At 47.4% G+C, this 61,016-nt stretch overlaps 5 protein-coding genes across 5 annotated transcripts; 2 read left to right on the plus strand and 3 right to left on the minus strand.

Annotated features, from left to right (window-relative positions):
- Window positions 1–439: 439 nt before the first annotated feature.
- On the minus strand, window positions 440–3,320 carry ZNF169 (zinc finger protein 169; the record flags this gene model as incomplete). Its single annotated transcript, XM_036461358.1, is given in 5 exon segments — window positions 440–2,119; window positions 2,122–2,325; window positions 2,328–2,427; window positions 2,429–2,732; window positions 2,734–3,320. Coding segments are annotated over 5 exon segments (1,320 nt in total), but the record flags the coding sequence as incomplete, so codon positions are not given.
- Window positions 3,321–6,051: 2,731 nt separating this feature from the next.
- LOC118732217 (zinc finger protein 169) lies at window positions 6,052–28,703 on the minus strand. Its single transcript, XM_045570740.1, has 4 exons — window positions 28,371–28,703; window positions 14,471–14,597; window positions 13,925–14,020; window positions 6,052–6,302 (listed from the first exon to the last, which is right to left on the minus strand). The coding sequence occupies exons 1-4, from the start codon at window positions 28,401–28,403 to the stop codon at window positions 6,091–6,093; spliced, it is 468 nt and encodes a 155-aa protein (XP_045426696.1). The 5' UTR covers window positions 28,404–28,703; the 3' UTR covers window positions 6,052–6,090.
- On the plus strand, window positions 18,155–19,301 carry LOC118732216 (dnaJ homolog subfamily C member 8-like). The gene has a single exon (XM_036461347.2). It carries the CDS (start codon window positions 18,187–18,189, stop codon window positions 18,946–18,948), a length of 762 nt encoding a protein of 253 aa, XP_036317240.1. The 5' UTR covers window positions 18,155–18,186; the 3' UTR covers window positions 18,949–19,301.
- An 8,691-nt stretch (window positions 28,704–37,394) lies between the features above and the next one.
- On the plus strand, window positions 37,395–42,620 carry LOC118732229 (spermatogenesis-associated protein 31A6-like). Its single transcript, XM_045570744.1, has 2 exons — window positions 37,395–40,520; window positions 42,613–42,620. Exons 1-2 carry the CDS (start codon window positions 38,792–38,794, stop codon window positions 42,618–42,620), a joined length of 1,737 nt encoding a protein of 578 aa, XP_045426700.1. The 5' UTR covers window positions 37,395–38,791.
- A 5,355-nt stretch (window positions 42,621–47,975) lies between these two features.
- Window positions 47,976–54,384, minus strand: LOC118732230 (NUT family member 2G-like). Its single transcript, XM_036461361.2, has 7 exons — window positions 54,369–54,384; window positions 51,683–52,397; window positions 51,208–51,336; window positions 50,620–50,759; window positions 49,932–50,176; window positions 49,384–49,500; window positions 47,976–48,908 (listed from the first exon to the last, which is right to left on the minus strand). Exons 1-7 carry the CDS (start codon window positions 54,382–54,384, stop codon window positions 48,015–48,017), a joined length of 2,256 nt encoding a protein of 751 aa, XP_036317254.1. The 3' UTR covers window positions 47,976–48,014.
- Between the last annotated feature and the right edge of the window lie 6,632 nt (window positions 54,385–61,016).

Here is a 61,016-nt window from a genome sequence, read left to right on the forward strand (position 1 = left end):
AAGCATCTGGGCTGGCCATTTGTTAGGCTCTAGGGATTAGAGATCACAAGAGGAAATGACTAAAGGGGCAGCACCTTGCCTGGATTTAAAGATGTGTGCTGTGGACCCCCAACCTGGGGAAAGTTGTGGCTGAAAGCCCTCGGTCCTGGGGCTCGATCACTGCCATGTGGTCACAGCTAACGGGACAGGGCTTCGAGGTGCAAGGACGGTATTAATAGAAACCCTTCAGGCTGTTGTTGGGGAGGCAGAGCGTGTGGCTTGGGGAACCCATGTCTGTTGGAGGACTTAGGAAAGGGTGTTGGATGAAGGCCATTATAATATTGCTCTCCCCGTTTTAGGACCAGAGCCCAGAAGAAATACAGAATGACTCTCCATTCTCCCAAGAAGTTAAATATGTTGTGGTTCTTGATAAAATGAGGTGCACATCCAGGTGTGCAGCTTTGTATAGAAGCAGTTTATTAAAATGAAAGGAAATGCAATATATAGAAGGACTGCTGCTTAGAAAAGTAAACCATAAGCAAACTATCTCATGAACACTGGAAAAAAGCAACATTGTTTTCCCTCCATTCCATTTCCTAGTGATTTCTGCCATCTTCACATTTGTGGTATTGGGAAGGAAAGGCCAGAACACCTTTTTATGGCAGGAGTTTGTAACTGGCCACATCAATTTTGGGCATCCAGACGGTGTAAGTTAAGCAGAGATTACCAAACACGGTGTTGAAGGTACAATACAGCCTGGTTTTTTCTTGCTACTTATAATAAGAGTAGATGGATAAACTGAAGGAACAACAAGGAACCAGAACTTGAAGATCTGGGAAAGTCTCAGCCGATCCATATCACAGAGAATAAGCACGTCCTGGAGAGAACACCAGTGTGGCTAGACAATTGCTTCGTAAAGACAGAAGTTTGGAGCCCATCGCGTATCTCAGTAGAAACTCTGCAGGTTGGATTATCCGTGATGCACATGGGACATTCTACAGGTAGAATATACCTACCCAACTGCAAACATGTGCTACCCATCAAGGGAAATGACCCCAAAGGTGGAACAGACAAGCAGGTCTGCTGCCCCCACAGTGGGCCCGGAGAAGAAAGCCAGGGGCCAGCATCTCTCTTCCATGTTTCCGTGGGCCTGGCACAGCCGAGGCCACCCACGTGGGACCAGAGAGCAGAGGACCCAACCAAAGCTAGTCCTTGAGCCTTCAACATAATAGAATCTAACTTACTAGGTTTTGACTTGCTTGGGAGCATCAACCCTTTCTTCTCCCCACTTTCAGAATGGATATGTAGATTCAGGCCTGTCCCGCCAGTGCATTTTGGGACCAGATAATTTGTCTGGTTTACATGTTCACAGCTAAAGAGGAATTCTGCCTAGTCTCACCCATGTGTGATTAGGTGAGATTCTGGACATGGCATTGGTGTTGGAAAGTATTAAGACTTTTGAAGTTCTTAAAATGGGTGGATGTATTTGTATGTGGGGAAAATGTGAATTGGGAAAGGGATTGTGAGCGAGACTAGAGGGCTGAATTATTCCACCAAATTCATGTGTTGAAGTGATAATCTACTATGTGACTTTTTTGATGACATGGTCTTTAAAAGGTAAATGTTAAGAGGTCCCTTACCCCTATGAGAGAGAGAGACCCAGGGAAGCACACACATGGAAAAAAGGCCACATGCAAGAATGCAGTCACATCTGCAAGCCCAGGAGAGAGGCTTCCGTAGAACCACACTGCTTACATGTTGATCTGGACTTTTACTCTCACATACTGAGGAACAGAAAGCAAGTTTCTGTTCTTCAAGGCACCAAGTCTATGGTATAATATTTTATTATGGCAGCACTGGCAAATTAGCCCATATTCCTAGTGCAGGAAGGAAAGCATAAACAACTCTCTTATCACTGAAAGTATGCAGTACTGTCTCTCCACACAGTGGAGACCAGGGGAACATTTCCTAGTGACTTCTACCGTCTGCACACGGAGGGCAGAGGAAAAGGGCGGTCAGGAGAATAGCTCTTTTGGAAGGGAGTGATGGCCACACTTTGTCCTCTTATGTCTGTGGAGGTGAGACTTCTGGCTGAAGCCCCGCCCACACTCTCTGCACTCATGTGGCTTCTCTCCTGAGGGGTCCTTTGGTCAGAGGTGAGGTCAGGTTTCTGGCTAGGTCTTTGCTCACACACTCCATCCCCATCAGAACCCTCCCCTAAGTGTGTCCTCGGGTGTCGGGTGAGAAGTGACCTGAAGCCAAACGTGCAGCCGCATGCGGAGCACATGTTAGGCTTTGCCCCTGAGTGTGTCCTCTGGGGTCTGATGAGGGTAACCTTCTGGCCAGAGCCCGCCCACACTCCGGGCACACACAGGCTTCTCTCCGTGTGAGTCTCCGGTGTCCTCCGAGGGCGACCTGCCGAAAGCCCGCCCGCACGCAGAGCACCGGTCAGGCTTTCCCCTGAGTGTGTCCTCCGGGGTCTGATGAGGGTGGCATTCTGGCCAGAGCCGTGCCCACCGTCAGCACAGATGTAAGGCTTCTCCCCTGAGTGTGCGACCTGGTTAACAAGGAGCAGGGACTGCACTGCAGGCACAGAATGGGGGCTCTGGTGTTGGGGGAGCGATGCCTTCTGGCAAAAGCCTCTCCCGCACTCAGGACAGACAAAGGGCCTCTCTCCGGAGTGTGTCCTCTGGTGGTTAGAGAGCGAGGACTTGTACCTGAAGTGTCGCACATTCCTGCACGTGTACGGTTTCTCCCGAGTGTTTCCTCTGGTGTATGGTGAGGGAGGACTTCCGGCCAAAGCCTCGTCCGCACTCCACACAACCGTGAGGCTTCTCCCCTGTGTGCCTCCTCTGGAGCTCGAGGAGGGCTGACCTGGCACAAACCTCGGCCACACATGATGCTTCTGGAGGCGAACCAGGCCTGACTGTGCTGCGGCCTCGGGTGTATCTTTCACACAGCACTGCTCCAGATTCTGAGCAGCCTGCCCCTGTCAACATGTCTGCCCCCTCAGGATTCATCTTCTGCTCTGTTCCTTCACCTCTGTTGCCTTCCACCCTGTGTATGGCTGACCTTGAAATGGGCCAAAGAATATGCTTGCAGTCCCACTTAGCTGCAGCCTCCTCACCACGGGGCCAGAGCCTTCGCTCTTCCCATCGTCTGCTTTTCCTCTCAGGCAGCCTGGAGCTTCCGGTGGGAAGTGACTTCCTGCAGAAGAGCTTGGGGAAATCTCGGGGGGGGGCCACACAGCACGTGTTCTGTGAGGCTCTGCGGACTAGAAAGGCCGCCGGGCAGGAGAGACTGGGCTGGAATCTGTCCTTGGTTCTGCTGGAGAGAATCCGTCACAACCACCACGGTGCCTGTGGACGGTGGAACTCACCCAGCAGTCCTCCCTCAGGTCCCACAAAGACTTACTTTAGAGAGCTCCTTCCTCCCGCTGTGACACTGCTGCAACCAGAAAAGGCACAAGACGAGCAGCTCTAATGATCAGCCTGGCAAATAGTTTGAAAAAGCCTGTAAGATGGCTTCAGCCCCATAAAGGGCAGCCATTAAAGTCATACATTTCCCGCAGTACAGTTATCTCACAGCCCACAGGAATTATCCCTGATAGGAACATCATCACAAACACAGACTGGAGCAAAAGCAGGTTTACAGTTGTGAGTAGGTGAAGCACAGTTAATTCTCTTTTTTGTATTTTCCATATGAAATACTGTAAACCTACTTTTGGCACAGCCTCTATATTCTTTTACTGAAAGTATATCGCTTACTACAAATTTCTTTAGTGATTTTTTCCTACAGGAAAGGAATGGGGTCATTACAAGGAATCATTCCACCTGGAGGCCCCATTGGGGAGGCAGTAAAAAGGAAATGTCAGGGATCCATGCAGGAAATGAACCAGGAGGTGTTGCCACCATCCTAAGCAAGTGTTTTCAAGAAGATATTTGCTGGGTTCCATGCCAGAAACTGGGGACTCAACAGTGAAACAGTCTGCAACCCCGTAGAAGATTTTGGCACCTGATGATCCCAGTCAATGCCAGCCTGCTTTTCTCAGTGTCGTACAAGTTGTTGTGAAAGGAAAAATACCCCCTGCGATAGATAGCTCTTTACTAGGAGATGGCAATTTTGTCTGCCTTGTTTTATTACACTGGTTCTACCCACTAAAAGTCTACCCAGGCTTTTTCAGACCTACCAGATTCTTCTTCAGTCACAGCGAGATGTGTTTTATTAACTGTCTACAACACATGTGTCAAACACAAGGCCCGCGGGCCAAATCCGTCCCGCCAGGCCTTGCAATGTGGCCCGAACCGCACTGTCATCACTGCACTCTGCTGCGTTTCCATCACAATGACAGTTTATGACTGTTCAGTAAACCATTCGGCCCGCGATTTAGGCTGGATTTTAGATTTTGGCCCCTTCTCTGATTGAGTTTGACACCCCTAGTCTACAACATGGGTTGCAAACTACAGTCCACCAGATGTTTGTAAATAAAGGTCCACAGCCACACACTCTCCAGTAGAGTCTGTGGCAGCTTTCACCGAACGGCAAAGGTTAGTATTTGTATCAGAGAACACACAGGTTGGAAAAGCTAAATTATTTACTGTCTGGCCCTTTAGAGGAAAACCCTTCCTGAACCCTGACTTACATTATTGACTCATTCAATCTTCTCTAAAGTGCCAACTTTCAATACTAACAAGGATAGCTACTATGAAACTCCTTCCTAATACTTCAAGCTCCCTAGATTTGCTTTTCAGCAAGTTCTTAATAAACTTAGTTATGTGTGTGTGTGTGTGTGTGTGTGTGTACACATATGTGCATGTATGTATATTTAGGTAGATATAGAATCTCCTGTGAAATGGCCTTGACAATCACAAGTACTGACTCCACTGGACAGCCAGATGTGACAGTGAACATCCTTTCAGTCTTCAGCTGAGCTTTCAGTATCCCACAATTGTCTACTTGTCTCTGAATTGATGGGAAGAGAAAGCAGCCACTGCCTTCTTGACTTGCTTGTACACTAATCACGTAAACCCTAAAGCCAGTGGTACACAGCACGTCATGACAGCAGTGCCTTTCACTGGAAAAGGAAGCACTTTGTGTGTCTTGCACAAAAACCTGACAAGCTCAGGGGAGGCCTGCATGGTGGCCTCACAAACTCACAAAGGATGGTCCAAAATTAAAACTTTTTAACTATAATAAAAGCAGTTCATTACGAGTAATCATTTCCTAGGCTAGAAATCTTTCCTGACAAAGGTCAGTGTTCACCTTCACTACGTCTGTTGTTTTGGTCTATGATAACATATCTTTGGAATGTGAAATTAATTCCTTTTTCAGGACCCCTCGAAGTGCAGGCACCACTCTGTGGACATAAAAAATCCCCTCATTGTTATTGAGTTAAAATTGTTGACTGTTAACTGTTCTGCACCCACCTATCTAAAGAATTGTGTGACTATTATTTTACTTTTTACCCCACCCCAGAGGTTCCCCTTTATTGCTTTCTCCCACCTCCCTAATCTGTCACGAATGGATTTTATATAACCCACTCTGGTCTCCTCTTTTGATTGTAATGTGTAAAATAAGGTGCAAAACTGCCATTTTCTCAATGTGGTGAGACTTTGCTTCCTGGCAGTTGCCATCAGTTTGGCACCAAGAAAAAAATCACAAAAATCTTTACAGGTTTGAATGTTTCTTACGTTGCATTTACTTAGAATAGTTGGCAGGATTCAGTGAAGCTCATCCAGGACCCCCCAATGGATCCAGGCCCGGTGACAGGATCCAGCAAGGGGTCCACTGAGCCCCGCTGGCTCCTGCCACACAGAGTGAACTTGGATGAGTAGACTCTGAGCCAGGACCTTCCCTTGCTTGTGTAGAGTAGGGGTGTCGAACTCAATCAGAGAAGGGGCCAAAATCTAAAATCCAGCCTAAATCGCGGGCCGAATGGTTTACTGAACAGTCATAAACTGCCATTGTGATGGAAACGCAGCGGAGTGCAGTGATGACAGTGCGGTGCGGGCCACATTGCAAGGCCTGGCGGGACGGATTTGGCCCGCTGGCCTTGTGTTTGACACATGTGGTAGAGGGACAGACTTTATTTGAACTGTTCTTAGAAAATCCTCAAGGTGGCACTAAAACATCGGAGTTGAGAGGCGTGGCTGGCTTTGATTTTGGCTTTTCAGTTGGGACCATTCCACTGCATCTGAGCCAAGACCTTTGCTGATGAGACCCTGAACTCGGGCTGTGAAGATGAGGACATACCCTCCCTCCAGCCAGAACCTGGGGTGTTTTTAGGGATCTTCGTGGATGTGTCCGAGGACATTCCTCACAACCTGCAGAAGCCCAATAGGAAAATTCCAAGTCAGCTGGAATTAAACAATTGACTTCTACGGGGACCCACATATAAAGGTGGTTTACCTAGTGTTTACCTCTGAGTCCTCACGGCTGTATTAAACAACTGGGGAGCCAAACTGAAGCACGTGTTGAGCAAGCATGTCAAACTTGCAGCCCACAGCTAATTTTTTTGCGGCCCAGCCAGTATAGCAGTATGTAGGAAACGTTTTAATAAAAAATTCGTAACTTAATTTTTACAATATCCTGTTATAATTATTAATAACAAGCTACAGTGTTCGCTAATGACTGATTACTATAATCGTGTTGCATTCGTTTCCCTTACTCGCCAGCGCACCATTTCTCTCCACTAATACTAATAGCAAATATTTTAGCAGCCGATTGCCACGTCATTAGTCTTGGACTAACTTGTTTGATGTGCACAACAAGGAAATATTTCACTTTCGGAGAACAAGAAAAATAGGTTTATTTGCATTACGCTTATTAATGTGTGAGATTATTCATTTTCTAGTAAATTAATGTTCAAGAAAAAATATTTTTATTAAAATGTTCTATTATTTTATGTTAACGATTACTCATTTATTTCAGCCCTTTGTATTCAACATGTCTCTATTGAAATAAACCTATGTTTCTATGAAAATTGAAGTTTTTGGTTTTTGTGGCCTTCATAAACTTAAACCTTGTTTAGTTGGCCCGTGTTAGACTTTGAGTTTGACGTGCTTGACCTAGAGGAGCTCATGTTATAAGCAGCACACTTCAACCCACTATATAACCTTCCTAGAAAATTTGTTCAGACTGTAGATATCCAAAGGAAGACTATAATTAAAATGGGTCTCAGTTGTACCTCTAAGGTCCATGAATCCAAAGAATCCCAGCTCCCCATTAATAATTCCTCAGAAAACATGTATAATTCATATGGAATCTCAACATGCAAGTATCTACAGAAATGGGGAAATTTGACTAAAAATGGTATCAGCTAGAAATGGCCAAAGTGGGGGATTTTTAAGACCTCCAAATTGATTTTTCTGCATGCTCAATTAGAAAAAGCCAGCTCTAAAATTGAACGAATGGGAAGCTTATCTTGATTGGAAATTAGAAACTTTTAGGAAAGGCTCAGCTAAAATATCGAGCAAGTTAATAAGAAAATGTAAGAGACTGACTCTGAACTAAAGAAGGCTTCCAAAGCCACTAAATGCCAAGACCTCATTCCTCCCCTTCTGCAGCTCCTCCACTATACCCTTTCCACTATACCCTTTGTTCTCCTCGCTTCCTTATACAGACTTGCCCTCCAACTCCCTTCTTCCTCCTCCTTCTCTCTCCCCTCTACTACCACTCCCTACTGACCAAAGGAAAAATTATAAAAATTCAGAGAAGATAATTCAGGGACTTTAGCAGCTTGTCTCAGGTAGAGGAAATCCAGTGATTGTATGTATTCCTTGGACTAGCACAGAATTAAGAAATCTAACCAAAGATTTCCCTGACTCTCTTCAGGATCACAACAGGTTTGCAAAGGCATTTGATTTAACTGTTAGGATATATGATTATGGCTATTTTGACCTATTCAAATTAATACACTTACACTGGTTTCTGAGAACAAGGCAATAGGATGGCTGAATCAGGTTTGCTGGCATATTCCTGTAGACGATTTTTTTGGGGGATTCAAAGACATTTTTTACATATTTAAAAAATGGAGACAGACCGGGGAAAATGCAGGTCATTATCTCACCAGTTTATCAAGCCATACCTAAGATTCTTGCCTGGAAAATGGCGTGGACCAAGATCTAACAATATAAAAGAAAGCCTGATGAATTAGTGCTAAATTTCTTTGAACATTTTGAAAAAAACTTGCAAACAATTCTCAGTTGTCTCCATACAGTTTTAAGAATCATCAAAATAATCCCTTAATTTGGCATTTTTGGAAGGACTAGATAAAGAGCTTGTAACTTTGGTCAAACAGCATGAAATGGCAGACAACCATCAGAACTGGCTATTCTGGCTGGTCAACTATCAACCTATTCAAAAGAAAGAAAAATATAAAGCTGCCAACTTTATGAACTTAAAGCTCCAACAATTAAGGAATCGAGTCAGATCTATACAGAGGTTTCTTAGACAAGAGCATAGAGGAGTCCTTTTACTATATAAAGCCAGGTCAGCATCTGGACTGTAGGAAAGTGAAATGAGATTTACAAAGAGTAGAAGAAGAGAAGCAAGCATGTGGCTGCTTTAAGGCCTATGAGTGGGTATTTGCTTACTAATACTTTAGGAGAAACTGAAATTATCACGAAAGGACAAGTTACTATGGTCCTATGTTATCCATTCTTAACCCTACCCAGCTAAGCTTCCCTGTCAGAGTAAAGCTTCTGTGCACATGGTAGGGATGTATGACCATCCAATGACTGTTTTTAAATCAGGACCTGTCTCCTTTAAATTAGGGAATGTTATGAGCCAACATATATTTTTACTGGTCAAGTCAGTCCCAATTTAGTGGGTAGAAAAAGATTTTCTTGAAATCCATGATGCCCACATATCCTTTTCCCAGGAAGGTGAAATGTACTAGTATTCAGGACTAAATCAATCAGATACTGAAACAATTGGGGAAATTATGATTTTAAAGGAACTTCCCACAAGATAAAAGTAATGTTAAAACTGAACATTTGTTGTAGTATCTTCCAATGCACCTTTGGATCCTTTCCAGTACAGATATTGTCAAGATCAATTCAGCCACTCCTATTAAAATAACTATTGATAATACTTTGCCTCTACCTAATATTTACCAATATCTTTTAAGACCTGATGCACTCTCTGGAAGCAAGCCCATTATACAAAACTAGTGGCCCAGTGCATGACATTTGAGCACTGGGGAGGAGGGGGAGGTGTGTGTCCCTCAGCCTGGCCTGCACCCTCTAGCAGGCCAGGATCCCAAGGGGCCTTAGTGCTCCCATGGAAGCAGGAGAGGCTCCTGCCACCGCTGCTGCACTCACCAGCTGTGAGCCCTGCTTCTGGCTGAGCAGCACTCTCCCTGTGGGTGTGCACTGACCACCAGGGGCAGCTACTGTGTTGAGCATCTGCCCCCTGGTGGTCAGTATGCGTAATAGCAATTGGTCATTCCACCATTCCGTCTATTTACATATTAGAGTTTTTATTAGATAGGATTAGTTAAAAAGGGGACTTATCATTTCATGTACAAGCCCTATAATTCTCCTATCCTTCTAGGAAAGAAGCCAAATTGAAAGGATAGAAATTTGTACAAGATCTCAGAGCTATACATAAGATGGTTATTCCAAGATATCCTGTGTTCTAAATCTACATATTTTATCAGCCATTCCTTGGACTGCCAATATTTTTCAGTAGTAGATTTATGCAGTGCCTTTTCTAGCATCCTAATAGAAAAAGACAGTGCATTCTTTCAATCCATTAAAATTCTCTACAGGTTTGAATGTTTCTTATGTTGAGAGTCTTCTGTATTAAATATGGTGACTGAGATAAATATGGTTAATATTGCCTTTATGGGAACCAATTCTCACCATTCATCTAATAATAATATTCATTCATTATAAATTTTGTGTTTAGCTAGTAACATGGCACATTTTAGTTAAAAGTGATTTGGAATTCTAATGTCCACTTTGGATAACCCTAAACTTTAACATGGTTTTAACCTATGGTTCTGTCTATCTGAAGTTAATGAAAAATCCAGAAGTTCCTGAATAAAAGCATAAATAAAAATAACACTTAATGATTTTCAGTGAATCAAAAAAATTTCTATGATATAGAAGAAAAATCAGCTCATAAACTCTTGAAAAATCTACAACTGCTTTTGGGCCGATTGATTATTGACATCAATAAAAGTACATCAATAATTGTACGTGAACTCAAAACTTTCCAATACAAAGAGAAAAACCAATGCCTGATGGCTCATTAAGGAAATGTTTCATTCTGTATCTGCTGGGTGTAGTATAAAAGCAGCTGTTAAGTGTATGGCCTTGGACACTGGCTCACAAGAGGAATGCTTCTTCTGTCACTGCTTTTAAACAATTTAAAGAATTTTAAGACTTGGTTCGTAAATGTGAAAGGTGGATGTTTTCAATGTTAATCAGAATTAGTCTCAAACTGAAACACATCTTCCTGAGTAACAAGCCTGCTGGCCTTTGGACTAAAACCACATCATCAACTCTCTCAAGCCTTCCTATGACTCCATAATAATGAAAACCAATTCCTTATATCCTTATTATACATTTCATGTGTGTGTGTATGTGTATGTGTGTTTGTGTGCGCACGCACGTTTGCCTAGACATTCCTTATGCCCCAGTCTACTGGGTTGAACAGTATCCCACCAAAACTCATGTCTGCCTGGAACTGCTTGCATTAAACACGTCAACCTTACCAACTAAACAGATATTGCTAGAAACTGTCAGAATAATCAAAATAAAAAACAGTGCTAACACCAAATGCTGGCAAGAATGCAAAAAAAAATAGATCACTCAAACATTTGCTAATCTATACATATAAAAGGCTAAGCAACCATCTGACCAACCATCCAACCAGCTGGTAGGTATGACTTGCACTGACCACCAGGGGACAGATGCTCAACACAGGTGCTGCCAAGCAAAAGCAACTTTGTAGAGTGGCCTCTCACAATCTGGGACTCCTCAGGGGATGTCAGAGAGCTGGTTTGGGCCTAATCCTCACAGGCCAGGCCAAGGGACCCCACCAACTGGAGGAACCCTCTCACTCCGCAGACGCCCTTTGAGCTGTGGTGCCATCCCAGGTGCAGCCGGCTGGGGAGGGACCATGGGAGGTTGGCCCCAGGGCATGTTTGGCCCGTCTCACCCAGTCTCGCCCCACCGGCCACGTTCTCATTAATTTCCTTTCAATGTGCACGAATCCGTGCACCAGGCCACTAGTAGGAATATAAAATGGTATAGCCATTCTAGAAACGGGCATGGTACTTTTTACAGAACTGAATATCATGTGACCTAGCAATTGCACTGTTGGTATCCACCCCAGACATGATAGCCTTATGTCCACATAGAAACCTGTACACTGATGTTTATAACTGTAAAAAACAGATATCCTTCAGTGGGTGAACAGTTTAACAAACTGGTGCATTCACACCATGCAACACTACTGAGCAATAAAAAGGAGGAAATGTTGATACGTGCAACAATTTGGATGAATCTAAAGAGAGTTATACTGAATTTAAAAAGGCAATCCCAAAGTAACTTATGGTATGATATCTTTTATATAACATTTTTGAAATGACAAACTTATAGAGACAGAGAACAGATTAGTGTTTGCCAGACAGAGGGGACAAGAGAGGGAGTTGGCTGTGGTCATTATAGGGTAGCACAAAGGATCATCTTGATGGAACTCTGTATCTTTGAATCTAATAGTATTTATATAAATATACATGGAAAATTTTTCAGAAAACCAAACACACACACACACACACACACGAGTGAAAGTAAAGCTGATGAAATCTGAATAAGGTCTGTGCATTGTATTAACAGAAATACAAGCCTGGATTAGCAACAACAACAAAAAAAAATCAATGCAGTTCACTAAATTAAAAAACTAAAATAACTCTCATCTAACATGGTCTGGGAGAGGATTCTGTGAAGCTGATAAAGGGCAGCTATAAAACTTACATTTAGGAGGAAAGCATTCCTCATAAGACCAGGAGCAAGGAAAGTATGTCCACTCTGACCATTTAAATTCATTCACTGAATTTAAATTCATTCGCTGAGTGTTTTTGCTGTGCAACGAGGCAAGAAAAAGAAGTTAAGAGATATTCTGAAAAAAAGTTAACTATATATATATATATATATATATATATATATATATATATATATATAGTTGTTTTTTTTTACAGAGGGTTAGAGAGTTAGAAACATCAATAAGAGAGAAACATTGATCACTGCCTCCTGCACACCACCTATTGGGGTTGTGCCCGCCACCAAGGTACATGCCCTTGACCATAATCGAACCTGGGACCTTTCAGTCCAGAGGCCGACGCTCTATCCACTGAGCCAAACCAATTAGGGCAAGAAAGCTATACTTATTCACAAATAACAAGATCATCTATGTGGAAAATCCTATGCCCCTTGCACAGGCACCTCACAGAGAGGAAACACCAGGCTAACCCATACAGGAATGCTCATGCGCACAGGAGAGCAAACGCTGAGGCTGCGATGGGGAGTGGACATGGGAAAAACGGGTCTGGCAGCTCCTGGGGTAGGTGGGGGTGTGGGAAGAGCTCAGCGCTGCTGCTGGAGTGTGCTGGGCACAACAGCCTCAGGCACAGTGTGGCACAGCCTCAGCAGGTTGCGGCCACTCGGCCACTCCTGCCAATGACCACTACCGCTATGGAGGCATCTGGAAAAACTCTTGCACATTTCTCCAAGGAAGTGACAAGAATATATAGCAACGTTATTTAACAGCCAAAAATTAGAAATAATTTAACTCTCTAAAAGAAAGGAATTTCAACTGCATTAAAATAAGAATGTTCATATAATGTAATTATGTAAGTTTTTTAAAAATATGAACTAAACCTACACATTATAATGTGAGTCTCACAGAAAGTGGGTGAAACGGCATGTTCCAGAGGGATGTGTGACATTAAATATTATGTGCAGAGAAGTTTACAAACATGCAAAACAACACAGTATATTAGCAATTTTAAACCTTTTCAACTCATGGCAAACAAGCTACTAAAACGCTGCAGCCCCCCAAAATAATTATTTTGCTGATCTGACTTAAAAAAAAAAAAGTATACTTTTCGTTCATTCACATGAGCTAACTGTTGTTGTGTTGGCTGTTGTCATTCTTTCATTTGGCAATCTAAGGGGGAGAGGTCAGTGCCCGGACTAAACAGTCCGGTGTGGCATGTTTTAAAAATGCTGAGGCACCGGTGTGCACGGGCAGGCGTGGCCTCAACCTGCTTAGGCTGCAGCGGTGCCTGCCTCACGCCCCAGCGCCGCTGCACACTGGTGGAAATGGCCGCTCTATATGGTTGAAGAAACCTCAAATGGAAAATGAGGGAAAAGGTCGTCATGGAAATGCTGATGCAGGCACTGAACTCTCAGAGACCGGATAGAGGAGCAAAATACCACCAGGGAAGCTGCGGGGCTGTCGCTGGACCTAGAATGTCCGTCAGGCTGCAGGGAAGGCACAGTGGTGCTCACCGCATAATTCTTTATTCCCTGTTGTAATCTTAAATAAACCATCATAAAATAAAAAAAAAGTTAACAGAATGTATGGCTAGAATCAACGCACAAAAGTGTTACCAGGTTACGAATAGTGAAGGACATTATCTAGCAGGGCAGAGGGCTTAGGCTCAGAGGGAAGTTACTTTGAAGATCAGGCCCAACAGGAAAAGCCCAGAACAGGGAGAGCCTGGGTGTGCTGCAGAAGGGACGCCACTGAGGGAGCGATGCTCCCGGGGGAGGAGGGCTCTGTGCCAGGGGCCCTCTCTGTGGTGAGCAGGGGGCATGGGAGGGGGGGCTGGAGGAGAGCTTCCCCCAGGAGCTCACAGATGCTCCCCCTTCCTCACCCGCTAAGCGCCTCACTGGCCTGGGTCCTTGTCCGCCTGGTGCTTCCCACTCACCTGGACAGAGTTCCTGAAGGCGTGCGCGCGCTCCTCGCCAGGGCCCGTCCCCTTGCTCCAGTTGTGTGATGCATTTTGGTTTGGAAAAGGCAACTCCTACTCACAGGAACAGAAAGCAAGGTGACCTTGGGTTAGCGGGTTAAAAGGCAATCAGAACTTAGAGTCAGCTGGGAATGCCACAGCCCAGAGGGGTGAGGAGGCAGAGGAGGGCCAAGGCTCTGGATGCTACAGAGTGACTAGGGAAGGGGGGCGGGTACCTCTGGGCCTAAGAGCATCAACTGACTCCCCTGCGCTTCACTGAACACAAATATTCCCCCTCTGGAAGCACCATCTCTTGGGAGGAAGGGGCCTGGCAAGTCACTTCCTGGGATGAGATGAGTCAGGTACCACATCCACACACCCAATAACTGCACTGTTTTCTAAGCAGGAGAGCCCAGACATTTTCTGGGGAAGTAGGGAAAATATTATTTTTCTTTCTCACCCAAAAGCCTGGCAGCTGCTGCCTAAATCTTGAAATGACCAAGACCTGAAAAGGGCTGACCTTACCTAGCGACACCAAATGGCTGTAGGTCTCCAGCATGACATCCCGATACGGGGTCCTCTGGGCAGGACTTAGCAGCTCCCGCTCTCTCTGTGTGAAGGCCACAGCTACATCTCTGAAGGCGATTGCTGTCTGTAACAGAAACACATCCCTGCTCACCCAGGAGCCAGCCACACCCAATCAGTTCACCTACTCTACTAGCCAGCCCTGAGGCAGCAAGAAGGCTGGTGTGGACACCTAGAAGGGCCCCTAGATCCTGCTTCTAACCTGAACCCGATGCCACGTGTCAACTCAATAACCCCCCTGCCCACGTGGCTGGTAAGTATATTTAGTTCTCTGTTCTGCTCCGCTGACCTCTAGTCCGTGGCACTGTCAAAGACAGTGCTGATAACTGTAGCTATACAGCAGGCCTTAAAATCAGCTGGTGTGATTCCTCCAACTTCATCGTTCATTTTAAAGGTATTTTAGCTATTCTAGTGCCAGGACCAGCCTGGCAGGTGAACCGGGAGGTAGGAATTGAGAAAAGAAAGAAAAACAGGAAAGCGGGATTGGGAGGACTACAGGTAGCCATTGACCGACCTTAACAAGTTTATTAATTGCGCAATGCTTTTTATACATAAGACACTGAATAGGAGGTCTGTCAAGAGGAATGCATTCTTTGTTCCTCTTAATCTCTAAAGGAGAGAGAGAGCCAAAGGCCAAATTCTTAGACAGTAAATCTCAGTAAATAATTACAGACTTCTTGGCAAGCCATGAAAGGTTGCTCTCATTCTACTGATAATCGCCATCCAAACAAGTCTGGGGAAACTGTGAGGGTAGGGGGCCAGCCTTGCTAGCCCCCTCGACTGCAAGGACCTTGTCAATTTACATCTTGTCACCAACATTCTAGGGCAGTGGTTGGCAAACTGCACTTGCAAGTCACATGACCTAGACTCTTGATTCTAATAATTACAGGCTGTTGTCGTTCCTTGTGATTAAGCCCCTATCCCAATGGTCAGCAAACTCATTAATCAACAGAGCAGCAAACCGCATATGGCTCTCGAGCTGCAGTTTGCTGACCACTGTTCTAGGGCATGTGCCTTTCCATATTAATTTTTTTTATAAGTTTTTATTGTTCATATTATTACAAATGTTCCTTTTTTTTACCCCCCACCATTGCTCTCCTCCACCAGGTTCCCACCCCACCCTCTGCCCTTTCCCCTCTCCCCATTGTCCTCATCCATAGGTGCACAGTTTATGTTCAGTCTCTTCCCACGCCCCCCTCTCCCCTTTTCCCCAAGAATCGTCAGTTCACTCCCCTTCCATACCTCTGATTCTATTATATTCAATAGTTAATATTGTTCATCAGATTTTTTTAATTTCCTTGGTTTTTAGATTCACTTGTTGATAGTTACATATTTGTTGTTCATAATTTTTATCTTTGTTTACTTTCTCTTCTGAAAGAACCCCCTTCAGCAATTCATATACAATAATTCTGGTTTGGCGGTGATGAACTCCTTTAGCTTTTTTTTATTAGTGAAGCTCTTTATCTGGCCTTCGATTCTGAGTGATAGCTTTGCTGGGTAGATTATTTTTGGCTGTAGGTTCTTGCTATTCATCACCTTGAATATTTCTTGCCATTCCCTTCTGGCCTGCATGGTTTCTGTTGAGAAGTCAGCTGACAATCGTATAGGTGCTCCTTTATAGATTACTACCTTCTTTGCTCTTGCTTCTTTTAATATTCTCTCTTTGTCTTTTGCTCTTGGAATTTTAATAATGATGTGTCTCGGTGTGGTCCTCTTTGGATTCCTTTTGTTTGGAGTTCTGTGCGCTTCCTGGACTTGTAAGTCTAATTCTTTCACCAGGTGGGGGAAGTTTTCTGTCATTATTTCTTTCAGTATGTTTTTGATATCTTGCTCTCTCTCATCTTCTGGGACCCCAATAATTCTGATGTTGGTTCGCTTGAAGTTGTTACAGAGGTTTCTTACATTATCTTCAATTTTCTGAATTCTCTTGCCTTCTAGCTTCTGTGGAGGAGTGTCTTCTGGCTCTTTATGTTCCAAATCTTTGACTTGATTCTTGTGATCTTCCCTTCTGTTTTTAGGACTCTGTAAAATATTTTTCATTTCAGACAATGTATTCTTTATTTCTTGTTGATTCCTTATCATTTCTCGATGACTCCTTATTAATTCTAGTTGATCTCTTTTCGTATCCTCATAGGCCTTATCCATCTTTTCTAGGAAATTCTTGAAAAACCTTATAAGCGTAGATTTGAACTCTATATCCAGACGCTTTTTGTCCTCCATTTCTTTCGTTTGTGATCTATTTTGTTGTCGCATTTCGCAGTTACAGATGGGACGGGGTTTCAGGGTGGAGCCTGCAGCTTTGGCTTCTGTCAGCCCCGCCCTATGCAGGTCCTTCCTATTAATTTTAGAATAATCTCATCTATAGCAACCAAAAAAAAAAAAGTCACTGGAATTTTGATGAGATTTGCATTAAACCTGTGTATCAATTGGAGGAGAACTGACATCTTTACTATGTTGACTCTTCAAGTCCATAAATCATGTTCTTTTGATTTCTTTCATCAACATTTGGGGTTTTCAGCACATGAGTCCTATATGTGTTTTAAGAATTTCTTCTTTTTTAAATTATATTTTTTGTTCCAGTGGCCATATGTTCATTGTTATGTTACAGAAGTACAACTGTTTGTATGTTTATCTTGAATCCTGCAACCTGGCTAAACTCACTTGCTAGCTCTGAGTATTTTTTCTCTAAGGCCCGTTGAGATTTTCTACATAGACAATTATGGCATCTGCTTATAGGGACAGGTTTATTTCTTCCCTTAGGAATGTCTGATTCCATTTCCTCTTCTTGCCTTCATTGTAGCACTTACAGCGCATTGCTGAATAAGAGTGGTAAGAGCAGACATCCTTGTCTTGTGCTTGATATAAGGAGGGAAACTTCATATCTTCAGCTTTAGGAATACTGAGATGACACATTACTCACTAGAATACCAAAGAAACAGAACATAATAATTTTTTGGCAGGAAGTAGAGAATTGGAACCTTTGGGCATTGTTAGTGATAAAAGTAAAATTGTGTTTTCTATGGAAAAGAGTTGGGCATTTCCTCAAAAACTTAAATGTACATTTTACTATAGGGTCCAGCAAAGAACTGAAAGCAGGGACTCAAACAGGTAGTTATTCACATTTGCTCAATTATGTACAGATAATTGTATATTATTCAGCCTTAAAAAAGGACATTCTGATACATGCTAAATTATGGATTAACCTTGAAGACATAATGCTATTGATATAATAAGTTGAAATAAGTCAGTCACAAAGGACAAATTTTTTTTATTCCACCATAATAGATACATAGAATAGGCAAATTCATAGAGACACAAAGTAAAATAGAGGTTACCAGTAACTGGGAGGAATGGGGTACGGGGATGGGGTTACTGTTTTAATAAATAGATTTTCACTTTGTGAAGATGAAAACATTTTTGAAATTGGAATGACAGTTGTACAACACTGTGAATGAACTTTATGCAATTGAACTGGACTAATTCCTCACTTGACATTCTTTATAGGTCTGTGACTTTAAGTAAAATGATGTATCATGAAACCAATTTTACCATAAACTAATTGATATAAACCACAGTTAAGTTCCTATAGTATCTCATCATTATAACAAAATGATATTAAATCAGAGAAGAGTCACGTGGTGCCTGGGCCGGGGAAGATGGCGGCTTCTGGGGAAAGCGGGGCTTCGGGCGGCGGAGGCAGCACGGAGGAGGCGTTTATGACCTTCTACATTGAGGTGAAACAGATAGAGAAAAGAGATTCAGTTCTAACATCCAAAAATCAGATTGAAAGATTGACCCGTCCTGGTTCCTCCTACTTCAATTTGAACCCATTTGAGGTTCTTCAGATAGATCCAGAAGTGACAGATGAAGAAATAAAAAAGAGGTTTCGGCAGTTATCCATTTTGGTGCATCCTGACAAAAATCAAGATGATGCTGACAGAGCACAAAAGGCTTTTGAAGCTGTGGACAAAGCTTACAAGTTGCTACTGGATCAGGAACAAAAGAAGAGGGCCCTGGATGTAATTCAGGCAGGAAAAGAATACGTGGGACACACTATGAAAGAGCGAAAAAAGCAATTAAAGAAGGAAGGAAAACCTACAAATGTAGAGGAGGATGATCCAGAGCTGTTCAAGCAAGCAGTATACAAACAGACCATGAAACTCTTTGCTGAGCTGGAAATTAAAAGGAAGGAGAGAGAAGCCAAAGAGATGCATGAAAGGAAGCGACAAAGGGAAGAAAAAATTGAAGCTCAAGAAAAAGCCAAACGTGAAAGGGAGTGGCAGAAAAACTTTGAGGAAAGTCGAGATGGTCGTGTGGACAGCTGGCGGAACTTCCAAGCAAATACAAAGGGGAAGAAAGAGAAGAAAAACCGGACCTTCCTGAGACCACCAAAAGTAAAAATGGAGCAGCGAGAGTGACTCCCTGGGGTCACAGCCACGGAACCTTTGCCCAACTGTCTCCCCTCCTGCTTTGAAGGACTCATTCTTTCCTCCCACTTCCACCCCAACATAGATAGTATTTGCTTTTTAGGCCATTTTGTTTTCAATACAATTTAATATCAATCAGAGTAATTCTTTTGTACATTGAAATGAGGGGCTTGGTTTAAAAAGAAACCTTCCTCACCCCTTACCCCTAGGCCAACCGAGATTGGAAGGTGCCACCACGGGCTGCCTTCTCCTCCCTGGAACTTAATGTTTTTACTCCACTGGATTGCCCAGTTAGAGGCTTCGTGTAGTTTGTGGAAATCACCCAATTAAACATGTTGCTTAAAGTGGTGTTGCTGTGACTTCCGAGACAAGCCTGGGCCACCTGGGGAAGCCCCTCTGCTCCACTGTCTCCCTCTGGGGGTGGCATCCTGCAGAGCCACAGGTCCGACGGGGAAGGCAGTGGGCGCACAGAGCGGTCGCCTGACACCCTGACACCCTGGTGTTTGGCACGTGCTCTTCCATCTGACTGACCAGTCAGCGTGGCATGAAGCTCTGAGCTTCACTTCCCAAGACCTGCTCACTTCCCAAGAGCTAGCTGTCCTCCCTCTGACACCATGTGTCCTAGCCTGTCTGCATTCATTAGTGGTCGTATCCTGTATGTGTAATAAATTTTTATACCCTAAAAAAAAAAAAAAAAAAAAAATGATATTAAATCAAAACACATTAATCAAAGACCTAATATATATTTAAGAATTGTTAAAATAAGAAATTTTGGCCAAAACTGGTTTGAGCATCATGGATAGAGCATCGGCCTGTGGACTGAAAGATCCCAGGTTCGATTTCAGTCAAGGGCACGTACCTTAGTTGTGGGCACATTCCCAGTGGGGGGTGTGCAGGAGGCAGCTGATCCATTATTCTCTCCCATCGATGTTTCTGACTCTCTATCCCTCTCTCTTCCTCTCTGTAAAAAATCAATATATCTTGAAATATATCTTAAAAAAAAAATTTAAATGGTAACTAGGAGGATCCAAAATGGCTGCATAGGTAAACACCTAACCACAGCTGCACACAACAATTTCAATAAAATACAACTAAAAGAATTTTAAAAAGAAATTTTGTAATATAAATGTTAACAATTAAAAATTAGCTCTAGAATTTTTGTAGATTGCGAGGAGACACCTGGAAGGGAATGAGGAGGACAGGAGACGCGGAGAAATGGAGGCAAGACAGGGTTCTGATCAAGCCTCAAATTTTATTTGTTGTAGCCGCAATATATGTACACAGGTAGGGGGAAGTTTCCGCGGAGACATTCCAGGGCGGGGAGGGTTGTGTATCAGCAGGATGTGCCTGCAGGGGAGGATACAGCAGAGATTCTCCGGGGCGGGGCGAGTTTCACAACAGGTGTGCCTTGCTCGATGGCCAGATATGCTGCTAGGCATTTAGATTGTTTCTAGTTAACTGCCACACCGCAGCTTGTCACATGAGTTCTGGTAAGTCAGAAACTCAGTGTCTAAGATGGAGGTTTCTTTTAAGATGTAGTCACTAATTCTTTTTCGGCTCCCAACAGTAGATGTCCCTAGAAAATTGAGCAGTTACCATCTGTTACTACTGATCTGTGCTTTTCAGAATGGTTGCTAAATTTTGTCAAATATTTTTTACTGCATCATCTGATATAATCATGTGGTTTTCTTCTTTAGTCAATATTGAGGGTTATATTAATTGAATTTCAAATATGGATCCAGTTTTGTATCCTGAAATAAATGGTCCTTGGTAATGGTATATAGTTACTTTTACATATTGTTGAATTCAATTTGTTAATACTTTAAGGATTTTCACGTCTATATTCATGAGAGATGTTGATCTCCAGTTTTAGATTTCTCTGTTGTCCTTATCTGCTTTTGCTATCAGTTTAATTCCTGCCCCATAAAGTGAATTGGAAAGTGTTCCCCTCGCTTTTATTTTCGGGAAGAAATTATATAGCATTGGAGTTAAGCTTCCTTTAAAAACGTGGCATAATTCTACAGTAAAATCACCTGGACCTATACATCTCTTCTGTGGGAAGTTTTTTGTTGTTGTTGTTTTTTAAACATATTTTATTGATTTTTTACAGAGAGGAGGGGAGAGGGAGAGAGAGTTAGAAACATCAATGAGAGAGAAACATCGATCAGCTGCCTCCTGCACACCCCCTACTGGGTATGTGCCCACAACCAAGGTACATACCCTTGATTGAAATCAAACCTGGGACCTTTCAGTCCACAGGCCGACCACCTATCCAGTGAGCCCAAACGAACCAGGGCTCTTCTGTGGGAGTTTTTAAATTACAAATTGGACTTCCTTAAAGGGCTGTTCAAATTATCTATTCCGTATCAGGCAAGTGAAGGTACTTTTTGTTTTTCAAGAAATAGGTGCATTTCATTGAAATTTCCTGATGGCTAGAGTTGAGTAATATCCCTTTTTAAATTCTTGACACTGGTAATTTGTGTCTAACCTCTTTTTCTTAGTCTTGCTCAATGTTTATCAATTTTGTTATCAAAGAAGCAGCTCTTATTTCATCTTTTTTCTCTATTTTTATTTTTTCAATTTTATTGATTTCTGCCTTTATAATTATTATTTCCTTCCATTTGTTCACTTGATTTTGCTCTTATTTTTGTAGGTGAAATGTGGTAGCAATCATACTTGGGTAAAAACTGCTGTTTGAATTTTAACCTTGCTATCTGACTTCGACCTTCGATTACTTGCTTAAACAATAGGGTAGTTACAGGAGATTGACTCCCACTGACTCAGTAGCTTCAGGGGTAGAAACTATAGATAAGCTTTAGTTCTGCTTTTGTATTATGGGCAAGATAGGGCCACATTCCAATGTCCAGCAGGGTGTGACTGGGAACCAACCCTGCAGGCTGTCCCCAGTCTTTAGAATTTAGTCTTTAGGATTTAGGAACAGATAAGGACGGCCAGTTCTTTGTCCTGAGGGGCCAATCAGGGTTAGCCAAGGCAGTGACATCACCACCGACCTGAGTAAAACCCCTGGACTGGGCGAAATTTGCTCTCTTCCGACATGCTGCCAGCGTGAGTGGGACAGCCCATGCTAGCATGGAAAAGGCTCTTTTGTTTATTGCATCGGACTCGGCTCCCTGGTGGTCCTTGGGGATCATGACTGGAATCCCCAGCCAGGACCATGAGGGACCCCCATTCCGGAGAGCCTGACTGGCGGCAGTAGGTGTGTGTTTGTCGGTGTTTTTGTGTAAGCGCTCTGGAGGGACTGCCCCTCCATCGGGGCTCTCACCTGGGTGTTTGCTGGCTGCTGCGTCAGCCAAGGTTTGAGCCCGGATTCGAATCTGTAATAAATTCTTGCTGGCTTAATCAAATTGGCTTCGGTGGTCCATCTCTTGGGGACTCGCTCCGTAACAGTAGGTTCGTAGGAAGCTTTTGGTAAGGTTCTTACGGTGGAAGCTGAGATGACTGACTTAAGACATTTCCGGTTTCTAACATATACACTTATCCAGTGCTATAGGTTTTACTTTCAGGGCTCCTCTAGCTGCATCTTAGTTTGATATATTGCATTTCCTTTTCATGTATGTTTTTATTACCCTCGAAACTTGACTTTTTTGATTCATGGATTATTCCTTCTAGTGTATCATTTCTTTTCTAAATGTTTAGAGAATTTTCTGTGAACTTCCTCATATTGACTTCATTGTGGTCAGAGAATACACTTTTGTATGATTTCAACTTTTCAAAGTTTGTTACAGTAAAGAAATTTTTATTTTGTGTTGTGTTGTTTTATAGCCCAGGATATGTCTTCTTGGTGTATGTTTCTGAGGGCACTTGAAAAGAATATGTACATTGCTATTGCTGGGTGGAATGTTCTGTAAATGTTGATTAGATTCTGTTGTTTGATGGTGTTAAGTTCTTACTGATTTTGGGTCTAGCTATTCTACCTTTGACAGAAAGATATTTATGTCTTGGATTGTTGACTTGTTCATTTCTCCTTTCAATTTTCTGTTCTCCTATTTGAATCAGTTATTTGATGTGTATACATTGAAGACCATATCTCTTCCAGGTGAACTGGCCCTCTGTGGCTGTAACTCTCCTTGCTTTGAAGTCTACCTAAGCTTGTATTCATACAGTCACTCTCGCTGTATTTAATTAGTGCTTACATGATGCACCTTTTTTATCCCGTGTTTTAACTACACTGTGTTTGAAATTCCATTTAGATAGCACATGATTGTTGTTTTAATCCACTGTGCCAGTCTCTTTCAGTTGATGAACATTCTAATTTTGTTTCTCAGTTTTCTTTTTTTAAAAAAAATTCCTTAAAGTATTACATGAGTCTCCTTTTCCCCCATTGACCTCTCCTGCTCCACCTCCTCCCCCAAGCACAAACCTTCTGTCTGCATCCATTGATTTTGTTAATATGTATGCAAATTAACAAATTTTGGTTGATCTCTTACCCCTCTCCCCCACCCCTGTCTTCCCTCATAAGTTAGACAGTCTGTTCAATGCTTCTATGTTTCTAGAAGCATCATTCTATTTTTGTTCATTGGTTTATGTTGTTCATTATATTCCACAAATGAGTGAGATCATGTGATATTTATCTTTCTCTAACTGGTTTATTTCGCTTAGCATAATGCTTTCCAGTTCCATCCATGCTGTTGCAAATGGTAAGAGTTCCTTCTTTTTTACAGCAGTGTAGAATTCCATTGTGTAGATGTACCACAGTTTTCTAATCCACTCGCCTGCTGATGGGCACTTAGGCTGTCTCAGTTTACTTATTACATCTGGTGGGTTAACTTGAGTTTTCCCAAAAATTGAATTTTGATTTACCTATAATGTTTTTTAGTATATCTCTTTATTTAGCATTTTTTAATAGTTGTTCTAGGACCTAGAATCTATGTGATGCATTATGTATACATAACTTATCAATCTCCTGCTCATGTCATTTTACCAGTTTGAATGAAATATAGAAACCTTACTTCCCAATACATCCTCTTTCCCTTCCTACTTAAAATGTAACTTTTTAAAGTACTTCCTTTGTATACATTTAGAATCACATCAGGCCACGTAGTTATTTTTGTTTCAATCACAAAATTACTTTAGGAAACTCCTGTATAGGAGGAGTGCCTCCTGTGTTTACCCGATTTTTCCTTCCCGTGTTCTGTTTCATCCTGAGTGTGTCAAGGGTTCCCAACATCACCCTTAGGTTGACGTTCATTATGAGGAATCACAAGACACACCATACAGTTGTACGCATGGCTGCAGTTACAACAAAAGGATACAAAGCAAAAGCCACAGAGAGGAAACCAGGAACTAGAATCCTCTCCCAGTGCAGACGCAAGGACTTGTGACAATATGTGTTAAATGTTGTCTAACAGTAAAATTCCTAAGAGGCTCAGTATTCAGCTGACTTAATAGGAGCCGGCCCAGAGGTACCCTCTGCCTAGCACATAGTATAAATCGAGGTCCTGTCAGTTCTGGGAACCCTGCCAATCCTCCTGAAATGCCGGGTCCTGATGCAGCCAGAGGGTGACAGCCAGTAGGACTGTCTAAGGAGAAAGGTGGCAAGCCTGCTATGCTCATTCTTTGCTGCGCATGGATGTTCCAAGGTTTCCTCTTTTATTGTTTCCATTTGTTAATAAAATTGCCTTTATTCATTCTCCTGGAAACAAATTCCCAGTTTCTTTCATCTGTGAATTTCCTGATCTCCCCCTTCACTCATGGAAGATGTTTTCATTTGGTACAGGACTTGGCATTAACCATTCCTTCCTTTCAGCTCCTGAAAAACACTGCACCCTTTCCGTCTAACCCGTGGTTTCTGATGAGAAATCCACTGCCCTTCTAATAGTTTTTCCCCCAATGAGAAAAATGTTTTTTTGTGTGTTTTTTTTTTCCTGGCTCCTTTCGAGGTGTTTTCCTGAGGTTTAGTCTGCAGAAGACTCATTATAAAGTGTCTTGGCATGGAGTTCAGTGGGTTTACCATGTTTGATATTCACGAGGCTTTATGAATCTGTAGGTTTACGTCTCTTGCCATATTTGGGGGGTTTGCAGTCATTGATTTTCTAATAGTTTTTCAGCCCCATCCTCCTTCACTTCTTCTCCAAAACTACAGTGGCACACAGGTTAGGTATTTTGTTATATTCCCACAGTTCAGGAGACTGTTCATTTTTTCTTCAGTATGTTTTCTCCACGTTGTACAGATTGGGTAATTTATGTTGTTCTAACTTCTTTTCTCTGATTTCTGTTCCCTTGAATCTGCTCCTGAGCTTTTCTTCAGGTATGTATTTTTCAGTTCTGAACGTTCCATATGCCTACTCGTAATAACTTCTGTTTCTCTGCAGAAGTGTTCTAATGTTTCATTTATCTTAAGTGTGTTCTGTGAGCGGAACTGGATACCCCGTTGTCCAATTGGATGGACTTGGTATTTTTCCAACTGAATGGACGTGGCACCCTTGCTGAAAATCAGCTGACTATCTCTGTGAGGGTTATTTGTTCTGAGCTCTCCATTCTACTCTGCCATCTATATTTTTATCCTTTTGGCAAGACAACGGTTTTCTAACTGTTTGTAGCTTGGGACAAAGTATTGAAATCAGCAAGTGTGAATCCTTCCATTGTTCTTTTTCTTTTTTTAACTGGTTTTGGCTATTCAGGGTCCTGTGAGACTCCAAATGAATTTTAGAAAAGATTTTTCTATTTCTCCAGCACACACACACACTTACGGGGATTTTGATAGGGATTGGATTGAATCTATAGATCACCTTCACTGCTGCTGTCATTTTAGCAATATTATCTTACAACCCATAAGCATGGGGAGACTTTCCACTGATTTAGGTCATCTGTAATTGCATCAATGTTTTCTAATTTTTAATGAGCAAGATTTTGCCTACTTGGTTAAATTCACTACTGAGTATTTTATTCTTTTTGATGCTATTATAAATGTGTTTTATTTGTTTTTTTAATCTTGTTTAGATAGTTCACTGGAAATGTATGGAAATACAACTGACTTTTGTATGTTGATTTTAGATCCAGAGTTTCACATTCAGTGTATTCATAGGTTTCTTTCTACCCCTATGAATTTTCACTTGTGGATTCCCTGACACTTGCTGTAAAATTTGACTAAAGGTTTCTTCACAGTCACAAGATCTATGGGGTGCTGTGGGCTGACTGTGTCCTCCCAAAATCATATGTTAAGCCCTAACCCCCAGTGTATATCTGGAGATATTGATACCATTGTAATTAACCTAGTTATTAACAACAGGAAAAAAGAAAGGGACAAACAAGAACAACTGTATAGTCCTCTTCAGGTCTGTAGCCAGCTCTTTTGGGGTCTCCCCTCCCTCAAAGCCAAATATTATAGGTAAGACATTTGGGCAGCTTCGCCAGGAAGCTAAAGCTTTACACTCTCCCGGGAGCCACCCGCCTATTCCCCACAGAGCACTGGGGGCGGGCTGGACAGGGAGAATAGACACGTGCCTGGTAAAGTCGGGGTGACATAGGGAAGGAACTTGCCTGCCATTCTCACCTGAGAACAGGTCACTGGTCAGAATGGGCGTGGCTGCTGCAAGGGTGCTCAACAATTTCAAGAATCCTTAAATGTGTAATTTCTATGCCTCAAACAACAAAGAGCAAAACAAACCCCTTTGGTTCTTTCATTCTTTCAAAATTAGTTAATCTTTGGTCTCTTTATTAGAGTGTGTTGAGTGCCTGACACTCTTCCAGGTATGGAAACTTCACCTTAAAAACCAGCCCACTCAGGTGCTCTTGCCTGGTATCAGCTTTTCACCAGGAAGCGAACCAAAGGAAGAAGTGTTGTCACAGACAGGATTAAGCTCAGGGTATGCTAAGGGTCCATGGGAAGTGGCAGAGTAGGTATGGGGAAAGTAAGCTGGTACAGCTTCTCCATCAACACTGTAAGTGGTAAAGTGAAACGTACAAAATAACAGTTTCCCTCCTACATTAGGGAACATTCTGAGTTGTATACACTATATACACATTTTTTTTCCTCGGGGTCTTCAAACTACGGCCCGAGGGCCACATGCGGCCCGCAGAGTCTGATCCGGCCCACCAGGTTTTTTGGGCAGTGAGCGCAGCCGAGGTGTTACAGTAGGAATTAGTAGCTCATATAGTCCGGCCCTCCAGCTCCCTGAGGCACCATGATCTAGCTCCCACTTTAAAAAGTTTGAGGACCCCTGCAAGGTATAAAAGATTTGAAGATTGAGGGACACATAGCTCTCAATGATGCCTGATAACATCAAAACCAAAGATTTTTAACTTGCGTAGTAATAGGAAAATATCTACAATATGAGCCCAGTATTAACATGAAGTTTAGATCTTCTTGGAAAAAAAAAAAAAAAAGAAAGAAATCTGCCTTCTTAACAGAACAGGCAATACAAATCTGAATGAGCACAGTGACGCTATGCTGAGTGGCTAGTATAGCAGCACAGAGTGCCCACGGAGTCTGTTCAGGCGGCCAGTAAATGTTAACTGCACCAGATTACGACAAGCTCCCATGCTTCCTGAGAGATTAGACATCTTCCTATCCATTCCATTATACACTTCCAAACCCTTCATTTCAACATGGCAAACTCTTTCTCAAAACCCTTCAAAGCACATCTTGCTCCAGGTTCAAGTCCATACTAAGCCTGGCTTTCAGGAGTCTGAACTGTCTCCATCCAGGCTCAGAGGAGGAGAAGGCAAAGCCTTCAGGGGCATGGCAAGTAATGAGTGGAGTGAAGCCGGCACTCGGCCTTGGGGCAAAAGGGCACGACTACTCAGTGGAGATGCTGTTTGTCTCCAGCCACTAGCCATCTGCCCAAGAGTGTAGCTGTAGGACAGCGGGAAATGATCTGTTCTCAGAGAAGTTGGCAATCCAGACCTTTAGGTGTAATCTCCCAATGTGTGGAAACTCATTTAAATATGAAGCATGTGTCCAGTCAAACTAAATCTATCTGAGTCACAAACAAAAACAGTCAGCACCCTTCCTTCCACTCAGAAAACTGATGTGACCCAAGGTCACTGGCAGCTCCAAGCTTCCCATGCGGTGAGTCACCCAGACTGAGACACACTGTGCTTCCAGCCTTTATCAACAGAAAGGCCTTCCCTCAGCTCTTCAACTTGCCAAGTCCATGGGGGGACAGAGGGGAGGCGGAGGAGGCAGTCACTTCTTCCCTCAACAGCATTCCTACACTTTATTAGGCCCTGGAGTCACTGGGCACTTAAGCACGAATATCCAGTATTTTTAATTTAACTGCAATCAAAGTTTGATACTTGGTAAATTGCTGAGTCATGAATGAAAAGGCTCCAGGTAAGATGGGCCACATTCCAGGGTCAGGGTTGGGTATTGCCTAATACTAGCAAGATATTAGGACAAGAAAAGGCCATGGGGCCATCTGCAAGAGCTGGAAAGAAATTTCAGGACTCACCTTATCCCTGTCTGTCAGGAGCCCTGGCGCCATATTCCTGGTTGCTGAGTGCTCTTTCTAGAGAAGAGTCAAGTGGCAGGCAGAGCTGAGAAAGAGAAGAGCAGTGGGGGGATGCTGAGGAGGGAGGTCCCATCTAGCACCCCATTTCAGCCCGCATGAGGGGAGGTATGGAAGGCCGTAGCTCACCCTTAACCAATGTCCTGTAAATAGGGCCCCAGAGCTGGGCTGCCGTGGGCTCATCCCCAATGCCAGGCTGGGAAGTGAAGCCACAACAGCTGGTGAGACTTTGTCACTGTGCGGACTCAATTAAGAGGAAAGGGCCTCAGAGTGGCCACAGGTGAGCATTCACATTGAGAAATACAGGGACTATCTGTGGGATCCCTTAACATGACCCGCGTGGTTCAGGGCCCACTCAGGGTCCGGCTTCTGGAGAAGGCCGCACACCAAAATGAAGAGAGAGACTGGAAAAGACTTAATTTGGGAAAATGGGGGCCAGGCAGGAAGTCCACCTCTAGTGGGAAGACTAACCCTTCTCTGGCTTTTAAACATTCCTTTTATTGAGATTCTGAAACAAAGACATCTCTAAGGCAGGAAGTTCCAACAATAGAAAATCAATTTACATTTACATATGATTAACAAATTAAAGTTGCCTCAAGCACCACTATCTCAACTAGACAATGAGTTGATAGCTCTGACCATTCAGAGCCATCAAGGTTGGCTAGCTCTTTTTACATTTTATCTCCAGTGACAATCTTAGGTTTCTGTTCCCTGCAACTGTCATAGTGAAAACAGAAGTTCCGCATCCACGTCTGCCCTGAGGCAGGAAATTAAAAATAGAGGCTCCACAGAATGCAGATTTGGGGTGGGGGTGGGGGTGGGGAGACTTGAAGCAGGATGGAAGACATAACCTTATTTCAACCTCCTCCCCACTTACCGTATTTTTCGGACCATAAGACGCACCGGACCATAAGACGCACCAGTTTTTAGAGAAGGGAAATGAAGAAAAAAAGGTTCCGAAACAAATAGTGTCCTAAAATATTTTATGTGCATTAAAACCCAACATCACAGTCATAAACACATGTAATCAACCCTGTAAAGTAAACAGCAGCATTTAGAACCATTTTAGAGCTGGGCAAGCACACAGAGACCACACAGAGCCGGGCAAGTAAAAAAACTTTTTTTTAAAGTATATGTGTAGGCTATATTTGGACCATAAGACGCAGGGACTTTTCCCCCCCACTTCTGGGGGAAAAAAAGTGCGTCTTATGGTCCAAAAAATACGGTATATCCAAGATTAGCTTCCCAAAAATTGAAATATGTCTTGATTAAGAATGGCAGTCAAGCCGAAACCAATTTGGCTCAGTGGATAGAGCATCAGCCTACCGATTGAAGGATCCCAGGTTCAATTCCAGTCAAGGGCATGTACCTTGGTTGTGGGCACATCCCCAGTGGGGGGTGTGCAGGAGGCAACTGATCAATGTTTCTCTCTCATCGATGTTTCTAACTCTCTATCCCTCTCTCTTCTTCTCTGTAAAATATCAATTATATATATATATATATATATATATATATATACACCACACACACACATACATATATAAATGGGCAGTCAGCAAATGGCCCAGATCTTCAACAAATCAATTTCGTAAAGAAGTTTTTAACAGGAGAGATTTTTCTTAATAGCAAGCTGCATAGGAGATGAACCATTCATCAGATGTCATGTATAGGACTTTTTTTTGCACATTTTGGACACTATGAATGACAGCTGGGTATTAAATTATGATAGAGAATTATTGTGAATATTATTTGGTGTGATCATGATATTCTAGATATAGAGAAAATTAGTCAAGAAATTCAGGCGGGAGGATCCAAGATGGCTGCACAGGTAAACACCTAACCACAGCCGCACACAACAATTTCAATAAAATACAACTAAAATATAAAATGGACATTATCCAGAACTACAGGAAAGTCGACTGACTGGAAATTCTACAATGAGAAGCATGGAGAAAACCAGAAGGAAGAGCAGAGGAGCTGTAAAAGCCTAAGAGGAAGCATTCAGAGAGGACAGAGCTGGAAAGGAGGGGGATGCTGACTGCCTGGCTGGCGTTCCCTAGTGGGAACGAGATAAAGCTCCAGACTGTGCTGAGCCCCAATTCCGACTGCTCTGAACCCCAGTTCTAAGCCAGACCCTGGGGACCCAGGCTCAAACAGAGGGAGCCTGGACTGTGAGGCGGAACCCCTGGGGAGTGGCAAAAGGCAGAGCACCTGGAGGTGCACACATTGCGCGCAGAGAAGGGACGGTTGTTTGTGCCGCGGGATTAACCTGGCGGGAAGGAAACAGGGGCTCCAGACTGCTCTGAACTCTACCTCCAATCCCACTTCCTACTGAACTGAACCCCAGTTCCAGGCCCATTGGGGGAGAGACTGGACTGTTTGGTAGCAGGCGACACTCGAGTGCACCTCACTCTCAGAGGTTCTTGCAGCAAGTACTGAAGGATCCTGAGGAATACTGAGACTCAGGAGCCACATAGAGCGTGGCTGACGGAAGCCAAGGCTTTAGGCTCCACCCTGAAACTCCGCCCCATCAGGGAAGCTGCGAAAATGCAGAGACAAAGAAATAGATCACAAAGGAAAGAAAGGGAGGACAAAAAGCGACTGGATATAGAGTTCAAAACCACACATATAAGGCTGTTCAAGAATCTCCTAGAAAAAGCCGATAAAATAAACGAGACCTATGAGGATATGTAAAGGGATCAACTAGAAATAATAAGGGATCAACAAGAAATAAAGAATACATTGTCTGAAATAAAAAATATTATACAGAGTCCTAAAAACAGAATGGAAGATCGCAAGAATCAAGTCAAAGATTTGGAACATAAAGAGCCAGAAGTCACTCCTCCGCAGAAGCAAGAAGGCAAGAGAATCCAGAAAATTGAAGATAATGTAAGAAAACTCTGGGACAACTTCAAGCAAACCAATATCAGAATTATGGGGATCCCAGAAGATGAGAGAGAGCAAGATATCGAAAACATACTGAAAGAAATAGTGACAGAAAACTTCCCCCACCTAGTGAAAGAATTAGACTTACTGTACAAGTCCAGGAAGCGCACAGAACTCCAAACAAAAGGAATCCAAAGAAGACCACACCAAGACAAATCATAATTAAAATTCCAAGAGCAAAAGACAAAGAGAGAATAAGAAAAGCAGCAAGAGCAAAGCAGGTACTTACCTATAAAGGAGCACCTATACAATTGTCAGCTGATTTCTCAACAGAAACCATGCAGGCCAGATGGAAATGGCAAGAAATATTCAAGGTGATGAATAGTAAGAACCTACAGCCAAAAATAATCTACCCAGCAAAACTATCACTCAGAATCGAAGGTCAGATAAAGAGCTTCACCAATTAAAAAAAAGCTAAAGGAATTTATCACCACCAAACCAGAATTATATGAATTGCTGAAGTGGGTTTTTTTGGAAGAGAAAGTAAATAAAGATGAAAACTATGAACAAGAAATATGTAACTATCAACAAGTGAACCTCAAAACAAAACAAAAAAAATTTTTTAATTTGATGAACAATATGAACTGGTGAATATAATAGAATCAGAGGTATGGAAGGGGAGTGAACTAACGATTCTCAGGGAAAAGGGGAGAGGGGGGTGCGGGAAGAGACTGAATAAAAACTGTGCACCTATGGATGAGGACAATGATGGGGGGAAACGGCAGAGGGTTGGGTGGGAACCTGGTGGAGGGGAGCAACAGTGGGGGAGGAGGGGAAAGAGGAACATCTGTAATAATATGAACAATAAAGATTAAAAAAAAGAAAGAAATTCAGGCGAAATACTGAGAGGTGAATTGAAAAATTTGTAATTTTCTTAAAATGTAGAGCCTTTTCTTAAAATGTAAATGAGAGTGTGTAGCAGCCGACTATGGTGGGAGCACCTGACCATAAGCACGAGCTAAATGAGCAGCCTTTTAAAAAGGAGTTTTATTATTCTTGTGTTGTGGAATATTTTGTTTTGGTAGATGTTTAGTCATTTTAATTTTTAAAAATGTTTAAATTTTTAAATGAACCATCTGTTACCATTTTTTGTATTCACATTAATGGTTTTGTATTCTTAAACTTCATGCATTTCTACTTTTTATCCCCATGAGCTGTTTATTACTCCAAAGTATTTCCTCCCATGGAGTCCTTTTCACCATCTTCTTTTTATTGGACAAATAACTTGCAATTTTATTCCAGCTTTTCCTCTCCAAGCTCTCCTGTAGGGTTATGCAGTCTCTGTGTGCTCCCCTATATCACAGCCCAGTTGTGATGAGCAGGCAGAGGAGACCCCCAGCCCAGCTCTGTCCATCCGACCCTGCCAGACTCATAGAAACAGAGAGCAGACTGACAACTGTCAGAGAGACTGGGTTTTGGGGGGTTAAGTGAAAGGATGAAGCTCCCCCAAAATACTCAAAGACACAGGTAACTGTGTGGTGATTACCACGAGGAAATGGTGTAGGGCATGATAGAAGAGAGTAAAGAGGGGTTAGACCGTGACAGAAGGAAGCAAGACTTGGAGTGGTGAACACACAATATGATATATAGATTCTGTATTATGGAATTTTACCAGTACACATTAAACCTATATTATATTATTAACCCATGTCATCCCAGTACATGCAATTTTAAGAAAACAAGGAAGGATTTTGTGTAATTTGTGAAGTTGGGGATTATCACGTTTTATATCATGGCTTATTTTAAGAGGAAAATTAATGTAGTACAGAATGCTTATGCAGTTGTACAGTTCTATTTAAGATCTTTTATAAATATTTATGTAGCACCACAGACTAGCTAAGTTATAATTTTTCATATTCTTTCAACTGAAAATAACTTCAGTCTTGTTATTGTGGATATTATTACAGAGCAAACAGTACCTTCTAAATATCACCTCTGAAAATAACTAATGATATAGTTAAATGCAAAAACATGATTTTTAGGTCATAATTTATGGACAATATTATCAGTAATTTTTAAAAATAAATACCAAAGTAGTGCTTCAAAGTATTTTCTGGGTTTCCAAAATGGCAGCAGATTTGGTAGAAGTTACACTGACCTTCTCCCAGGACCAAACTGGAATTACAACTAAAATATAGAAAAATCATCCTGAATAACCAACTGAAGACTACTTGAAGAGAAGCCTTATAACCAAAGACTTAAAGAGGAGGCCACATGGAGACTGGTTGGAAGGGCAGAGGCGTAAGAGGGCTGGCCAGACTCCCATAGGCAGCAGCTGAAGTTCCAGAAGGAGATCTCAACTGTAGGAAGTTTCCCCCTGACAAATCTGGGCTCTAAATCCAAAATTGGCTTCCCCATCTAGAGCACAGAACCAGGAAAGGTGTCCACAGAACATCTGGCTGTGAAAAGCAGCAGAGTTTCTGCTCACCAGCGAGAGATAGCTAATAATTCAGGCCCCCTCTTAAAGGGTTAATGCACAAAATTTCATTTGTGGCCACTCCCCTTGGGCTCTGGCAGAGGGAGGGCAGAGGAGACTAGAGCTGTATGAGGAGAGTCTAGATTTGGTAGCTCTGGGGAGAGAGCTGAGGGGATGGCTGCCTGGATCCCTGTGTTGAGTCATCACCCATATATTTCTCAGGATGGCCTTTCCCCTCCATGCAGCTTTACCCTGGGGGAAAGCAATAGCCCACCCATTAGAATCCCTCTTGCCCCACCTTATGGAAGTTCTGTAAAGCTGAGCTCTACAGTCAGAGGCTCACTAAGGGACTGAAACTAACAAACAGCCTGTAGACAGAGGCAGATCCCTGTGTGCTGTGAGTCTTTCCCTCTGCTCTCTGGCCAAGGCTAGTGAAAGCAGACTCTGGCGCACAGTTTGAAGCTTTGTATACACACCCAGGCCCAGCAGAAAGAGCCACAATGTGTGGGTCATTGAGAGCCCCAAACAGATTGCTGGGGCCAAACACAGACAGTGTCTGACACTGGCTTATACCAGAGTCCCTCCAAAGAGGCCCAGAAACAATAACCCAGTGGCCAGCTTTACACAAAAATGGAGCTGGACCCAATAAGCCGCACAAGCAGCATATCCACAGGGAGATCTCAGCAGGCACCAAACCCAGCTGAGGTAAATTCCACTTCGTATCACCAGCATTTACACAGCAGCTTGCATACTGTTTTGGGGGACTGAGCTTCACTGTCAACCAGCCTGAGGGTCAAGCTCTCAGGTGAACAGGCCGATAGCAATCAAGATTCAATTACAACAGGTGCGCCCACACGGCACACACAAGGGATATTCTTAGAGCACCCAGTGGTAGTGATCAGGGAGACTGCACCACTGAGTCCCACAGGCCACCTACTACATAAGGCCACCCTTCCAAGACTGGGAGTCATAGCAGACCTACCAAATACATAGAAACAAATGCAAACAGGCAGCCAAAATGCAGAGACAAATGAACAGACCCCAAATGAGGAACAAAAGAATACTCCAGGAAAAGGGCTAAATGGAGTAGAGGTGAGCAATTTATCAGAGAATTGAAAGTAATGATTATAAGGATATTCAAAAGCATTAAAAGGAAACACTTCAAACAAAAGAAATGGAGGCGAACAAAAGACTGGATATAGAGTTCAAAACCACGGTTATATTGTAATTTTTTCAAGAATTTCCTAGAAAAGGCTGATAAATTTAACAAGACCCTTGAGGATATGAAAAAGGACCAACTAGAAATTAAACATACATTGACTGAAATAAAAAATATTATACAGAGACCCAACAGCAGACTAGAAGAATGCAAGAAACAAGTCAGTGATCTGGGAAGGGGCACAAAGAGGAAAGGGGCACTCCTCTGCAGAAGCAAGAAGAGAAGAGAATCCAGAAAGTTGAAGATAGTGTAAGAAGCCTCTGGGACAACTTCAAGCATACCAACATCAGAATTATGGGGGTGCCAGAAAGAGGAGACAGCAAGACAATGAAAACCTATTTGAAGAAATAATGACCAAAAACTTCCCCTACCTGGTGAAAGTAATAGACTTACAAGTCCAGGAAGCACACAGAACCCCAAACAAAAGGAATCCAAAGAGGACCACACCAAGACACATCATAATTTAAATGCCAAGAGCAAAAGACAAAGAGATAATCTTATGAGCTGCAAGACATAAATAGTTATCTATAAGGGAGCACCAATAGAACTATCAGCTGATTTCTCAACAGAAACGGGAGTGGCAAGAAATATTCAAAGTGATGAATAGCAAGAACCTACAACCAAGATTACTCTACTCAGCAAAATTATCATTCAGAATTGAAGGGCAGATAAAAAGCTTCAAAGATCAGAAACAAAACAAAACAAAAAAAAGCTCAAGAAGTACACCACCACCAAATCAGTCCCAAAAGTCTTTGTGCAATTTAAAGCTTTACTGACACAGAATTATAAATGCTGTAAATTTATAAGATTATTATTTAAAGGTTTAACTACATATAACTGTTTAATACTTAGATTTATACATCATGAATAACAAATTATAACTATTTTGTGTGTAGGTAGCTCTGATTGTCAAAACAAACACTACTCAAAATTCACAAAACTAAGTAAATGCAAAAGTTCTGAGCCTGGGTTTATACAAGACAAAAACATGATGTGCAGAAGCTGGAGTTGAGCACAAAAGAAATAAAATAAAAATCCCTGGGAAATAGCCACAATATCAGGTTCAAGTTCAGATTTTCAAGGTTTATGAAACTGGTGAGCCTCAAGTCAAGATCTCTTAGGGACAAAGGGAACCTTCCAGATGAAACTAATAGGAAATTGGCTAAGGTCTCTCTGGCAGGACGAGAGAAGAGCTGGAAGGAGAGATCTAGAAGGTCCAGAAGGGCACAGGGCGATGTGGGGCCGGGTGGTGGGGGATGGGCATCCTCCTCCTCTTATTGTCCCTCCCCCACCCTCAGGAAGCTTTGTGACAAGGTCACAGCTCTGTGATGCAGCCTGGGATTCTGCCCCCAAGTGCGCTGGCAGTGCTCAGTTGCCTGAGGGCAGCAGTGCGATTCAGATCATGGAGAACCTTCTCTGTCCTCTGAAAAGCGCCATTGCTACCTGGCAGCGCTCCAGTCCTTGCTGGATGGTGGATGTCATCCTTGGCATCGTGTGTGGAGCGCTGCTCTTACTTCTTTATGTCCGTCACTTCGAGAGTGATGGACCCTCACCACCCCGGAGGGAACACGGAAACACCAGGAAGGTGAGGATCTCTTGGCCCAGGCCCAACAGAGATTATCTTTTTTCTATTCTTTTTTTTTTTTAATATATATTTTATTGATTTTTTTTAAAGGGAGGATGGGTGAGAAACATCAGTGAGACCTGCACCACCACCCCCTCCCCACCACTGGGGATGTGCCCACAACCAATGTACATGCCTTTGACTGGAAATGAACTTGGGACCCTTGAGTCCGCAGGCTAATGCTCTATCCATTGAGCCAAGCCAGTTAGGGCTCTTTATTCTTATTCCCACTTTTCTGAATGTCCTATGGAGTCTCCTGCGATGGGAGGAGAGAAGCAGCTGCTCTCAGGAAAGGGTAGAACCTCATCCTGCTGGGAACCAGCCAGGCGGGAGGGTTAGAGCAGGGGAGGATTTCTATGCAGAGATGTTCCACCAGGAGGCCAGGTGTGGTGGGGCTTAGGGTGCGGCCCCAAACACAGTGACCAGTGGCCAAGGAAGGAATGCTAAGGGCCGGGCCTCCATGGGGACAGGCCCAGAGCCCTGGTTCCCCACCGCCTTCCTGGGCAGGTGCCTCTGGGGAGCCTCCCCTCTGTGGGGCTGATCAGAGGACCTTGGCCTGAGGGAGCCCCTGGGGGCCGCTGAGCTGGGGCTGGGGCGGGCTGTGGCCTCAGGGAGCAGTCCCACCTGAGGGAGCTCCAGGCAGGCTGCAGGACTGAGGATGTGTGTGTGTTTCTTGAGCGGAAAAGCAGAGATCAAAGAATTCAATGGTGCATCTCACATAGAAAATTCTTTTTTCCATTCCTCAAAGAAGAAAACAAAATGTTTCACCCACTTTAAAACTAAGCAAAAGGCCAGCTTTAAATGAACATAGTTTTATTTCTATCATAAATACTCACTGAACCATGAATTTCTCAATACTTTTGGAGAAGAAACAATAAAGCTAAGACTCCACAGAATACTTCAGCATTAAAGAAACGCTGACACTAGAAAACAGTAATAAGTAAAGGGGGAGGAACCAGAGAGCCCGGGAGGTAACTGTAGAGACTCATATTGTTCACGAACCCTGAGCATCTGCCGCTTGTCTAGAGAGGAGAGTGAGATGGGGTCCCAGCTCCCGGTTTTTCTTGTCTCAGCGTTCAGTGGAGCCCAGGAGGAGCAGGAACAGCAGATGCAGGAGGAAAAGTGCAGCTTTGAAAGGTGAGCTTCTGCCCTCACTCAGGCTGCCTGAGACTTTGCCTCCATCTGCACTGTCCCCGGCCAGGCAGGTCCCAGGATGCCAGCGGCAGAGCTGTCTCTCAGGAAGCAGGGCCTCGGTGGCTCCTGGAAGGAGGCAGAAGGCAGATGCTTCCCAGATCCCGTGCTGGGAACGAAGCCTCGGGGCCTGGGCCTGGGTGCTTCCCTAGCAGGGCTCCCAGGAGGGGCCCTGGGTTGTTGTGGACCAGTAGTGCTAGACTGGGAGCAGGACCCCAGGTCCAGCTGTGGGCGGGCCGTTTACCTTTGCTCAGGTCCCTCCCTGGTGCCCCTGCCCTTTCTCACCACACGGACTTAGCGGCGGAGAGGGGGGGAGCAGGGGGTAGTGGATGGAAACACTTTGTAAATGACAGAGCACTACCTGTGCTGAGCCTTCCAATCCTGTCAGGGGTCATGTAGCCTTGACCCTGATGCTTGGGCTCCTGAGTCAGCTGTCCAGGGTGTCACTCTTAAAGGCCCATGGCACTCAGCCTCCTGTCAGACCCCCAGGCCCTGTTCCACTATGTGACCCAGTCTCCTGATTTCCAGCCTGCAGAGAGTGCCTGCAAGACCTGGAAAAGGCTCGGGGCCTAATTAATCTTCTCGGAAGGTAAAGAATCTTCCCCTTCTCTCCTGGGTCCTCTTCCTCCGAACCCATGATGTCACCTTAGGCCACCTGGCACTGCCCTGGGAGGGGCCATGGGACAGGGTGTGGCGATGGCCCTGGGGTGAGGGACAGCAGGCACACTGGGAAGTCAGTGTCAGGACCATGAAGGACCCTGGAGGCGCCCACACTGCACGGCCTGCCTGCCTGCCTGCTCCTGGCTGCAGCCTGTGCCTCCATCTCCTGCAGCCACCTGGGGAGGCCCCCTGAACAGGGCGGCTTTCTTCAGCGCTCCTCTCAAGACCCCTCTGGTGAGGTCTGCGAAGCAGCGCCTGCTGGAGCCAACGGGCCCTGCGGGGCGCCTGTGGAAGATGCTGTTCCCACCATGTCCTCCTTGGCCTCTCTGGCTCCTGTGACTGAGTGCCCGTTACCTCCGGCTTCCACCTTGTCACCAGGACCGACCAACTTCTCTGTCCCCCTTCATTCCCACTCACCCCTGAGTGCCTCTCGGACACCAGAGCCTTTTCTTTTGCTGGATGACCTTTCACCCCAGCCACTTGCACTTTCCTGTTCCCCTTCACTTCCCCCTGATTCAGGGGCCCACCCTCCAGCTCCCACAGCCTCCTCTGCCTCACCACCACCAGCCTCCACTCTGACTCTTCCCCATTGTGACTCAGTGGCACTGACACTGGGCCCCGTCCCGCAGAGCTCATGTCCACACACACCTCGGTCGGCTTCTCCCTCCCCAGTTCAACTGCAGGCTACAGCCTCTCCACTGCTTTCCCATCCCCAGCCCATGTCTCCCTTGGCGTTCCCATCTCCACCCTGGCTTCCAACCGTGCCTCAATTGCCCCCACCTCTGGCTCAGGTCCAGACCCGATGCTCTCTACCAGCCCTACCACCTTCTTCTCCACCTCAGATTGGAAGCTGTGGAGTATCATGCCTGACAGCACGGAATGAGTCACAATTTTTAATCCCAATTGAGATTCCACATCCAGAAAGGCCCTTGTTGCAGAAGCAAGTAGAAAGCGGGTGGGATTTATCCTCTGTAGTCAAAAGGTCTCAGGAAGTCTTCAGTGTCTTCACTTCCAACTGTCCCAAGGACAGCATCCTTCCTGAGAATTTTCCTATCAATCCTGAGTCCCAGAAGCAACTGGAGCCACATCTGCAAAACTGGCATATGCAACACAGCTGGGAGCTGTCTCCCAAGATCCAAGAACCTCCCAAACCAGGGCAACATCAGAGCGAATTACCAGACACCTGTCAGGCAGAGGACAAGCATGAGTCCTCACAGCCCTCTTCACACACAGGTGAAAGCAGCAACGACACACAGAACGTGGGGCTCCAGCTAAGCCACGTCACAGAGAAGGTCCCAAAAGAACTCTCCAGGGGCTCAGAAAGCTCCCTAGTGACGTTTCAGAGGGTAGACTCTGAGGAGTCAGAAAGTGACGTGATACTTTTGAGAAAAGACTGCGGAAGTGATTTACTGAGGAACTTAGACAAAAACCTAGAAAACACGCTAAAAGGCCACTCGGGCAGCAAGTTGGGACAGAGGAGCAAGAGCCTGATGAGTGTGCATGGACGCTGGCTTGCTGTCAGGCACTCTTCTGCCAAGGCTGACACTCACATGGAAACCAAAAATCTGGGAATTTTGAAGGATTGGGAACCCTGCATGAATGCCTCTCATGGGGTGGTCTTTCTCGATACTGACGTTCAAAAGGTGCTAGAAGCACATATTACAAAGTTTTGGGTGAAGCACAGGTGGGGCCTGCCCCTCAAGGTCCTCAAGCCCATGCATCTCGTTAAGTTGAAAAGGGCTCAAACTTCACCCATTCCACACTCATCAACCTGTGTCTCTGGGGCCTTCTCAATAGACAAAATTATTGAGTTCCCAGAAAAGCCACTATCTCAGGCCTGTCCAGGAGATAAAGTGAAAACAGACGACTCAGTTCCCACCCTGGCAAAGTCTCTCCTTGCCTCCTCACGTGTGTGTGAGGAAATGCAGAGTGCTCTAGGAAGGACCCCACCTGGGGTTGGCCATGGTCCTTCAAAGGCCTCTCTGACTAGACAGGAGGGTAGGCCACCATCTCAGTCTGTCTCACTCACCTGGAAGAGTAAGACTGTGGAGTGGGCTGAGCGGGATAGTCTAGATCTCAGTCCAGGTTCAGCCATGACCAGGAATGATCCAAGAGGGAAGGGCAGGGGTGGGGCCTCACAAGAGCCCTTCAATGGGGTAGCAATGCAGGTGATAAACTTAATATCCCAATCTTTGAGGGCCAAAGAGGTCAAGGAGACAATGGAGGCCAGTGTGTCCCCTGCTCTTCAACCAGAGTTGGGAACCAATGTACAGACAATATCCCAAAACATCAATGCACATTTGAAGACTGTAGAATCTCCAGGGACCAGTAACGACTCCCTAGTCCCTAGAACATCTTTTCTCCAAGAACGAGGAGAGCCATGCCTTAACAAAGAGGTCATTAATAAACTTAAGTCTAAAGTGCATGTAACGTCAAAGAACCAACCTCAAGACAGTCCCAAACACATGCCCCTTGCTGCAGACAAGGTGCACCATCACCACTCCCAGAGTGTGCCCCCTGGAGTCAGGCTAGCGTCCCATGTGTTATGTGGCCTTAAGACACCCCAAAGGAGCAGCCAAGGGAAGCAGGAATCCAGAATATCATATATGCAGGACTCGTGGAAGAATCAGAGACAAATGATTGCCCCTACCTACATGAGAGACAATTGTAGGAGGCCCTACTCAAGAGAGCAGGCAAAAGGGCCTGAGAAATTGGGGGCTTCTCTTACTATTAGAGTGACCCCCTCTGCCAAAGCTAGGGGCACTGGAGACTCTGCTGAGAGGCAATACCCTTATCTGGAGCCAGAGAAGAAACAGGGTCCTCCAGAAAGTTTCTTCAGACAAAGAATGAAGCTCTTTTTTCAGGGGATTTTCCCCAATAAAAAACCCAAAGGTCAGAATGCTCTGCTAGACTACAATCTCAATTCAGCTACTGCCCCGAACCAAGGACCAGTCAAAGGCATATCAGTTACGGGCAGCAAGATCGCTGAGGCTCAGACACTCATAACAACTGTAGGGCAGATTCTCGAGGAGAAAATTCACCAGGGACTTCGTACCACAGCATTAAATGAGCACAAACAGGAACCCAAAACCCCAGTGTGTAGGTATCTTTGCTACAGCAGGCTTCCTTTCTGCGAGAAAGGGGGAGTGATGAGTCACACAGCCTGCAGTCACCAGGCCAACTCCAATCAGAGTTGTTCCACTAGGAAAGGGCAAGTCAGACAGACAGAGTGCTTGAAAAGCATCAAATTCAATGATGAGCCCTTGGGCCTGAGTCGCGCCCCATATTCCTGGCCTCCAAGACATCTTTGTCTTCAGTCAGATCCTGCCAGCATGGGCCAAAGGGGCCAGGTGCCCTAGGCCACCATCAGCACTGCCCGAGGCACTGTCTTTTTCCGGGGGGTGTCTTGTCTGCTCGTCCATAAGCATGTCTCCATGAAAAAAATCAGTCCATTTTCTCAGCACATTCAAAATATTTAATTTTCCTCAATATATGTTTGTTTCCTCCTAAGAGTTGTGCAGTGGCTTCTGTCTGTTGTGCTCAGTGTACACTTTGGCTTCTAGAAGGGAGGGGCATAGAGGGAGACTGACTGGCGTTGTAAGCTTATCTCAAGTTCTTTCACTGTGTGTTTTCACAGTATGTCACTACAGAGCAAAAACTCTAAAACAAGAAGAGAAAAGTCCATAAAGACCCACCCCAGGATCTGGTTCAACCCAATTTCTCCTGCTTCCGCTCTACTTTGAACTTTATGCAGCTCTAGGAAACAGGTTTACAGGGACATCCCAGGGCTGGGCATCCCACTCAGGCTCCAGAAAGTATCAGAGCAAAGTGGATGGAAGTTTGGGGGTGAGTGTAGTGGTGTGGAGGTTGCTGGGCCCTGAGTTCAGAAGCACATTCTTGGTGGGAAATTAATAGCATCTTCCCTTAAGACCCCTTCTCTCCCTAATGAAGACTGCGGTGGAGATGGCCCTGTGAACCCCTCTGAGCTTAGCCTGGATAAAATACAGCTCCCCTCCCCACCCCTGCCTGCCCCACACTTAAAGCCCAGCGAGGAAGGCACTCTTCATTCAGGGTGGATAGAAGGCAGTGACAGGGAGTCTGCTGAGGGCTGAGTTCACCTCTGCCCCAGATGAGTGAGTGGCCATGGCCACAGGTCACCTGCCTCCCTCTGTGTAAATCCGAGGGAAGGAGTTCTGGCTGGACGGAATGGAGCGTGACTGTGTGGGGTCCCCATCTGACAGTCGGATACGATGAACCTCAGGCGGAATGTGGGTAAAGAATGTAAAGGTTGGATCCAAGGAAGAAGGCAAAGTGGCACAGAGTGTTCATAACAGTGCAGTGACCGATGAGGCCTGAGGTCCCACTGCCATCTATAGCCTGGGGGTGGGGGAAGGGCTGCACCCCAGTCTTCACCTGCTCCCGCTCCCAGACCACAGACCTAAAGAAGCCGCCTCTAGGGCCAAACGGAGGGGTAAAGTCCTCACAATAGTTAATACGCCCGCACACCCTCACCTCCTGAATTCTAGAAAGGGCGATTAACGACACGTGGAAAGCCAGGCTAGGGGAATTCGGATGTCACTCCCAGGATGGTAACCTTCACAGAAACACATGAACCAAGCCTGCTCTGGGGGAGAGATGGGGACTCAGAAGGCTGAGACCAGCTGCCATCACATAAGTCTTAAAGGGGCCATCAGACAGGACTTGGCACACGGGAAGGTGGAAGTGACCTCAGAACGGGGGCTGCAGCCCAGGAGGGGTGAGGTCCCTTTGTGCTCTGCTCCTAGTGCAGCTGCCCTGCCCGCCCCCAACCATACCTGAAGCAGGAAGAGAGCTTACCCTCTGAACTGAAGGCAGTGTCATTCCTTCCACCTTTGTATTGTAAGAAATAATAACAGGCCTCACATATGTATCCAGCACTTTCCAAAGGGTTTACTCTGAGAGACTCTATACTTCTCACTGCTAACAGGCTGCCAGGTGCCCTTGCCTTGGTAAAGTCTCCTTCAATGACAGTTGTCAAGTGTGTATCACTGGGAAAGTCTCCCAGAGGCTCCATCAGGAGGACGGCCTCAGGCCTTTCTCTAAGGGGAGCAGGGCTGACACCAGGGCTGTTTTGGCCTATTTATTTCAATCAAAAGTAATCCTGCCGCCAGTTCCCCATAATTAACAAGTGTATAACTATCAATTTTTCTACTCCCTTAAGTCACTGAATCATAAAATGATGGAATATGGTCATGGCATCGGCTAACATTCCACAGGATCTTTTTTACAGTGCAACGTATGCTGGTTTAGTTTATTAATCAGAACAAAATGGGATCAACTAGGGAAAAGTTCATAGAGGGAAAATACCTTTTTCAAGTTGACTATCTTAATGGGGTTCAAATAAGTGATTATTCTTTCATCGTTTGAATTAAAGGTAAGAATGAAAGATATATAGAGACAAATGAGAATGACAATACAACATATTAAAACCTCTGGGATTCAGTGAAAGCAGAAATAAAAGGGAATTTTATATCATTACAGGCCTATCTCAAGAAACAATAGAAATCCCACATAAACAACCTAACATGACATCTTAAAGAACTAGAAAAATATCAAAAACTACCAAAAGTCAGCAAAATAAGTGAAATAATAAAAAGTAGAGCAGAATTAAATAAAATAGAGAACAAAAAGGCTAAACAAAAAAATCAATAAAACCAAGAGCTGGGTCTTTGAAAAATTTAAGAAGATCGATAATCCTCTGTCTAGACTCACTAAAGGAAAAAGGGGAAAGACCCATATAAGCAAAATGAGAAATGAGAGAAAAGTCACAACAGACATCACAGATACACAAAGGTAAATACTAGAATATTATGAAAGAGTAAAAGCCACCAAATTTAATAACCTAGAAAACATGAATAAGTTCCTAGAAGTATATAACCTTTCTAGACTAAATCATGAATTCGAAAACCTAAATACTAGTATACTTGCTGCTCCATCAAGCCTCGAGTGTTAGTGAGGGAAGGCAGACATTGCCCTGCCTTTAGGGAGAAAGGAAGTTCACAGACAATGTGAACACAGGACAACTGTGGGTGGTATGGGAGCAGGTGAGAAGGGCATCCAACCTGGAGGGGAAGCAAGGGAGGAAGGATGTTGTCAGAAAAGACTTGTTAAAGAGATGGTGACTGAACAGGGGCTTGAAAGTTGAACTGGAGGGGACCAGGCGCAGTGCAGGGAATGACAACACAAAGTAAGTCAACCACACCTGCAAGGTGCCTCCCAGGCTGTCCCACTTCCTGCTGTGTGACCTGCCCTCAGTCCTGACGTCCCCAACCCCACTTCCCCACAGAAAAACGGGGAAAGGAACTCGCTCCCAGGCTCTCTAAGGGAGGAGGTACTACCCGTGTTCCCCCGAAAATAAGACATCCTCCGAAAACAAGACCTACTTACAGGTTTCCTTCTGAGTGAAATATAAGGCATCCCCCCGAAAATAACCCCCCCACCCCCTTCCTAGGCTCTGTCTCAGAATGCTATTGCTAAACATGAGAGATTTGGTCCACTGATTCTGAAAGAAATGGAGTCACAGGAAATTCAGGAATTGGATTGTATGATGATGTTCCAGAAGATAATGATATGATTGTCATTGAATAAATGAGTAAATTCTTGATACTGTAGGATTCAGTTTGTCTGGTTTGTGTTGACAACTACCGTACTACCGTACCATACACAGGTAATAAATTTCCTTTATTTTCTTTTAACAATAAATGTGTACCGTATTCTTCTTCATGGAAAAATAAGACATCCCCTGAAAATAAGACCTAGCGCATCTTTGGTAGCAAAAATTAATATAAGACACTGTCTTATTTTCGGGGAAACTGGGTATTACAATATCACCCCGGGAGCTACTGGAAGGGGAGCAGCAGGCAGCACTGAGCACACGGGGACAGTGAGCCCCTTCTCGGTTGAGCATCGTGATTTCCCCGGAGGAGTGAAGGGAGGGCATCGCCCTTTCCACAGATTCCACTTCAGTCACTAGGAGCCCCTCCTGCTCTCTGCCTGAGGCTCAGCCCTCCAGGGTGTCCTGTCAAGTTCATTTCCTGTGATACAGAGCGCTGGCTGCAGGGAAATAGGAAATACTTCTTCCCTTTTCTTCCCATTGCTCCCAGCTTAGTATTTGCAGACGCTAATGTGCCAATCTCTCCAGGATTCCACGTAGCTGCGGACTTGGCCTCACCCACGATTGAAGCAGTGATGGGCCTCCAGTCAAACCCTCTGTACAGGCTCCAGGGAGATTTTGGGGTTCCCAGGTCTCTGAGGTGGGGGGCAACCCAGGCTCTGCCTCCTGCTGGGAACTGTTCATCCAAACAATGAATCAAAGGCAGAAACAGCAGGCGAGTGGGGACAGGCGCAGACACACCAGGGGCCAGGTGTGAACCTGATGGTGGTGACAAGGCACACAGGTGAGCAAGTGTGTTCCCTTCAAACACACTCAGTGTTCCTGACAACCTGGGGGGGGGGGGGGGGGGGTAACTTGTTTCACCACCGAGACCCTGAAAGCAGGGAAGTCCCAGGACTACCGTATTTTTCGGACCATAAGACGCACTTTTTTTCCCCCAGAAGTGGGGGGAAAAAGTCCCTGCGTCTTATGGTCCAAATATAGCCTACACATATACTTTAAAAAAAAAAGTTTTTTTACTTGCCCGGCTCTGTGTGGTCTCTGTGTGCTTGCCCGGCTCTAAAATGGTTCTAAATGCTGCTGTTTACAGGGTTGATTACATGTGTTTATGACTGTGATGTTGGGTTTTAATGCACATAAAATATTTTAGGACACTATTTGTTTCAGAATCTTTTTTCCTTCATTTCCCTTCTCTAAAAACTGGTCCGGAGCATCTTATGGTCCGAAAAATATGGTAATTTGCACCAGGAACGGGGGTCCAGGCTGTGTCCCTCAGCCTCACATTGGCATCCAGGGCCGGCCACCCAGGCAGGGACACATCCGGTGCCCATGGGGAGGGTGCTGACCCGGGAGGGCTGGCAGCTTCTGGACCAGCCCACGGCACACGCAGAGTCTGGCACAACCGCTGAGCTCCTTTCTCTGTGTTGAGGCCCAGCTGGGCAGGGAGAGGCAGCGGCCGGGAAAGACAGGCCCAGGTGAGAAGTCTCCTTCACAAAGTGCCCAGGAGGCGGGAGAGTGGGTGCTGCCAGCCCCACGGGACAAGAGAAGTCAGCGGAGGAGGAGCTGAGGGCTGACCATTGATTCTGTGGGAGGGGAAGGCCCTGACATGAGGCCATTCTCCCCTGAGCTGTGTGGGCAGCAGAGGGCCAGGCCTCCTTTGGAACTGCAGGGCTTCAGCCCTCCCATGGCTGCTGCGGGGCCTCCGCCCGGACCACAGCTCTGCTTGCTGGGTGGGCAGGGCCCTGCTCAGAGCCTCAGCCTTCCCACCCAGCCTGAACCCGGAAAGGAATCAGAACCTGAACTTGGGGAAGAGGCATTGGCCTGAGGCAGGGGGTTAGGGCCAGGGCGGGGCCTCGTGGGAGCAGAGCTGGGACAGGCAGTTCTGCAGACAGGGGTCTCGTCCTGGCTCTGCTCCCACCAGCCCTGGGGCCACATGTACCGAGGACTCTGCTGTCCCTGCGGGTGGCGCTGGTGGAAGGGCCCAGGGGTGTGAGGAGGACCTGTTCCCACGCGGATGTAACTCTGCGTCAGCATCTATCACACAGAGCCCAGCCATGGCTGGAGGGAAGGGACAGCAGTCCAGGCTCCTTGAAACCACGTTGTCCCTGAGCCCAGGCCCCCAGCCACACCGATGGGTCTGCCTCCCCCAGCTGGACTAGACTGTCCCACACAGAAATCTCCCAAGGGACTTGGTATCCTCCCGCCACTGTCATTCCCGTGTACCCACCTTTAACAGGCGTGTCGCCGTTACTCCCTGTCACCCCTGTTCCAGCCTCCCCCCACCCCCTCACTCTCAGTCACCCACTGAGACAGGGTGCTCCCCCTGCAGGAGGCTCAGGGAGACAGCCTGCCCCTGAGGCCCAGCCTGTCCCTCTGGGCTCAGGCCTCAGTCAGGCCTTGGGAGCAGAATGACGGGAGGGGTCCCCAGGGATGAGAGAGCTGTATGCTCCCAGGAGCAGTGGGAGGAGGTCCCTGTCAATCAGGAGGAGGCACTGAGGGTCCCTGTGGGAGCAGAGCGCCCAGGACCTCCCGCATCCTCCCTTCCTCTCAGGTCCCCTCCAAGGAGCAGCGCAGACTCGAATATGGACACAGCAGCCCCAGAGCATTTTCAAACAAAACTATCTTTATTCATAACTGACCCACAATGCCCCACAGGTGCTAGCCCTACCCCCACCCTAACCCACCCCGAAATGGTCCTCTCCTCCCTCCTATCCCCATCCTAGGCCCACCCCCCCTAAGGGTCCTGCCCTCCCTTCTAACCCCCCCAGGCCGACCCCAACGGTCCTGCCCTCCCTCCTACACCACCCCAGACCCACCCCCCCTAAGGGTCCTGCCCTCCCTCCTGCCTCCCATCCTCCCAGGTCAGGGGACCAGCAGGATCAGCCCTGCCATGAGAAGGAGCCCATGGCTCCTCTGGGGGACAGCCAGGTCCCATCAGGTCTGGGCCCCTCGGGGCGCGGGCAGTGGGGGGCACTCCCCTCTGCTCCATTCTGGCTGCAGTGCCGCTTCCTCCAGCTCCCTGGGTCAGAGGGCTTACGCTTTCTCTTGTGAGGCTGTGAGGAGGGAACCGGCCCCGGAGCCAGTGCTGGCCTCCCCCAGACCCCGAGGTCGGCCCCTGGGCGGGGGGTCTTCTCCGCATGGGCGGGGCCGCCCCCCAGAGCGCGCTTCTGAGGCTGGCAAGCTGCAGGGGAAGCGCGGCTGAGGCCTCTTCTCTGCAGGGACCCGGCCTGGGCAGCGCCCCGGGGCCCCCGGCCTCCAGGGCAGGCCGGGCCCGAGGCAGGGCCAGGGCTCAGAGAGAGCGCGCAGGGCAGCAGGCGGCGGGGGGAGGCCCAGAGGAAGGCCAGGCTGGGGAGGTCCTCCTCGTCCTCACGGGGCCTGGCCGCTGGCCCCAGCGTCTCCCTGACCACAGAGGCCTCTCCGGGGACGCAGGCGGCCCTGGGTGCCCGTGCAGAGTCCGCAGGCCCGTGGCCCTGGGCAGCAGCGGGGGGGCATCCAGCCCGGAGCGCTGGCTGCTCCTCAGGCCCCGAAGAGACAGCACCAGCCGGGGGCCGGGAGCGGGGGGCGTCTGCTGGGCCGCGCCTCTGAGGGTCCTGGAAGCCAGTCTCTGGCGGGCAGGCTGTGCCACTGACCCCCAGCTGGGGGCCCTGGTCACACCTCCGGGCATCTTGGCTGCTCGCAGGCTCAGAAGGACGTGAGCCCCACAGGGGAGCACCGAGACTCGGGGGTGCCTGCACGCCCCCCTCCTCGGAGGCCAGGAGTCGCCTCTCTGCCAGCTGGAGGGAGAAGGAACAGTGACTGGCGCTGCACACGTGTGTGAGGAGGAGGAGCGGGCGATGGGACAATGGCACTGGGGGGAGGGGAGGAGGTGACACCGTGACTCGAATCCACGACAGTCATGAGGCTCTCCTCCGTCCCCTGTGCCATATTCCCAGCTTTGTGCCCCCCTTCTGGGCCCCCATCCCCCCTCCTCTCTGTAGCCCTCTCCTCCTTGTCCTCCCGCTCTGCTCCCACCCAGGCTGGCCCCTCAGCATGTGCTGCCTGCAGGCAGGGTGGTGTGGACACAGGCTGTGTGTCCTGGTTCTGGGGTGCTCCCTGCCCTGGCTCCTCCCCAGGCCCTCGATCTACCTGGATCCCTCCCTCCCTGACTCACCAGGGCCTGTCCCTCCTCTAACTCCCCTGGGGTCCCTGGGTCCTATGATCACTTGGGGTCCCCCCATCGCCCTAAGGTCGCACCCTCCCCTGGCTCACCTGGGCAGCAGTGAGCCCTTCTTCCTGCTCCAACTCCTCAGCGAGGGCCAAGGGGTCCAGCTCGGCGTCTGGGGAATTCAGCTGCTTCAGGAACTGGGGGTCAATGATCTCCTCCACCTGGGACAGAGGAAGCGGCCCTGAGCCCCTTGGCAGGGAGGGAACTGGGAGGCAGTGGGGCCCGGAGGACAAGTGGGAAAGCCAAGACCCCTGTCCTCCTGCACAGGTGGGTGTTCCTCTCCATCACGGTCATCAGGTACACACATGTACACACAAAAACACACATAGAGAAATACACATGTATACCCAGGTAAACACATACATGCACATGCACACACGAGGGCACACAGATACCAAACACCATACCCACATGAAGCACACACTTGTACACACAGAAACACATACATGCACGCACACACGCACACATACCCACAGGAAGCGCATATAAGCACACACAGACACACACACTCTCAGACACCCAGCTCAGGAGCAAAGAGCAGAGCCCCATTCCATCAGCCTGGGGGAAACAGGGTCTGGGGGCAGCAGCCCACCTGGGTGACAAAGTCTTCCTGGGAGCACAGCTGGTCCAGGTAGCTCAGGAGACCCTCATCCTGCAGCCACTCCTTCACTTCCTCTGCCCATCCTCCGCCTGGCGCCCCCATGGGCAGCACCTCCGTGAGGTCCATGTCCTCCTGCTCGGCCTCAGGGGGGATCCCGTCGTGTGACTCGGTCTCCCAGGGCAGCTGGGCGGTGTGGGCGCGCTGGGCGCTGGGTACAGCCTTCCTGGGAGTGGGCGCTGTGCAGATGGAAGAGGAGGAGCGTGAGGGGAGAAAGCTCCCACCTGCAGGGCACGCAATGCTGAGGGCAGTGTTGGGGCAGTAACATGGGTGTGGCTGGGTCGGGCCACTGAAGCCTGTGACTGTCTGAGGGGAGGCCAGAGGGGAGCACCCAAGAGGGTCAGCGGTGAGGACGTGGGGAGCCACCGACTCCAAGCGGCCCAGCAGCCAGCCCGCTTCTCAGCAGCCTTCATGTGGGCCCTTGGCAGGGAGCGGGGCGAAGGGATGGGAAAGGGGACCCGGTCCAGACCCCATGGGCACACAGGGCGCTGAGGCCCGGCTCTCTGGGCTGCTTCCCTACAAGACCAAAGCCCCCTGAGGAGAAGGCCATGTGGGGGACAGTGGCCTGCGCTGGGCCTTGTTGCCTGGGGTCAGGGGTTCCTGTGGGAACATGCTGGCTTACCTGGCTGCGCGTCCACCACTGGGGCTGGGGGCCCCTGAGGACCACGTCTTCTTGGGGCAGGAGGAGGCTGGGTCTGCGCCCCCTTCTCCAACTGCAACTTCTGAGCCTGCATCTGCTCCTCTGCCTCAAAAGCCATGAACCTGGGGTGAGGGCACAGGCTGTGCTGAGAAGGAGGCCGCCAGGAGCCCGCACAGGCAGCAGCGGGTGGAGGATGGAGATCAAGGGCCTTGGGGCTGTCAGGGCCCGGACCCTGGGGAGGCAGGAGGCTGCTGGCACATTGCTGCACAGCCCCTCTGGCTGGGGTCTGGCCCCCTGGGCGGGCACGCCCTCCCCAGCCTGTCCTGAGCCTTCATGTCCCGCCCAGGACAGGTCAGCCTCAGAGGAGGGGGAGCTCTCGGAGGTCAGAAAGGAGCACCCACACTCTGAAGCTTAGGGTGAGGCTTCCCCAGGAGAAGTGCCTCTGGGCTGCGGGGACCTTGTGCTGAGTGACACCCTCCCACCCCCTGTTCTCTGATGAGACCTCACTGCTGGACCCTGCCCCGCAGTCAGCCCCCTCCCCCGGTGTGGGGACCCAGGACCCTGACTCACTTTTCTGCCATCTCGAAATAGACCCTCCGGTCACAGTGGCTCTTGCGCTGCCATTCCTGCATGGCCCGCCCTATTCCCTCCTCCAGCGTCATGGTGGGCTTCAGGCGGGACAGGGGCCGGAGCTCTGGCCTGTAATGCCTCAGGGTCAGTCACCGCCCAGCCTGGCCTCTGCCCGCCTGGCCACCCAGCTCAGTGGAGCCCGTCCCTCCCCCACCCGGCAGGACTGAGCACCTGCAGGGGAGGGAGGAGGCGTCTGTGTGCAAAGACAGGCCTTCCAGCTGCTGCTGTCAGGGCCTCACTACACACCAGCCCGTGAACCAGGCCTGGAGGTGACCCCGCACTGGCACCCAAGCTGGGACCCCACCCTCAGGCCTTCCTGCCAGCTTCCCAGCATCAGCCTGCCTGCAGGGCCCTCCCACCCCCTCTGTGATGGGAAAGCTCCAGGGGTGCCCCCTGCCCTGCCCAGTGCACTCACATGAGGAAGCAGCAAAGAGCGTCCACATCAGGACTCTGGGGAAGGTGCCCCTGGGCCAGGGCCTTGAAGTGCCGCCAACGAAGGAAGTCCTCATACCCACTCTTGGGGTCAGAGACGTCCAGCGAGGCCTTGGACTGGGAGGCGGCCAGGCCACCCTCCCTGGAAGCCCCGTGTGGTCCTGTTCCGGGGTCCACTCGGGGGACGATGGGGATCAGCTGGGCAGCTGGCGGTGGAGCTTGAGGAGGAAGGCTGGGACACCAGCCTCCATCGCCGGCCTGGGTGCCCCCGAAAGCCGAGGCGGGCATAATGTTCTCCACCGCAGTGGCTTCCAAGAAGAGGGGTGCAGGACACACAGCACCCCCACAGGCGGCACCTGGAGCGCTCCCATAGAGGGGGGCCTGGGTCAGGACAATGGTCTGAGTCTGGGAGGGCTGTGGTCGCCTCCCTTCTGAGCTGACCTGGGCCATGATGTTGTAAGCCCCAGTCCCAACGGGGCCTTGACCAGCATCTCCTGCCACCAGAGGTGTCCTGGGCCAAGCCGGCAGCACCAGGGGGCGGCCAGGAGGGAATGATGGGGTCTTAGGGGGCAGCAGGTGCTGCTCCCCAGGGGGCCGGTGTGCGGGGCCAGTAGAGGGCGGGGGACAGGGCTGGGCCATGAAAGGAGTCAGGGAGGCACCGGGCTTCAGGCTCACATCCGCTCCCAGCGCTGCAGATGCTGTGGAGACAAAGGAAAGGGGGAATGGAGGAGGAGGCCCAGCAAATAGCACTGAGGCGCTCTGGGCCCCTTTAGCCGCTGGGGAACCAGGGCAGTGAGTCTCACCAGGGAGGGCCCTTTGGATGGGCAAACGGGGGAGGTGGCAAATGTCCTCAGGTCATGGTCACACTCTGACCTCCAGCTGGGAATTATTCCACTGGAGAGCTTGCTCCCCGTTCGCCAAGGCTCCCTGACCCCTGTCTGCAAGAAGCATCAGCCCAGCCAGCGCTGCCCTGAGAGCCTCCCTAAGGACTCCCCGGCACCGACCCTGCCAGCCTCAGAGGCCTGGCCCTGGGAGATGTCTGCTCTGGGCCAACGACCCTAGGCAGACCCACTAGCGGTAGTGACCTTGGAACTCAGATCTCTGAGGTAAGTTCTAGGCACACAAAGGGCCTCTGAGAACAGCCGTGCCTAACACATTAGGGCCCATCTGCTCCTCAGTCTTCCTCTTCCTCAGTACAAACCGCCCCCTTTCTGTCCTGGGCTTGCACAACAACACAGAAACACTCGAGTGATGTCTCTGCACAAGAAGGCACAGGAACCCTGATCTAACCCTCCACACACCGCCCAGCATGCACATGTGTGTCAGAACCAACAGTGAACACTTAACATGGCCAGGTCCTGCCACTGGGCCCAGCGCTCAGGCTGATGGCCACCCTCAGGAGCTCTGTCATTTCGCAGCCAGCCATGGCTGCAGAGAGTCAGAGGAGGGCCACGGAATGGGGCAGAGTGGGGCTGGTGTTAGGGGTTTCTAGAAACTTCCATCGCTACTGTCCTGTTAGGTGGGTCATGAGACTGCTCACTGGGTGAGGTCCTTCCTCTCCAGCTCCCAACAGTGGGAAGTGAGGGCACAGAGGAAGCAGGTGTGAGCGGTGACAGTGGGACACAGGTGTCTGAACACATCCCCACTCAGAGGAGCGGGAGCAGAGCTCGTCCAGGGGAGCACACTGCACGCGCGCCCTCATTACTCAGGACAGGCGGCCTAGGCCCTTTACTACTGACACAGACCTGGTCCTCCTGCCCCTGTGCTCCCTTTCCCCCTTTAAAAAGGAACCCCCCTTTACAGACATCCCACGGAACACCACCCACGCTACACATCTGTTTTCTGTCCCTAAAATAGGTTCATGGACTTTCAGTAAAACCCTCATCCCAAAGGTAAAGGCAGGGCAGATGGTGCGCCATAAGATGCAGGACAAGAGGGAGTCGGGCTGAAGACCTGAGTGTCATGGGGGGAACAATTGGGGAAAGCTCAGGGAACCCGGCCCTGTCTTGGTGGAAGTTTCTGGGCTGCCCTGCCCGTGTAGAATCCCAGCCACCTGGCAGCTCCCTGGGCTGAGGAGCACTGAGCTCTGGGCTGGATGCAGGGGAGAAGCTCTGGGCGGCAGCAGGTGGAGGACCTTTCAGGAAGCCCTCGGGAGGACATTTCATTGTGGACTTGGCCACACACAGCCCCACTGGACAGCTTTCTGGCTAAGACCACCCTCCCACTGCCCCCATTGGCTCTAGCGCACTCAGTACAACCCCTTAGAAAGATGCTGCAGGGCCAGCTCCAGGTGCCACAGAACAGCACACAGTACTGGGCTTTCCTGTGACCACCCTGTGCCACCTCCACGACATCGCCCACTACTCCCCCACACAAGTGGAATTGGATCATCTCCCCTCTGGGAAGAACCCACGTGCCTGCTGCTGGCCTTTCTCTACACCCAGGCAAGTCCGTGAGCCCCCCTGACCCCCTCTGAGGAGCCCTCCCGGCCAGGGCCATCACCGGTTCCCACTGGCTCCCAGCCTCCCCAGGTGACAGGTCCTTGGAGGTCCAGTGCTCTCTCCCCCCTACTTCAGTCAAACCGTGTTTCCCCAGAGTCACATTTCAATCCCAAGTCTTGAGGGACAGCTCAGTGTTTAAAACACACCCCCTCCAATCTATAGTCCTACCTCCTACTGAAGCCATCCCCGCGGGCTCATTCACGGACCACCGCTGCCTAGAAGCCTCCACAACAAGAAAAGTCAAGCCGAAGATCCAGAGAGTGACCTGCTCCAACAGCTGCTCACCATCCAGTGGAGGGAAGGTTGGGATTTAAACGGTAGAATGTGGGGCTCCTGACCTTCTGCAGTGGGGGAGGGGCAGAGGGCTGGTTGGCTGGGATGGTGGGGGGCATTCCATGGAGGGCTCTGATAGGTAGGCAAGAACCAACAGTTCCGTTCAAATTTAAAGTCATAAATTTAAAGACACACTAACAGTAATGACCCCCAAGGTTAAGTTCTAGGCACCCAGTTATTGATGTGTCCTTTATCTCCGTTCTTGATCCATCACCCTAGTTCTGGGCCCCTCAATCTGCTTCCTATCTGGTCTTGGTTTACTTCAACATGGGCTACATTTTCTGAACAAAATTCAGAACATGTTGCCTGAAGAAATAATGGGAACCTATGGCTAGCGGATCCCAGTGTTTGAAATTAGGATTGACCCCACAGAGGCAGCATGCTGGATTTCATTCCTTAGGGAGCAGTCCTGTGTCCCCAAGTTCCACCCAGTGCTGGGATCCCTGCAGATTCAGCCGGCCCAGCCTTACAACCCATCCCCTTTGCTCCAGTCCAGGGGTCCTCAAACTTTTTAAAGTGGGGGCCAGATCACGGTCCCTCAGAAAGCTGGAGGGCCGGACTATATGAACTACTAATTCCTACTGTAACACCTCGGCTGCGCTCACTGCCCAAAAAACCTGGCGGGCCGGATCAGACTCCTCTGCGGGCCGCATGTGGCCCGCGGGCCGTAGTTTGAAGACGCCTGCTCCAGTCCATCAGGGCAAGGCCTGCAGCCTACAGGGCAAGACCAGAAATCACCACTTTTGTTTCTCATTGTATTAGGTTGTTCAATGTCTAACTTTTTGCTCTTTGAGTGACTTTAATGTAATCTTTTAAACAAGTATTGCCTTTGAATAAATCACAACTTGTGTTAAATAGAAAATGTAGTGATGCATCTTTCTCCTGCCTCTCTGTCTTCTTGCAAATGGCCAGAAAGATGATTGTATAATTTCAGTTTCTTTGGAAAGTATGACAAACTTAAGTGAATAAGTTGATTCTGCTACTATGTTTTATTGACTATTCAAATTCTGCAATATAATACAACAATGCAGGCTGACATTATTTCCATGCTACCTGCCATGTCAAGGGAAACTGGTGCAGACAGCCACGTTTTGACCAATGTTTGAACAACAACCTTGCAAAGGAAATATCTGTGAAGCAGCATTTATTGAAAAACCTCCACATACTGAATAAATACAGGAGGGACAGTGTCAGGGTCCTCTTCCTCTGCTGCAAGGACAGCCTGGATGCCTCTTCCCAGGGTGCCTCGCGCCAGGACACAGGAGCATGCCCACTGGGGGCGGGGCTCTGTCCTACAACTGCTCCCAGCATTCGTTGTGGCGGTTGGTTGGCTCCCATAGGCGCATGCGCTAAGGCAGTTGGCTCCCAAAGCCGCATGCGCTAAGGTGGTTGCTCCCATAGGCGCATGCGCTAAGGCAGTTGGCTCCCATAGGCGCGCATGCGCTAACGGCAGGGAGCTTCCCCTACTGCCGCCCAGGCTGCACGTGGTGCCTGGCATGGCGGCCTGGGGAGTCCGTTAGGTGAACAGGAGGGAAGGGGCGCGCGGCCTCCGCACCCCTCAGGTGTCCCCCTCTTCTCTGCTGTTTGCCCCCAGGTCTGTGTTCCCCACCCCGCTCACTTGCGGTGGTGCTCACAGGGGAATGGGCTCTGACTGGCGGTGCTGGGCGGGCGGTCAGTGTGCGGGGCCTCCACGGGGTCCAGTGATGCCCGTGAGCTGTCCGCCCGGCTCCTCTGTGTCCCCGCTTTCTGGACACGCAGCTCCCGGCAGTTCTTCCGGATCTGAAGGCGCCTCCGGGTCAGCAGGAAGCTGCCCTCATTGGAAATGAGCGGACATGGCGGAGCCTCCCCTCCCCACAGGTCCCAGGGCTCCTTCCCCTGGAGCCCCTCAGCCCACGGCTTCCTTCCCCCGCACCCCGCCCTGAGGGCAGCGGCCTTGTGACCACATAATGCCTCTGCCTGGAGCCCGGGGTGGGGGGCAGGCCTGGGTGTGTGAGGCCTGGGGTGGGGGGCAGGCCTGGGTGTGTGAGGCCTGGGTGTGTGAGGCCTGGGTGGGGGGCAGGCCTGGGTGAGTGAAGCCTGGGTTGTAGGGCAGTCCTGGGGTCTGGGCCTGTTCTCTTGGTGGAGGGAATCTGAGATGTGGATTCAAATGTGTGCGCTGGCTCTGTCTGTGGATGCCTGTGATCACGGGGAGGTCATGCCTGTGTTTCTGAGTGTGTAGGGTTGAGTGCTGTATTTGGAGGGTGTTGAGATGCAGTGCATAAATACTACTCAAGCAGTGGGTGGTAATGTGTTTGTAATTTGGTATTTGCTGAAATTTACTCGTTTTGTTTTTCCCCCTTCTGTTTTTTTTCTAATGGCTGATTTGGAAGGATTATCTACATATGCAAAGGGCAATGTTAGGACAAATGCAGGTGTTCATTAGCTTGGGTGTATGATCTGTGTTTTGTATTTGGGGAATGTAGACAGATCATTGTGTATTCGGGGCATGTTGAAATGTTATGTGTATTTCTTTTTGTGATCTTAGCCTGTTTCAGTGTGCAGAGGGCAGATCTGTTACTATTTTTAGGATTGGTAGGTCTTGTATATGAGGTTGTTCAGTAGTGTTAGTGTGATTCGGTGTGGTGTGTATGTGGCTGTATTCTGCAAGATGGAAGAGTTAATTCTGTGTGAATTTGGGAGTGTGGGGTTCTGTATACTCAGGTGGTGTGGCATGAAGTGTATTTGGGACATAAGTATAGGGAGGTAGGTTTGCATATTTGCAGTGCACTGGGTGTTCGTGGGTCTATTTCGGGCTTGTGGAGAGTGTGTGTGTAGAGTTGATATGTGTATTCCTGTCTATTCCATGGCCATGGCCGTAGGGAAGGATATTTGCTGGAGCTACGTGTTTGTATTTTTCAGTAGGGGCTCTAAGGCGGACATATTTTGGGTACCAAGTATGTGTGCGTTTGATGGGGACAGGGGTTTCTGTTCTTATACAGGAGAGTGGGAGGATTGTGTTTATGTATCAGAGGTGTGTTATAAGGTTATTGGTTAGTATTTGTAGATATGAGATCTAACTCATTAGCTAGGGGTAATTTGGTAGTTATTTCATATGTGATTTGCTGGAGATATTTCTGCATGTCTTGCCCATATATACTGGTTTGTGCTTATAACTATCACCAGGTGCATGAATTATCAATTTGTTCAGGGGCTCTTAGGAGTATTTAAAGTATATTTCTTTGGAGAATACTGAAGTATTTCTACATGTATTTGCTAGAAGTTAGCATGCAGTGGTCTGTATATTCAGTGATGCTGGAGAAAAAATGTGTACAGTGTGCTTTTCTTACATACTGCAGAGGGGAGGTGATGAGCTTATATTCTGGAGAGGCGGCATAATGCATAGTGTTTGAGGGGTGTATATATCTTTAGTGATTGGGAATATTTGTGTGTGTGTGTGTATGTGTGTGTGTGTGTGTGTGTGTTTCCATAGGTGTGTGAGAATTGTGTATGCACATTAGTGAGAGTTAAGGGATTCTCAGTGCTTTTGTGTTTTGCATGTATCTGTCTGAGTGTGTGGGGTGGATATTCATGAGTGGTTTGAGGTCTGCGTATTTGGGATTTCTGAGTCTGTCAGCAGGCTTAGGGTCCTCTTTGCATCTGTTCCAGAATGTAATGCTTACAGAATTTGGTGTTGCTGCTTGTATGTGTTGTCTCAGTGTGTGTGAGGTGGATTTATATATATTTGATAGGTAGTTGTTTGTGACTGCGTATGTATTTGAGTTCCTGGAGTTTGTGGATGGGCTGTTATTATAGAGAATGTGAGAGTTCACTTTGCCTGTTTGCTAACAAGGAACTGTCCAGGTTTTTGTGTGTGTGTGTGTGTTCAGGAATCATGGAATATGTGTATTTTAGGGCTTGTGGGATTGCATATGGATCTTTATTTGGGTGACATATGAGACAATTGTGTACATGATGGTTTTAGAGGGCCTGTGTGTGTATGTATTCAGTGTTTCTATCTGGATGGTATATTGGTTGCCCATGTTTGTATTCAGGCCCATGTTATGTGTGTACATATAATTGTAAGTGTATACTGTGAATATTCAAGGATAATTAGGGTTTTGTCTGTAACAGTGTAGGTAGTAAGAAGTGGTCTATCTGTATATTCAGTGAGGAGAAGGATGGAAATGTGCTTATGTGTTCATTTATATAAAATGATTTTTAAATATATCTGGGTAGGAGTGGAGGGTCGCAAGCAGGGGGTAAGTGGCTTGTGTGCACATAATCATTTGACGGGATGGAGTGCACTGAAACTGGCTCATACTAGCTTTGGGTAGTCAATGGTACATGTCTCTTCTGGGATCTATGTTCAGTGACATCAGGTGGGTATCTTGAAATTAGTCATGCTGGGAATATTTGTACCAGGTACTCACCACAAATGATGTCTTTCCTGCATCCTCCTGAGAGTGGTCAGATTCACCAGCACCCCACTTGTGTGTGTCTGGATGCATGTGTTTGGGATGCAGGAATAGTCAGGTATCAGTGGGCATAAGCGTTGGAGGCTGTCTGTGAATTGCAAGTGAGGCATCTGGGGCTGTGGGCCCTCCTATGTGTGCACGGACTCTGTTATTCTGAATCATTGCATTGTTCTTAATCAGGTCAGCCCTTTTTTTAAAAAAAAAAACATATTTTTTATTGATTTTTTTACAGAGAGGAAGAGAGAGGGATAGAGAGTTAGAAACATCGATGAGAGAGAATCATCAATCAGCTGCCTCTTGCACACCCCGCACTGGGGGCTATGCCCGCAACCAAGGTACATGCCCTTGACCGGAATCAAACCTGGGACCTGCAAGCCGACGCTCTGTCACTGAGCCAAACTGGTTTTCACAGGTCAGCTCTTTCTTTAGGGCCAAAGAATCCCATAAATGTTGGTGAAATCTGGCCCCCATTCATGCAGATGGGTTGCTGGTGTCGTCCCTTAGGCAGGTGGGCACGTCTTTAGCATTTGTATGGTCTTGGCATCAGGGCACCTAGATGGGTAGGCCTGGTAGACAGATAGCCATGCAGGGCAGAAACTTCACACTTGTACTGCCCTTTCTCATCCCCTCACCCCTCTTCCTACCAAGGGCCCACATGAAGTCTGCTGAGAAGCAGGCTGGCCTCCCCGCCCAGCTGGGCCTTAACACAGAGAAAGGGGCCCGCGGTTGTGCCAGACTCTGCGTGTGCCGTGGGCTGGTCCAGAAGCTGCCAGCCCTCCCGGGTCAGCACCCTCCCCATGAGCACCGGATGTGTCCCTGCCTGGGTGGCCGGCCCTGGATGCCAATGTGAGACTGAGGGACACAGCCTGGACCCTCGTTCCCTGGTGCGAATTAGTCCTGCGACTTCCCTGCTTTCAGGGTCTCGGTGGTGAAACAGGTTACCCCCCCTCCCCAGGTTGTCAGGAACAGTGAGTGTGTTTGAAGGGAACACACTTGCTCCACCTGTGTGCCTTGTACCACCATCAGGTTCACACCTAGCCCTGGGTGTCTCTGCGCCTGTCCCCACTCGCCTGCTGTTTCTGCCTTTGAGTCATTGTTTGGATGAACAGTTCCCAGTGGGAGGCAGAGCCTGGGCTGCCCCCACCTCGAAGACCTGGGAACCCCAAAATCTCCCTGGAGCCTGTACAGAGGGTCTGACTGGAGGCCCATCACTGCTTCAATCGTGGGCAAGGCTAAGTCCGCAGCTACGTGGAATCCTGGAGAGATTGGCACATCAGCGTCTGTAAACACTAAGCTGGGAGCAGTGAGAAGAAAAGGGAAGAAGTATTTCCTATTTCCCTGCAGCCAACCCTCTGTATCACAGGAAATGAACTTGACAGGACACCCTGGAGGGCGGAGCCTCAGGCAGAGAGCAGGAGGGGCTCCTAGTGACTGAAGTGGAATCTGTGGAAAGGGCAATGCCCTCCCTTCACTCCTCCAGGGAAATCACGATGCTCAACCGAGAAGGGGCTGCCTGTGTCCCCGTGTGCTCATTGCTGCCTGCTGCTCCCCTTCCAGTAGCTCCCGGGGTGATATTGTAATACCCTTTTCCCCCGAAAATAAGACAGTGTCTTATATTAATTTTTGCTCCCAAAGATGCGCTAGGCCTTATTTTCAGGGGATGTCTTATTTTTCCATGAAGAAGAATACGGTACACATTTATTGTTAAAAGAAAATAAAGGAAATTTATTACCTGTGTATGGTACGGTAGTACGGTAGTTGTCGACACAAACCAGACAAACTGAATTCTACAGTATCAAGAATTTACTCATTTATTCAATGACAATCATATCATTATCTTCTGGAACATCATCATACAATCCAATTCCTGAATTTCCTGGTGAATTTCTTGTGACTCCATTTCTTTCAGAATCAGTAGACCAAATCTCTCATGTTTAGCAATAGCATTCTGAGACAGAGCCTGGGTGGGGGGGTTATTTTTGGGGGATGCCTTATATTTCACTCAGAAGGACACCTGTAAGAAGGTCTT

The sequence above is a fragment of the Pipistrellus kuhlii genome, unplaced genomic scaffold (genome assembly GCF_014108245.1).
Source record: "Pipistrellus kuhlii isolate mPipKuh1 unplaced genomic scaffold, mPipKuh1.p scaffold_m20_p_36, whole genome shotgun sequence".
Lineage (NCBI taxonomy): Eukaryota > Metazoa > Chordata > Mammalia > Chiroptera > Vespertilionidae > Pipistrellus > Pipistrellus kuhlii.

Coding starts and splice junctions, on each gene's coding strand:
- LOC118732229 (XM_045570744.1), top strand. CDS start 38,792: ATGTCCTCCTTGGCCTCTCTGGCTCCTGTGACTGAGTGCCCGTTACCT.
- LOC118732217 (XM_045570740.1), bottom strand. CDS start 28,403: ATGGCGCCAGGGCTCCTGACAGACAGGGATAAG. Junction 14,598..28,370: donor TCCTGACAGACAGGGATAAG/GTGAGTCCTGAA, acceptor TTTCTGTTACAG/ACAGCAATCGCCTTCAGAGA. Junction 6,303..13,924: donor CCTTCAGGAACTCTGTCCAG/GTGAGTGGGAAG, acceptor GGGCTTCTGCAG/GTTGTGAGGAATGTCCTCGG.
- LOC118732216 (XM_036461347.2), top strand. CDS start 18,187: ATGGCGGCTTCTGGGGAAAGCGGGGCTTCGGGCGGCGGAGGCAGCACG.
- LOC118732230 (XM_036461361.2), bottom strand. Junction 49,501..49,931: donor AGGAAGACTTTGTCACCCAG/GTGGGCTGCTGC, acceptor CCTCTGTCCCAG/GTGGAGGAGATCATTGACCC. Junction 48,909..49,383: donor AAGGGCTCACTGCTGCCCAG/GTGAGCCAGGGG, acceptor TTCTCCCTCCAG/CTGGCAGAGAGGCGACTCCT.